At 41.5% G+C, this 71,089-nt stretch overlaps 5 protein-coding genes and 1 pseudogene across 7 annotated transcripts in view; 2 read left to right on the top strand and 4 right to left on the bottom strand.

Annotated features, from left to right (window-relative positions):
• adcy9 (adenylate cyclase 9) overlaps window positions 1-2,288 on the bottom strand; it is a 41,217-nt gene extending 38,929 nt beyond the window's left edge. The window contains exons 1-2 of one of the 2 annotated variants that reach the window (XM_040145396.1): window positions 1,750-2,288; window positions 1-1,637 (exon numbers count right to left, since the gene is read on the bottom strand). The exon at window positions 1-1,637 is cut by the window's left edge and continues 1,287 nt beyond it. In XM_040145396.1, the coding sequence (XP_040001330.1) occupies window positions 1-616 (616 nt within the window). In that variant the 5' untranslated portion in view covers window positions 617-1,637; window positions 1,750-2,288. The other variant, XM_040145395.1, reaches the window with a different exon arrangement.
• Window positions 2,289-9,158: 6,870 nt separating this feature from the next.
• On the bottom strand, window positions 9,159-28,180 carry LOC120799901 (sarcalumenin-like). Its single transcript, XM_040145397.1, has 8 exons — window positions 28,064-28,180; window positions 18,240-19,289; window positions 16,344-16,445; window positions 15,570-15,665; window positions 14,004-14,120; window positions 12,667-12,900; window positions 11,257-11,606; window positions 9,159-10,917 (listed from the first exon to the last, which is right to left on the bottom strand). The coding sequence occupies exons 1-8, from the start codon at window positions 28,146-28,148 to the stop codon at window positions 10,417-10,419; spliced, it is 2,535 nt and encodes an 844-aa protein (XP_040001331.1). The 5' UTR covers window positions 28,149-28,180; the 3' UTR covers window positions 9,159-10,416.
• Window positions 28,181-30,583: 2,403 nt separating this feature from the next.
• Window positions 30,584-38,179, bottom strand: LOC120800978 (transcription factor AP-4-like). Of its 2 annotated transcripts, none has more exons than XM_040147506.1 (7): window positions 37,776-38,179; window positions 35,160-35,325; window positions 34,814-34,912; window positions 33,613-33,783; window positions 32,240-32,386; window positions 31,834-31,998; window positions 30,584-31,663 (listed from the first exon to the last, which is right to left on the bottom strand). In XM_040147506.1, the coding sequence occupies exons 1-7, from the start codon at window positions 37,862-37,864 to the stop codon at window positions 31,508-31,510; spliced, it is 993 nt and encodes a 330-aa protein (XP_040003440.1). In that variant the 5' UTR covers window positions 37,865-38,179; the 3' UTR covers window positions 30,584-31,507. The 2 variants fall into 2 exon arrangements, with proteins under 2 accessions (XP_040003440.1, XP_040003441.1); XM_040147507.1 differs by lacking the exon at window positions 37,776-38,179 and adding an exon at window positions 37,368-37,468.
• A 6,510-nt stretch (window positions 38,180-44,689) lies between these two features.
• Window positions 44,690-50,407, bottom strand: mvb12a (multivesicular body subunit 12A). Its single transcript, XM_040146298.1, has 10 exons — window positions 50,282-50,407; window positions 48,841-48,930; window positions 47,456-47,539; window positions 47,211-47,310; window positions 46,938-47,067; window positions 46,623-46,763; window positions 46,259-46,368; window positions 46,096-46,154; window positions 45,855-45,920; window positions 44,690-45,726 (listed from the first exon to the last, which is right to left on the bottom strand). The coding sequence occupies exons 1-10, from the start codon at window positions 50,399-50,401 to the stop codon at window positions 45,640-45,642; spliced, it is 987 nt and encodes a 328-aa protein (XP_040002232.1). The 5' UTR covers window positions 50,402-50,407; the 3' UTR covers window positions 44,690-45,639.
• A 2,221-nt stretch (window positions 50,408-52,628) lies between these two features.
• Window positions 52,629-58,670, top strand: LOC120799814 (annotated as a pseudogene).
• Window positions 58,671-64,065: 5,395 nt separating this feature from the next.
• LOC120800732 (basement membrane-specific heparan sulfate proteoglycan core protein-like) overlaps window positions 64,066-71,089 on the top strand; it is a gene marked incomplete at its 5' end in the record, with an annotated part of 8,181 nt that continues 1,157 nt past the window's right edge. The window contains 7 exons of the mRNA XM_040147027.1: window positions 64,066-64,243; window positions 64,332-64,466; window positions 66,126-66,298; window positions 66,399-66,585; window positions 66,674-66,853; window positions 66,948-67,214; window positions 67,322-71,089. The exon at window positions 67,322-71,089 is cut by the window's right edge and continues 1,157 nt beyond it. Coding sequence (XP_040002961.1) covers window positions 64,066-64,243; window positions 64,332-64,466; window positions 66,126-66,298; window positions 66,399-66,585; window positions 66,674-66,853; window positions 66,948-67,214; window positions 67,322-67,326 — 1,125 coding nt within the window. The remainder of the gene's footprint in view (window positions 64,244-64,331; window positions 64,467-66,125; window positions 66,299-66,398; window positions 66,586-66,673; window positions 66,854-66,947; window positions 67,215-67,321) is intronic.

Genomic DNA, 71,089 nt, shown 5'->3' on the forward strand with positions numbered 1-71,089 from the left:
TGGCGAAGGTGACCGCTATCAGGAGCAGGGAGGTTTGGTTGTACAGCCGTGCGTAGGTTTGGGTGAAGGTGAACAAAAACAGGAGCACTAGAAGGACCAAAAAGGAGGCCGTGGGGGCTAGGAAGGTCGTTGGGTTGCAGCGGTCGCTATTGACCCCAAAGTACACCCCCCAGAGTACAGCTGCCACTGCAAGGTAGAAGAGGACATAACGGAAGCGCCGCTGTGTCTGAGGAAAGCACCTCTCTTGGCACGCCTCTTCTAGGATGGGGGAGTCAAACTTGGGGTCCCAGCATTGGGCAGCAGAGCGTTCGAACAACGGCGGCGCCTTCCTGTGCACCCTCGAGGCGGAGGCCACGGCCGGTCTGGAGTCTGCTGAGCTGCAGCTGGAGGAGATACTGTATTTGTGGAGGTTAGGGTTCATTTTACTCACAGCCCCATAGCCTCCAGCTCCTCCTCCTCCTCCCGCTCCGCTGTTCGCAGCCCTCAGTGGCTCATGTTGATGCACGTGTGGCGCGCTGTTGGTAATCCGCACGGTCACGGCGCCATCCCCGCTGGAGTCGCAGCTCACTTCCGTGCCATGCACGAGAAGCTGTCGGTGATGTTGCAGAGTGGCCATGTTGACTGGTGTGACGCGGAGACGAGGGGGACGCGGGAGAGGTGTTAATTATTAATAATATATCTTCCGACGGCGCTCAGGCAATTAGACGCGTTGCGTGGGCGCCGTGCGTGCACATGTGGCACGGAGAGGAGGAAGAAGGCGGCGGTGAGAGAGTGGCAGGCAGGCAGGCGGGCAGAGAGGGGGAGAGAGCGAGAGCAAAGGTGTTTGTTGGGAGTAATCACACTGCATGAATGGTGAGCACGGCACAGACGTCTTTGCTACGCACACAGCAGCCTGCACACTCACTCACACAAGACGCGCCGTTCCAGTTTCTTGAGCAGTTCATTATCCGATCCCGGGTTTGCGTCAGTACTCACATTACATGCATCCTCCTCCAAAGAGGCTCTGGGTTTGAGCCCGGCTTTCTCTCCAGCTGCGGTAAAAACACTGTCATCACTCTTTCTGCCTCCTGAATTGAACATCCTTCTCGGAAAGGACTGGTTAATGATGCAACGGTTTTTTTTTTTTTTATGCCTTCATCAAGTCAGTCCTGACGTTACATGACTGGAAATGACCTCCTCTGGATGTGCGCAGTATTTCGATACTGCTGACATTACAAAGTCAGACAGCGTCAGGAAAAAAAGCCCTTCATTCCGAGATAACGTTGTTTGCGGGGGGGGGGCGGCGTTCAGGTCCAGGGCTTCATCGTATGAGCACACACAGATACAGGCTGTCAGCAGTTGGCGTTGTGCACAGCAAGTGGCTGCAAAAGTTACACCGTCCCTGTTATCTCCGCGACGTGCGCGACAAATGCTCGGTTTACACGTCCTTTTCCCTTCTTGAAAACGCTCCCGAAGTCTCGTCGTTATGAACAGCTGGTAGTGCTAAAATAAAAAGTGTGTGGACATTGTGAATTCCGTCACCGTAAAGCACCAAAACTACGAGGAAAAAATATTTTCCAAAAAAACGGATAATTTCTCAGTCCTCTGTTGAAAAAAACAAACATTCCCGTCTCACGTGAAGTAGTTGGCTCTATATGCTGTGGATGTTTAACAGAAAACGTAATGTCAACCTAAAATGTGGGTAAACTGTTAATTCCGTTAATTAAGAAATAAAAAAAAGTGGGTGATCTGTAATTAAGGCGACTTTACCTTCCACTACATGTCTTCTCGTGTACTGCTCAGTGTACTAAGGACTGGCATTTCTTATTCTCCTACATTCTCCTTCTATTTTTATTCCTGCGGGCCCTTGCAAATATTCCAGACTGAGTTATTTTGGAGCCCCGTCCAGTCCCAGAATCAGATCATAAGAGGCCTGACAGGCAGGCCTATTCCCACGGATCCAGCCCCGTCCTTTCCTGAACTCCCTCTCCGGATCTCCGCCGTGTATTCCCCCTCTGCCGTCCGAAGATGGGGTCGGGGAGGGGTATGCGCGATTCGAAGACGCGTAATCCGAAAAGAGAAGCGCAGAAAATACCGTCCGCTGGCCCGAATTAGCGTAGGTTTGCCTCTGCTGGGAGTGTCTGCAACTTGTTGCGCGCAGTTGGCAAAACATACAGCTAAGAGGAACAGCCTCGGTCGGAACAGGCTGGTCTATAAATAGTGATGATCAAAACTCTTGCAATAACAACACCAACGGCGTGTAACATTTGAATGCTTTTCCTCAGTTTATTCTGTGGAATAACAGGAAGGCTTGATACAAAAAAAACCCCAAAACAAACAAACAAAAAGAAAAAAAAAAAAACCAAAAAAAAAAAAACGTAACACTTAAAAATCGAGTCGTAAAACGCGTGCAAAACGTCAGCGATAGGCCCCCTCTCGTTTCCAAAAGCTCCCAAACTTTTTTTTTTTTTTCCCAGGCCGTATTTCCTGCGTTTGGAGAGGGGACCCAGTTAGGAGTCTCTGGTTATTTGGAGCTGAGGCTGGATTTCCTCCCCCCGCATTCCCCCCAGAGCAAAGAAGTAGAAAATTCCCAGAGCAATAAAGGAAAAACCGCTGGGATATCTCCACGGTGGGATTATCAAAAACCGCCCCACAAACAGCAGTGTCTCCTTATCTCAGCCAATTCCTTGGGTCTGGATAGCACTAGTTTTCGCTGGCATGCATGTGTCCAACAAACACAACACTGTGCGCTCTGGCTGTGGTGCGTCCTCTTCCGTCCGCCGCTGGTTGCCACCCTTTTTTTCCCCCCCTGGTATATCTCTGCCGGTGTTCGGAGGGGGGGTGCGGGGGAGGATAAACAAAAACAGACCTACGGCGGGAGTTTTCGCGGCTGGTTTTTCCGTCTTATCCGGGCGAGCGTACTATCTCCACTCCTGTAGCTGCCACCATCTTCGCTGTGACTGGGTCGGAAATCCTCCCCCAGCTGTTGTGGCGGTGCGGGTTGGTGGGACTAGCCTGTCAAGCGAGCCGCAGTTTTAGAAAACTCGGTTTCCGGTGCTGCCTTTCAAGAAGGCCGGTGAGACAGTTCAGCATTTCGAGACATGACAGTAGTCTTGAGACCACAGGAAAGCTTTGAAATGCGCCAGACTGTTTAGTTGATTGGGAGGGGGGGTCCATTCAGAGGTGGGCAAAGGCACGAGTTTGTGTCCTTTGAAACCCACATGGGGCATAAAGCCACACAGACAAAGGTAATAAATGCACTAAATTATTAAATTTAAAACAAGTACACAAAAAGACAACAGTAGGCTAGCTGCCGCTAATAGCTAACCGCTGCCTGCTAACATCACATCTGTCATTCAGCTTAGTGTCATTTCAGTTTATAAAGCTTTTGTTGATCTGTTTTACAGACACGATACTCACTGTTCTCTGTTGTTCCTAGCCAGGTGTTAAAAAGCAACGTTAAAGAAGGACAGAACGCCATAAATACATACATTTACAGAGAGTTAACTGTGATTGCATTTGGGCATTTTTCATTTAATTCACAGTAGCGTTCAAAATTATTCTGTCGTGACAGTTTAGCTCGTTAACGTTAATGAATGAGGGTTCATGCTAGGTTAATACTAGTTAGCTAAACTGCTATTTCAGTGATAACTTAGCTATCCATCTCTGGGATGATCGTAGCTTTGTAGCTTGTAGAAACATGGATGTGCTTCCATGAGAAAAAGGTATACATTTTTAGCTAGTCTAATTATTATTTTATTATTTTATTTATTTATTATTATTATTAGTAGTAGTAATAAGGCTACTGTGTAACTACTTATATTAATAATTTTTTTGACAACAGGTATAATTTAGTAAAAGGTCAACATGTCCACGCATAGCAACAATTCTTTTACAAATTAACGTTAACGCTGACCCAGAAAGTGAACCAAATTTTGTATTTAACACATATTTAGCACATATAGTGCCAAAGTGAAATTTGAAAATCAAAGAACTTAGCGCCTTTAATTTGAAGGCCTGCGGTATCGCCCTGGTTGTCTCTGTGTAACTTGACAGTCGGGATGGTGGTGGGTGTCCAGAGTGGAGCTGAATTATTGCCTTAACCTCTCTACTTTTGAAATTGCCACCTCTGATGTTTTCCGTCTGATCTTCGTCGCTACTGACATGTGATTATCACACTCTTCACTCTCAACGAGCACCACTGAGTAAACCAGTTGAGTGTATAAACAATTAGCTTTTTTTGCTTATAATATTGAACCACATTGGCGACCACAGGCTAGAAATAGTGGTGTGCTATGCTGTCGTGACAGTCTTATAGACCAAACGTGGTTCCTTTTTTTTGGGGGGGGTGGAAATATCACTTGGTAAGTTCAAGGTATTGGTTCATAGATGCCAGCCTTTCCCGTCTACTGTAGTGCAGCATCACAATACATCGGAATGTGTTTTGACTATTGGTTAAACTTTGTTGTATTGACCAAGCAAATACCAAACTTTTATGCAGCATGGATTAGTTAATTTGATGGGTAGGCTATTGGATATAACTGCCTCCACTAAATATAGTCTTAACAGTTACAGCATTTGACCTCACATTATAGTTTTAGTGTAGCCTTTAGAGACATGAATGAAATAATCTTCTCAAATTTGACTTGAATTACTAAACAAAAGCCATTTTTCACTGTTAACCCTCTTCAAAATATGATACTTTATAAACCACTTCCTGCTGGTTGTTTTACTTTTCCGTGATTACACCTCTCAGATTTGGCAGATCGTAGTAGGATAGCTCAATTTGCCTTTCTGTGCTTGGTCTGGGGATATGAGGCAGATGATGTTACCTTCACCTGTCCTGTACAGAAACATCAACAAAATATCAAGTATGCAGCTTAGGTGAATTTTTTTGTGGGTCTTAATTTATTCTTCAGGGTTCATTAAAGCCGGGATCTGCATCTTTCCAACACTGTTTTGAGGATGCTTAGGCTGTGCACACAATCCATACACATATCTCTGTGATGTAGTTGGTAGATTATTCAATTGGGTCTGATGTGAAGGAAAAATATGAACTCTAATACGTTACTTGTTATTTGTGTAACAAATATTTCTGAATTTGAGACTCTTTTAAATTTTATTTGTTGCCAATAAAAGTGCCCTGATTGTATTTGCAGTGGGGTCAGTTTTGGTGGGAAAAATCTGTTCTCAAAATAAAAGGTGGATGAAAAAAACCACTTCCAAACAGGGAACACATTTCAAGCAGCAATTTTTGTGACAAGAATCAAAAGAATTTAATGTCGTCTTTATATATTGAAAAAAACAAACCTGGAGTAAGATAGATCCTATGAATTTTCCTGACCATTCTTACTTGCCCCCCCCCCATTTATTATATATTAAGGGCAGCTGTAGAGTGGGTTGTCGGTTCAGTCCCTGGCTTCTCCTGTCCACGTGCCAAAGTGCCTAAGTTGCCTAACCTGTAAGTTGCTTTGGATGAAAGCGTCTGCCAAATGAGTATATGTATTGTATTATATTATAGTACACTTTAACAAATTGCATTTTGATGTTTCAAAATGCAATTTGTGACACTGTCAATATTGTGGAAGTACATCACTGTTAAATACTGTATATCATAGTAGGGGAATGTGCATGCACAGTTTGAGAGGGATCAGAATTACATAGGTATTTCCACAATGCAAATGACCACAAAAATAAAAAATAAAAGTATTAAAGGAATTTGTCAGCTTGCGAAAAGTTCAACCATCAAGGCCAAGTATATCAAGGCAGGGAAAACATTGAGGAAGAAAGAAGGATGGTTTACTGTGCTGTGACTTATGACACCATGACAAATATCCATGGCAAATATTGCAGAGGAAACACTAAACTCTTGTTATTTATGTCTAAGGCATGTTGGATATCAAATACCCAAGGTGGTATGTGCTTCATTAGCTTTTCTTTGGACCCAGTGTATTTCTAACTGGAGAAAGTGAAGTGATGAGATTGTGAACAGCAGGTGAATAGGAATAAGATAATTAAGCTATAAATAAGGTAACAGAGGTTGCCGATTCAGCGTGTGTGTGTGTTTATACTCCTCCTTTGAAGAAGAAATTATGTTTAAACTTTGAATCCACTAATGCAAGTTACCCTCTGTGCTGCGTTCAAGTGTGTGTGTCTGTGTGTGTGTGTGTGTGTGTGTGCATAACGTGGGTGGCATGTGCACGTACGTGCTTATGTTGAAGAGCTTACAAGAGAGGCTTGTTTGTAGAGTTGATAAAGCTACACTGATAAGTCTGTTAACACTGTGACTAAAACCTGGGAGTACTGCCTGTAAACTCAACAAACACAGATTACACACAGAATATGAGCTCAAACACATATTTACACATACAACAATTACTACATATGCACAAGTGTGTTGATGCCGTCAGTGTTTGTATCACGGTGGGGATATTTTATTGACCACTGCTGGGATAATCAACTTCTTGCTAGAGCTGAGGGTCAGCTACAGGCTGTCTTGCCGCTATTTAAGAGAGGCACCGCCGAGGAGACATTTTTGTGTTCTGTGGAACAGGCTACCAAAAAGTATGGGGACAAATAAGCTTAACTCCTCTCATATGAAATGGCGAGGGGGTTTTCCTTCAATGCATTCTACTTCTTAAAAGCCCATATACAATATTAGCATTTTTAGCAATGCTGGCTCCATGTCTTAAGCATGGCAATGTCTACTGGTGGGTCAGTCGTTCCACCACTTTGGTCCAGACTGAAATAACAATTATTGGATGGACTGTCCCGAAACTTGGTATAGACATTTGTCGTTCCCAGACCTGTGAAGTGATCCTCTGACTTTTCCTCTTGTGCCAACATGAGGCTGTCAAGTTTTGAGTGAGATGTCCGTACAACTGTTGGATGATTGCCACAAAAAGTGGTGCAAACATTCATGTCCCAAATACCCTTACTTTTCAACTAGCGCCATCATCAGGTGAAAATGTTTATTTGTCCAGTACTTTGGTTTACTATCATATGCTCGATATACCCTCTTATTATCAGTAAATCAGTTTTTTCAGTGTTACCATGTTTGCATGTTGACGTCAAAACACTGCTGTGCCTAAGCACAACCTCACACAGGCACCTGGCATGGCTCTAGACTCGTCCTGTTTTACATCATTTTGTGTTGCCTCTGGTGGCATTACTCAACTCAACGCTGTATACTTGAATTACTTGGGCCATTCAGTAGTATTCATAATATTATATTTTATTTTAGCTCAGTCAAATAAATATTTTTTTTTAATAATTAATGAAACCCACAAATTCAATCCATTATCAGTAAAAAAATTGCAGATTATCCTGTATACAATCAAATCCACAGCCAACCAGCCGGCATATTGTGGCCTCCCAGTGCCCACCCAAGTGCCCCTCTCTTAACTCAACTCTACACTCAAAAAGCAAAAAAGAAAATGATCCATCCATAGGAGTTTTGGACCCACTGTGGGAAAATTAATAAAAAGAGAATGAATGTAAATATTCACAACATTTATGTTACTGTATCCCACAGAAGAGATTTCCATGTGACACTGACAGTTATGAGAGAGAAAATGTTTGTGGCAGAATATATTAAATTGAGCTTTTCCATAATATGTTCATAATGTGCCTTTGGCATTGCATGTATTTATATGGATAAAATACTTTTAAAGAAAAGTTAGTTTGGAGTACCGTTCATTTAACTACTGATTTCAAGATTTTATTTAGTGATTGCTTTTATAGCAGGGAGAGACTTTGTATACTAGCTACTGTACAATCTGACTGAATTTGTTTAACTTCATTTGTTCTATTGGAACCCCTGAACAAATCTGAGATGTCGGCAGTGCAGTGGAAGTTCAGAACCACACTAACTTTGTATCAACTTCTATCCCCACAAGAGCACACACAGTTTAAAATCAGCTGAACAAAATTGTCTTAACTGTGCAAAAATGAGGGCTGAAATGGACTGGTAAGTAAAGCAAAGTAGTCAGTTAGTTACTAGTTACCACTGGGAGTGATATTCTGACAAACTAACATTATCTGTCACGGTGATTCGCCAAATTGTCCTTCTAAAGTTTTGTTACTGTACATTTCTTCACAGAGAAAGTCATACTTTGTTATGCCATTTATAACAAATTGCAGTATTCAAATGCAGCTTTGCATTACTGAATTTACATTAATAGTGTGATTTATATTTACGGTCTACAAAATACCCTGGACTGTCCAATTCTGTACTAAAAGAGTCATTTTGTTTTAGTAGACTGTATATTGTGAAACTTATCAGTATGGCATTGTGAAGATGTGGCCAAGACAAAAGCTGGTACATTTACTTGATTTGACACTTGAGAGTAGCCCTAAGCGAGTCTTTGTCAAAGTTTAGTTGGCTCTGCCGCATTGCTGGTTGTCTGATCTCTGTGGGATCAATCCAGAGAGTCTTTTTGGTAGCAATACCCAACTAACTTCGCCACTGTCAAATACTGTTGGGTTTCACACTCAGGCAAACATGCGCTCTTTTTGGCAAACATGAAGAATACACTGCCTTGAATGAAATCGTAGTCTTAATACTACTGAGATTGTAACAAGATCATGGAAAACTATCAGCAAAGACAGGTTCTTAAAACACTAATACTTCCTTCATCTTCCCCCGGTTTGGGGGGTATTTCTGTATTAAACTTAAACTTTAACAGCTGGTTAAACAAAAAAACAAAAGGTATGTCTCCCTGCCATACACTATTTAGTCGGATCAGGACATTGAATGGAGGCGCCTCCTGGTGGCTGTTTCCAGTCACTGCATGGGGATTTTAAACCAGCAGCTATCAAAGAACAGCCTTTCAATTTCACTGTTAATGGGGCTTTTGGCACATGTGCTCAAACCAGCTGTTACACATTTTACCATGTTTCTAATCCATATGTTGCTGTCATTTGTTCATACGTGAAAACAAAGGCAGTATCTCTAATCTGAAGCTGCGTGTTGTGTCGAGAGTTGATGCTTTTAGCTTGGTGTACGTCCCACATTTCCCAAACCCCCCTTCCCTGCATTTTGCTGCTAAACAACCAAATGATATGAATTATATATTGTTTCAGTGGAAGAGATTTTATCTGTAATGTCTTCGTAGCTTCACAAAGGAAACAGGCTTGCAGATTTTTTTTTTTTTTTTTTTTTTTTTTTGGTTGTTGTTTACTCAGAAGGAATCACACAAAAGAATGACGATTACAAACAGGCCTAAAAGAATGAGGAAAAGATTACATTTGAAAGGAAATGCCCATATTGTACGCAACAGTGTTGAGATAAAACTGGCAATAGTTCAGTGGGCTGAAAAGGCCAAAATACAAGCTTACGTGGACAGAAAGCTACCATTAAATGATGGGAGTTTTGAGGAAAATACCATGATTGTATGCAGTCAATTCTGTCCCAGTGCATTGCTGAGAAACGGTAAAACTAAAGTTATTTCTATAGTGAACATAGTATAGTACCATACAAAGAAAAAGGACAGTATAGTATACAGTAGTGCAGTACAACACAGTTACTAAACATGGTTGAATCACTGCTAAATAAATACTATGAGAGTATTCTATTATTGTCCCACAGATGTAAATTTGTGCACTGGCATGATAATGACCTACACCGGTTTAACTGTAAAAACACAGCACAGCAGATTTGACAGAATCTTCAGATTTTGCAAACAACACAGAAGACATACGAGTGGCAGCAGTTATCTCCAGAGGAGTATAGTCACTGCCGGCATCTTTCTCTGAAGAAAGAAACTTGAATAAATAATGTACAAACTTAAAAACAGTGACAAAGAAGAAAATAATCATTCTCAGATTTCATCAACATATCCCGAGCACTTAGGTGGAAATGAAGGCCTTCGATTTTTCTCCAACTTTTTTTCTTCTGCACACATTCACACTTTGCAGACAGCAATGGCTTCAGATAGAAAGTTGACTGCATGCCTCTTTTTCTACACTTTTTTTCTTCCAAACAGTATTCAAAAATACTACATGCAAACACTTTTCGTTGTTTGTTTTGACATACGCAAGTACTAGATAGGTGTCATATAGGACAATGGGTAGCGGAGAGTTGTTATACAGTCATAGAAAAGTATTTTGAAACTCAGTTGGGTATACTTTTCTGTCACCTACAACTGTACTGTCCCGATGTAGTAAAACCCATCCATTTGGTACATCTTACAGTTAAAAACAAGCCTTAAGAAGTATTCTTAAATACTGTCTGACTCAGGTCTGCTTGGTACTTTTGATCTTTGCACATTTTCCAACACTGTTCACTCTCGTTCTTTCGCTCTTTTCTCTCTCCCCACATCCAGTTCTGAAAATCACAGCAGTGGGGGATTACACCAGGAAACCCTCTGGCTGCTGCCCTTGCCGCTGCTGCCATCTACCTCCTCTGTTCCTCCTCCTGCACCCTTCTGCTCCATCTCACTGCCTCCTCCAGCGATTCCTGGGTTTCTCTTCACACCCGGGACCTTCGCAGGTACCGGGGAGAGGCGGTGGAGTTGTTGGTGCAGCCTTCGCTGGGGCAGGCGTGCCTGCGGCTTTGCCGACGCTGCTGAGCAGAGCTGGGAGCTCATGCGAGATGGCCTTCTCTATCTTATCCAGCAGACAGCCGCTGGTCCAGCTGCAGTGGTTGGAGAGCTGCTTGAAGCTGGAAACCGGGTTCACCCCGAAGAAGTCCTGGTAGGCCTCCTTGTTGGGCAGGTCGAACTTGCTGACATTCGTCTTGGCCAGAATGGACTTGAAGATGTAGTATTTGTCCGGGTCAGTCACAATATCTTGGAACACCTCGTAGGGGTCGCTAAACCAGCCCAGCTTGTCGTAGTATGTCTGGAGGTAGCGGTCCACCAGCAGGGCATGGATGCGCACACGGATGCCATGCTGGCGGATGAAAGCAATCTTGTTCTCCATCTGGTTCTCAATCACCTAGTACGGACAGAGGGAGAGGGAGATGATAAACGGAGGGGAACAGGAAGACAGAGAGGTTTAGTGCTTCCACTGCACTCAAAATAACAGTTACAAAGGACTTGAGTGCCATCTTCATATCAGTTACTATTTACACAAGGATAAATCCCAGAGTAGATGTGAACTACAAGGTTTTCAGTATATTAAAAAAAAAAAAAAACCTCCTGAGTATATTAAACGTTTGCAAATGTGATCCGGATGAATGTACATGTTGTTTAATGAAGCAATTACTAAATTCATCTCTGTGTATCTAAACTCAAGGAACTGTATTGTAAACAAAAACAAGGCAAGACGTTGTACCTGGTTGAGGTCCTCCAGCAGAGAGATCTCCTCCTTTTTAAAGAGCTCTCGGCTGGTGTCTGCAGCGTACTCCTGAGGCCAGAAGGAGCTGACATAAACCCGAGGGGGCTCTGTGGCATTGATTAACGGTGCCATGCTCCAGAACAGGGCCCCATAGACCCTCATCAGGTCCTGTGTCGTTAGACTGTCAGCCTTGTTGAGGATGAGGCGGATCTGGGACTCACGGCCCTTCATCTGCCTGAAGAGCATCTCCAGCTCCCCACCCACGTCCAGCTTGGTGGGGTCGAACACCAGGAAGATCAGATCAGCTCGATCAATGAACCACTGGCACACCTCGTTGTAAGGGTAACCTGAGGGAGACAAGGAATGTGAGAGAGAGAAAACATGAAAAAATAACATTTTCTAATTCTGTGAACTGCCCAAAATGCAGCACGATGGACAGGACACAAAATTTAACAAATGAGAAGCTTTTTTCACAAGTATTTTTACAGCGGAACCCCAGCCGGGGTTCTGGGATTGTTTTTTTCATGAAATGGAGAAAAACAGGAAAGAGAGGTCACTTTTCCAAAATCACACAAAAGATTCAAGCCCAGACCGTTTTCATAATGGTTTTTTGAGCTCAATTAGGGAGAAGGAAAACACATACTTTCAATGTAAAAATCTCACACTCGCACTGTAAGGGACACAAATGGGTTTGTTGAACACAATTCAGAAGCTTTTTATCAGTCTACACCCATTGTTTACTGTACAAAGCTTAGTGTTGACGAGGTCTGTTAAAAACACATTATAAATAAACATAATTCACTGTACAACTTCAATATTTGATGCATTACTTATGATGGTTGTGGTATGTGTGTAGTTTTGTGTGTCCGCTTACAAGTGATTGCAGAAATATCTGTGTGTGTGTGTGTGTGTGTGTGTGTGTGTGTGTGTGTGTGTGTGTGTGTGTGTGTGTGTGTGTGTGTGTGTTGTATTGATACGTGTGTGTGTGTGTGTGTGTGTGTGTGTGTGTGTGTGTTTGTTGTATTGATACTGTGTGTAGAGTGGTATTCACTGTCAGCTGTTACTCATGTCTGTTTGATGTTGCAGATGCTGTCGTACTGAGTTTACCTACACTGAAAACAGACTCAGCTGATCTCAGCCATTGATCGATCAATTGTGCTTTCGCTGTGACTCACAGCGTGTGTATAAATGTGTGTAGAAGCCTGTGTTGAGTCACCCTGCTAATAACAGCAGCGATTACAGTTTTATGGGTTTCAATGGAGAGCCCTTAGGTCATAGATGCTGTTTCAGAAGCTTTTTCATCCTGGTAGAGAATACTTTTTAGCATGGCAATAGAACAAACTCAAGAGAATGAATATTTGCCATCTGCTGCTTTGATATGGAAATATTTCCATCAGTAATGATCACCTCGTTCCTGCTGCTTGCGGTTCTCAATGATGCCGGGCGTGTCGACGAAGGTGACCCTCTCCAGCAGCGCGTGGGGCATCTCAACGCCCACCAGCCGCTCCAGGAAGCCTTGGCCAAACCTCTCCAGGGGAGAGAAGGACCGTGAGCTGTCTGCTGCCATAACAATGCCCTCGATGGTCCGAAACTTCTCACCGTGCATTATGACGGTGTACTCAGAGGTGGTGGGCTCAGCACCTGGTGGAAGGATGAAGAGGGAATTGGTTCAAATAATTTGTATCTGTGGGTTAAGCTTATTTATTGATTGGTGTAATTTTACCTGAAATTTGGTAGTATAAGTAAGGTAATAGTTTAAATTTTACTTTTGTAAAATAATGCTTAATTAAGTAGTAATTTAGCCTTGATTTAGCATGAGTCACTGTTGACATGTGCTTAGTTAATGCTAAATTACGAGCTAATTTAGCAATAACACCTTCATAGTCCACATATAACAGATGATTAGCGTATGTTTTATCACTATCAATATATTAATTCATTTTATGATTAACGTCTTAACAGATAAAAAAGACATAATTCATAAGTAGATGTTATTTGCATTAATTCTAGCTTAAAAAGCAGTGTTATTCCTATTGCATATTCCATCACTACAGTAGTCGCAGTCCAGTAAGTTTTTAAAGAAGAGAAAACATATTCTCTCGCTCATACATAAAAAGCTGTTCATCATTGTTCAATGCAACAAACTCCAGGGTTTTGTTGCTACAGCCTCACTTAGTCTGCTGTGACCATTAGCTTATGGTGCATAATGTTATTGAACTTTAGATGGATATTGCCCTGTAACTGGCATTTCTGCGACATTTCTCTGACTTTAAGACCCTTCTCTACTTCTGCTACTGTTACATTGCATGATAGCATGTTTTAGTTTTATCACAAAAGTTTAACGTGAAGCTAAGACCGCATACCATACCAATCTTTTTTGTTTCTCATGTCCTTTTCCACTCATTTCCCCTATGATATCTTCAAAGTAAGTGACTCATGAAAATATTGGAAAATACAGCAAATTTTAATGAGCCATTATATTGCAGTTGCCGCTTGTGGACATAGTGGCTACTGTTGCTGAATAGTTACATCGTCTCCCTTCAAGAGAAACTGCAGTATGTGGTAGGTCTTGCGGTGAATAAACATGAAAAGTAAAAGACTAAGTAACTTGTGGTTAATTCACCACAACCTCGGTGATTTACACTTGTAATCACCAACACTGGATAGTAGCTGTGTGTGTTTTTAGTCTGCCACTGATGAGCTGTGTCACAGACAAGCAGGTTTTTGTTTTTTTCAGTGTGAACCTGTGTAGAGTTCCTGGGAGGTGCCGTGAAGACCCAGCAGGTAGTTGATCATGGAGGACTTGCCGACACTCCAGGGTCCCAAAAACAAAACCATGGGCTTAGAGGTGATCTCACCATCTGCAGTGTTTGTGTGTGAGAGAGAGAGAGAGACAGAACGAGAGGGATTGAGAGAAAAGGAACAAGGAGAAAAAATGGCTGCTTTAGACAAAAAAGTTCCTTTTTTTTTAGGATGCTACATTGAGTTGCAACAGTATCTTGCACTATATTGCTGAATAAATATCTCTTGATTCATTGCATTTGATGTTTCAAAATAGTTCATCGTGCATTTTGTTCATTGGATTATTGTTCTGTTAATTTTATGAATTAAGCACAGCTGTGGTTGTTTAGCTGCAACCACAATTCCTGCTCATGTCACCATAATCTGGTGACATGAACAGGGAATTACGAGTAGTTTTCTTATGCCATCTCTAGCTTTAAATTAAAACTTCCACTTGTGCCCAAGGAATATCCATATCATATGGGCCCATTAAATCAGCGGTACTGAGTACACTCATGCTCCCCGGACACTTCAGGGGTTCCCCTCTAGTGCTACCCTCAGTCCAAAGGGTCAACTCAGCACACATGATATCTCATAGCATTATATGCAACAGCTAGAAAATAGCTGGAAAAAAATGATAACACTTTGTGATAAGTACACTGATGTTTAAATGACTGCCTTTACGTATCCTGAGTGTGACCATGTCCTTCCGTTCTGCACCACAAGGTGTCTCAGAGTCACATGACACTCCCTGCTTCATCCTAATACTCTCTGCCTTCAAGTGCTGGAACAAAGTTGTCAGGAGTCTGGCTCACACAAAGTTCCCTTTAATTTTCAGCAGACAGACAGACAGAGACCTTATTGTGCTTCTCTGTGTGCCTGGTTTGAATAATGCCAGGACCTGGCTCCATTTCCACTGAATTTTGACTTTATTTGCACTTCACTGTTTCCATGCAACTCACGTTTATTAAACCATGTACTGTATGTATTTAGCAGCGCGGTGAACTGATAAAGGCTCACAGATGAGCAGGTATGATGTGTTGCTCGTGGAATTCCTATGAGCCATGTTGGCTAGAGGAATAATTATGGTTTTCTACACAACTGTTAACTGTTTGAAAGGGAAACCGGACAAGGTATGGTATCAGCCGATTAACTAAAGAGCCGTGGTATCTGCAGTATTTGTATTTGCACATTTCTTGTTTTATTAGGCTTGGTCCCAGAGTTGTCGTGCCCGACTCACACAAACACAACAAAATGATGTATGCCAGTTGCAGGGAGGCACTTGAAATTCAAATTTTTATACTTGTTCTGTAATTTAGAGTTTACTTTGCAGTTTATGAACTGAACCGCAGTTAAAGTTATAAACAGACATAAACAGGTCATTACCAAGAGTTGGTTTTCCGCCGTTGCTGATGTGCACCCATAAAACCTCGATACACTGTTTGTGATATTTGCCTGTACAAAGCCAACTGTGCAGTACTGTAAATGCTGCTGTAAATGCTGTTTAATCTCCATCAGGACCCTGTTACCTGTGACTTCATACTGCCTGAGCTCGTTGTACTTGTAGGCTTGCTCCATTGGCTTGATGGCTGTGTGGTAGATGTTCAACAGCTTCTTCATAGCAGCTAAAGAGAGCGAGAGAGAGAGGAATTGGGATGTAATAATTGGGAAATAATGGTGAGAAGACATTTTGGACCAAAGCATTATTAATGTGCTCACTACCAATACTGATTACAACATTAGCTTTGGCAGTACGTGATGAATTGCCCAAAAGAAGTTTATTGACTTGAGCCGAGGTGATTAAGAGACTGGCTCTGCTCCAGCACTTCAGCCTCCTGAAATGAACCTGGTTTAACAGAACAGAGAGGCTTTCATGCTGAGGACAGAGTTACACATTTGCACTGATTAATTACCTCTCTCAAGAAATGTCTGCACGCTCTCACACACACACACACACACAAACACATGAATACATGCACGCATACAGCACACACACTCAGACACTCACAAAGGCCTCAGGACCAAGACATCATGAAGCAATTTTTAAAAAAAGTTTCAGCAGAAAAGGCCCCAAAAATTGTCTCCAACTTCCATTCGTTCACATTCGAAAACATCTGTTTTTCTTTTCCACTGACAAAGCAGCTGTAAACATTCCGCTGCATTTTCATTTCAGTCCAGAACTTCAGGCGTATCTGAAGCAAAAGAACTTTGAAACAGTGGGCAGCACAGCGGTTTTATCACGGAAGGTTGGATTTTTTTGATCAGGAGGGCGTGTTTGCATGTTTGGGCGGTCTGTGTCTTACCCTTGTACTCTGCTGAGGGCTCAGCAGTAGCCAGTTGCAGCGTGTCCTCAATGTGGGAGCGGTCCCTCAGCGTCGGGCCTGCTCCCTTATCCACCTCATGTCCTGATCAGAGGATCACACTGTGAGTCAACTGCAACAGCCCTTAAATGCATTTACCTGTGACTGCAGGGAACTAGTATCTGACAAAAAAGGCATTGAAAGTTATTCTGAATATTTCTACGGCATACACTAACAATTAATGACAGTATTATATCTGTGAAATAAACTACAATCTATTATCCACTAAAGTTTTCAAAAGCACTTAATAGTCAGAACTCCACCAACATGGTTACAAAATGAATGTGATTCCCGGGGTAAAGGGTGTCCTTAGCCCGTGAGTGACCAGACCATCTGGGCTGAGCACAGGCCCAACTGTTATATCATGGTGTGACCATCTATCGGTCTATTCCTTTCCTCTGCTATTTCAGTCTGTTTATTTCTGTACCAGAGGCTGTTGGTAATTCCTCCTTAGCTACACACAGTGTCATATTCTGGGACGTTGGCATGCCCGAGAGAGAGAAAAAGAGGAAGACAGAGAGATAGAAACTGTCATTTCACGACCCATATCAGTTAAATGCATCCAGTGAAACAAGATTCACATTTCCAAATCAAATATTTGGTAACACTTTCTCATAAAGCACACTTTATGCAAGTTGTAAGTGATGGCTTTATAAACATTTATGAGCGCTTTAACAGCTTTTGCATTGCCAGGTTGTGAAAAATCCCTTTGAATGGTGTATTTTTCTCCAGCTTGACTTGTTTTTGTTAATATGATTAAAACATTTATAAGTGGATTTTGGTCTGGATGCCCTGCAACTAATTTCCTGTTAGCAGTGTTACCCATTGAATGAGCCATCCTGGGGGATCATAAGTATGAATTAAAGGACTAGTTAGACATGTTTGGGAAGTACGCTTATTTTCTTTCCTGTCGAGACTTAGATGAGAAGATTGACACCTTTTTCATGTCTGTACAGTAAGAAGCTACAGCCAGCAGCCAGATTATCTTAGCATAAAGACTGGAAACAAGGTGAAATGGCTCGCCCAGCCTCCCAGCACCTCTCGAGGTCACTAATTAACACTTTGTATGTAAAAAAACCCAAGTATGCTGTGGTTTCAAGTTGGGACTATTTCTTGGCATAGAACCCCACTTAAAAGCACAAGCTGATTCCACCCATTTACAGTGTTTATGCTGTCCTAAGCAAATTGGCTGCTGGCTGTAGATTCATATTTAACGCAAAGGAAAGCGAGTGAGCAAGTTCCTCTGGAAAATGAATACATCAATACACCAGCCAAAGAGGGGCTGGTGTATTCATGAACCCAGACCTGTTCTTATTATTAGCTTATTAGCTATAAGATCAAGCTTTTCCTAACTCTGAATTTATTACCCTGGATGTTCAAAGAATTTTCAACAACTAGGTCAAAAAAGACGACACTCATTACATTAAACTACCTCCAGTGACATTCCATTACATTCACCTCTCGTATACTGAATTAAGTAATGAAGGGGGATCAGAGTAAGAGATGGGAAGCTCTTCTAAGACTCAGCCCTCATGTTTTATAGCAGGTGTCAACACCCAGACACCAGATAATGGCGTGCTTCCTTAATTACAGAAGTACCGACAGGGTGGGGACAGATTTACCGTAACAGGATCCCTCCTACTCTACCTTGAGCTGAGAATGGAGACAAGACATTGGCCTGTGGTGTAAATGAAAAGATTTAAGTTACCTCTATGCTGCAGCTTTACCTTTAAGATGTCAGGAAATGAACATTAATACTTGCTACCTTAAAGTTATGCATAATATCTATAAATACTGTATATCTGTAAATCCAGATGTTATTATATTACAATATAATACCTTTAGCGTGAGACTCCTCTGAGGTCACCTCCTCCACTGTTGCCTCCTCTGCTGTGGTGTCCACAGGTACATCCACCAAAGCTACTTTCTCTACAGGTTCTGGTGTAACTTCATCCAGAACAGGCTCTGGCTCTACTTCAGGAATCACCTCTGGCTCTAGTTCTGGCTCTGAAACCACTTCAGTCTCAGGCTCTGAAGTTACTTCAGGTTCAGCCTCAGATTCTGCTGTGACTTCTGGCTGTGTTTCCTCAGGTTCCGAGTCTGCTGTAGGAACCTCCTCTGTCTCTGCTTCTGGTTCAGACTCAGCCACTGCAACCTCCTCCTCAGCTGCATCCCCAGACACAGCAGCTTCCTCCTCTACAACCTCGTTCAGGACAGTTTCCACACTTTCCTCTTCCTCAGCTGCTGCCTCTGTTTCCTCCTGTGTGTTGTCTCCTTCTGGTGCCTCAACAGTCTCTTCAACCGTTTCTTCAGCAGGAGGTTCTTCCTCTTCTGCAACTTCTTCCTGAGGCTCAGTCACTTCTTCTTCCTCATGCGATAATTGCTCCTCTGCTTCATCCTCTCCTTCCTCAGTTTTCTCCTCCTCTTCCTCTTCGGATGATGCAACTTCCTTAGCCTCTTCCTCTTCCTCCACAATTTGATCCTCCAATGACTCTGCCTCCTGTAAAGGCTCTTCCTCAGCCTCTTCCTCAGATATCACCTCTTTTTCTTCCTCTTCCTCTACTACCTCCTCCTGGGAAGCTGTCTCCTCCTGCTCTTCTTCTCCATCACTTGCCACCTCCTCAGTGGGAGCTGCTTCCTCCTCCTCCTCCTCTTCAAGCTCCGAGTTGGAGGCTGGCTCTTCCTTTTCAGCATCAGTGCTTAAAGCTGACGGGGGCTTGCAGGGCTGACACATGGCCCTCTCCGGGGCCGGGGTGTCGTTGGAGGAGCTCTGGCTGGCGTGCTCCTCTGTTGTGTCACATCCGCAGGAGAAAAGGTCTCCCTCTGGCTGCTGGAGCTGCAGACGCACCAGAGGCTCTTCATCATGGATGGAAGACCCCGCCAGGAGATCTGCGAGGGTTGAAGAAAGACAGAATATGGGATTGTCACTGTTCAATAACAGTTCAGCTTATAGATGTATTTTGACTCCCAGACAGTGTTTTATCAGCAATGTTTTACACCAAGACAAAAAAAAAGGTCCTTGATTTAAAATGTATAGAATTCATCCCTGATCAGCAAAACATATGCACAACGACAGAGGCCTGTTATATTCCACCTATTAAATACCAAAGTCTGGTAAAAAGTTAAACACTAGAGGTTGAAGTCAGGATGTTGTTTAGCTCTGAGGAAGTGTTTTATTGTAAATTAGTACAGCAATGATTTGTGAGACCTATGGCAGTTATAGTGACGGAGATGTTTTTGTCAAAGCGATAGGGATCCATAAGGCTGAAAAACATGAAACAAAACAAATGCACTGGAATGTATTTCTGACCAATCAGGCTGCACGGTGTAATCTCGCCGGACATCGGCAGTCATCGGTCACACGTTGTTCGTTACGTCAGTGCTTGACCAGTGCTCAGTCACAGTGCAAGAAAAGAGCAGATCAGATGTTCAACACATCCCTAATTTAAGACTCAGATTTCAGCTCCTTGAATGGTGACTCTAAGGCATGGACTATTTGAGGCTGACAGTTGTGTAGAGGATCTAAAAGAAGACAGCTGAGTGGACAGGATTGCTTGGAACAGAATAATGTATTTACTGCCTTTACATAGTTTTATTACTGTTACTGTCATGTTTTAATTTACTTAATTAAAAGGAATTTCCACGAAACAAAGGAAATGTACATGAATCTTTGCCAGTTTTTAGTTTGTGTATAAACACTGCTAAAACCAAATGGAATGTAAACCTGTAAAATGAGTATAGAGCTTGACTATTATGAATGTCTGACACAATACTTTGCACCAATAGTTTTTTTGCTCATATCCAATATCCCTAAAATCTGAGTATTGCAAAGAAAATGGAATTATTCAAGAACGAAACAGCATGTCACCATATGAAAGTAAAATCCTAATACCCAAACTACAATGGTACTACCAAAAATTCTAATAATTATAAAACATATGTATACGACATTTAACTCAGCATATACTTTATGTCTGTACTTTCTCCCTAAATAATCCTGTGCATTTCTTTTTTGCTAAGTTAGTGATTGACATAACTGCTATTTTGATTTAGACCAAAGACCAAAACCAAAGATGGTAAAAAAAAATTAATTAATTAAAAAAAATATATATATATATATATATATATACATATACATACACACAAACACATATATATAATAGCTAGACATTTACAAGCTGCTCGCAGACACGCTTCAGATCACATGCATGTAAACAGACATCAGCACTGCTAAGCATTATACAGCAGATTACAGTTACTATGGTTTCAAAACAATCATATCTAAAACAGGGGACTCCCTCTCTATTACACCACATGCATACATGTACATTAGATACTCTTCACAACCACAGTGTACAAAGAGCACAAGGCCATGACCTCTGTTTAATTATAACTGCCTATGATGTCTTAGGACAGAGGAACACATATCTGTACACAGTGCGATATGAGGCAGCTAAATGTATGTCTACAGTTCATGTTACAAGATGGGCTCAGTGAGCGGGATGAAGACTAATAGCTGGAGGCAGCTGTTACAGGTTTTACATGTTGGTAAGGTTTCTGGACAAGTGCCCATCTTGAGCGAAAAGGCTAATATTAAGGAAGAAGCTAACTGTGTGTGTCTGCTGTTTAGTGCTGAGCAGGGAGTGCACAGTGTGTTTTTATAACTTATTCAAAGACAGCTGCCTGCTGTAGGTGAAAAAGACGCTAGCAGTGAGAGCCATGAAAGTGAATCAAAACAGTAATGTTCAGGGCTGGACAGCTAAACAATCAGCTGAAACTCTCTGTGAAGCTCCACTTAGCCACGGGGGGCTGCAGATTCAGGTGGTAATTCTCTGTAGGCTTCATCACTACGAGTGACCCCTTTCACGATGTCACACTGTTTTGTCATTTGAAAAAACAGCGATGAACATACAGAGAATATAAATATTCATTTTATCATGCTTAATACGATGCTGGAGTTCTTGTGAAATGTTGATGTTGTAAAGTTAGCCCCTCCACTTGCCAGGTCTTCTTTACTTTCTTCTTTCTCAAAATGATGATTGACAGCACCCAGAGTAAGGCTGGATATTGAACACTATTTATTGATAAGCCAGCATTACCAACCAGCCCACAGTCCTGACTCTTAAAAGACCACATACACCCACACAGGTGTTTTCAATTACTCTGGCTGACTCTAGCGAAAACACAAATTCTGGTTCCGAACCTCTTTATTACACAAATCTCATCAGTTCAGCAAAGTGAAATCAAACAGCAGTTCAGTCTAATTATCAGGCTTGTATCATCGCAGCCTTAGATTTTGAGGGATGTAATACGAAAACCTGAAAATTTAAATAGCTAACAAAAAAATAAATAAATAAAATGAATTCCAATTAAGTCCATTGTGTCTGCTCTAATCATAAGCATGCATGACATGACAAGGTGCATCACCAAGTGGTCTTCCCTGAAGTGTCTATGGGAAGTTTCACATACAGTAATGTGGCTATTAACTACTATCTGTTTTAAATGTGGGTGTGAAAGTACCAATGTAGACCCTTGAAGCAGGGCCCACCAAACCAAAATCAGCTGCTTCTGAGTCAAAGTATATTTGTATATTGGGTTTGGTTCGAGGGCTTAACACTCAGCTAGCAGTCCGAAATGATGCTTGTAGTACTCCATGTACGCTCCTGTTCTTCCACTGTCCCACAGGATGGTTCCTTTCCCCTATTTTAAAGCCCTGAATCATATACAAGTCAATTTTGTTCGCATCATGTGGCTTGTCAGCTCTAGTAACTGGAAGCTTTGTTAGCTTATCACCTCCTGAGGGGAATGTCAGTGTTAGTGACCAGAACATCAAGCCTATGTTTCCAGAGCATCCACGTTCTGAAATGTGATAAATCAGTTTTGTTCAATAATGTTTTGTGCATTGTGATGTTGGCTTAGTTTTACAAACAGTAACAATCAACTAAGGTAAGAATGCGGTCATGGCAGGACACGTGTATTGTAATACGAACCCAGTCAAACCATACAACTTAAACTAATGGATTTCCAGTGTATTGCCTGGCCATCACTGATCCACCATGGTGATGCACTGTATCCTAACTGGCTAAAGAGTTTATTCCCAAAATCAAAATCATTAGAGATAAAGAATAAAGTCCAGCCCACACGTCACACATATTCATTGTGTACAGTCTCACTGTCACTGGCAGAGGTCGAGGTATGAGCCATGCCTGTCCAGCACTCTGGTATTCAGTATGGCCTCGGGCTTGTAAGATGTGTCTTGGCCAGACTTAAGTGTACTGTAGGTGTCAGTAACTGAGTGAAACAAATGACAAGGAGATTTGTGAGGGGTAACCTGAGGAGGGCAGTTGGATGCTGTTCTGATCGAGTCATGAGGCAGGTCCGGATGTTGTCCAAAGACACCACTACAGTACTGTCTGCGTTGTAACTTGAACAGCAGCAGTGGTCAAGATCCTGATGTGAGTTGGTGAAGATGAGCTGCCAAAGTTCAATGATGCTACATAACAAGATCAGTACTTAATGACCATTCATCAGTTTGTTTCTGTTTCATCTGATGAGATAAATGATCCATGTATTGCCTGGTTTATGTAGGAAGCAGATATCAGTACACCTTGTTGTCATAATTTAGAGATGAGCCCTCTGTCTTGATAACTGCCGAAAGAACAGGGAACATCAGGTTTAAAACAACTGCTATTCACACGAATCCTGTAAACTCAAATCATTTGCAATCATACAAGCTGAATTTAGTTTACTGGCTTTTCCCCACACTGCATGCCTTGAGATAGTTATGAAGATAAACCAGAAGGATCATTTTCTGCTGTGCTAGTGGTTCGTGATGGCAAAATTAAATTAAAGTTAACATAATTAGGAGGATGGAAAAAGATGTGCCACTGGGGGAGGAAAATATGAGAGACACAATACATGTGAAAATAATATTGTGGGATTTCTGAGACATATTCTGTCAAGATTTACATAATAAATAAGGGAGGAATTTGCAGACAAATACACAAAACAATACATTACTATATTATTAGGGAAAACCCAATAAGCATTTTCCCAAGTAGGTTCTGTTCAATGTAAGTCTGTCAGTCTGTTGGTCCACCACTTTGACCCAGACTGAAATATCTCAACAACGATTGGATGGATTGCCATGAAATTTGGTACAGACATTCACATCCCTGTCAGGATAAATTGTAATCACTTTGGGGATCCTTTCACTTTTCATCCAGCGCCATCATCAGGTCAAAATTCCAATTTGTCCAATATTTTTTTCATGACTACATACGTGCAAAACTAATGATATTCCCATCAGCCTTAGCTTTAGTTTGTGTTTGGGGCTAATTAGCAAAAATGTTCACCAGGATGGTGAACAAGGTAAACGTTATACCTGCTAAAGATCAGGATGTTAGCATTATCACTGTTAGCACATTAGCATGCTGATGCTGGTATTTGGCCCAAAGTTTCTCTGTGCCTAAGTAGAACATCACAGAGCCGCTAGCATGGCTGTAGACTCTTTGTCTTGTTAGCTTACATGTGAATGTAAGGATGGTCACTACCTGCCTAGGTGATGTCACATACCCCTGGATGCATGTTGATTGTAGCATTAGGCTACTGTGTGAGCAGAGAACAGAGCAATCCACTGAGCAAGGCACAGGTGGCCATTAAGGATCGTGATTTATTTTGCGTGATTGTAGAGAAATTAAATGTATTTGGGGATGCAGGTAGATACCTGAATACTTTAAACTATGCTTCATAAGTAATTTGAGGTGTTTTTTTTTAACCACATGTTGTTTTTTGTTTGTTTTTGACCTACATACAAAAAACAATGACATCCAACACTCCAGGCCATGGAGTGTGAGTAGCTGATACAGAAACAAGACTCGGTCAAAACCTTGTATGTGGCTAGTATGCCCTTTATCTGTTTGCTTCTCTCCTAAGGTCTGTGCTCACATATACAGTAATTTAATACAGCTTAATTTCAAATAAAGCTGCTCTTAATTACATGTTTTTCTGTTTAATTTGTCAGACAACGGAACAATTAAGAAATACTGACTGAAACGCGGCCCATTAAGACGACATGTTAACCAGTAGTCACTTTCAGGCAAGTTGCTGCTCTGCACTGTTAATATCCTGATTTCATAACTCGACGTCGTCTGATGAAATCACCACACACATAAGTTAAAGACAATGGCTTTGCTGTGCAGCTACATTTACTTGTAAAATGATAACCCAAAGAATGTTAGAAGCTCATTCACGCCTATGCAACTGCTCTGCGGTCAATTGATATGAGACGCATAGAGAGGTGTGCCTGCGGAGAGAAAGCCCGACTTCAGGCTCACGGGGAAACACTGACGACTCTCTTCTACAGAAAGTAGCTAAGGTTTGTCCAAAAAGTCGCTAGATTTTTTGCTGGGTGCTTTTGTGAAGAAAAGTCGATTAAGGTGTCTAGTGACAAGGAGCTAAATTCGCAACAATGCCTGTAAATGCCCCCCTGATGACATTATACAATTGTTTATTTCCAATTCATTTTTAAAGAGCAACAGCCAATGTGGAAACTCCAGCAGACAGCCGACCGACCAATGGTGTAACTTCAGTACTCAGTCACAAATATTGACAGTAATAGGGCCCCGCTGTTGCGGTCTAGCCAAAAATGTACTTATTTCCTTCAGCCAACATTGTTGTTTCAGCAGTGAGTCCAGTACACATGTTGGCACAAAGTGGCCTTTTTTTTTTCTTTTTGAAGCAGTATTAATAGCTGCTAGTCTTTATATATCTAATGTGTTTGCAAACAATTACCTATCTACAAACAGATTCTGAGCAATGCATGCATTTATTTGGAATTGCATTTCTGGCCACCAAATGTAATTCCTATATTCACTCTCTTTTTAGCTCTGTTTTGTTCTCCACCAACTCAAGAGGGAAGCATCTACATCTTTAGCCGCTAAATGCTCCTCTGTGTTCACCCGCTAGCCACTGGCTGGGCAGGTAGTGTACAGCTCTTTTGTTGCTGCAAACAGCTGCCTGCTGGGACTGAAACAAGGTTAGTGAGACCGCTGACACTGATTAATATTCCTTTTAGCATAAATAAAGTACACATCTGTCGGATTTTTCAAAAATAAAAAAATAAATGAAAGTACAATATACCACCAATAGACAAGTATGCTGTGTGATCATTGATGTGAAATGTCCTTTTTTTTTACATTTTGGAAGTAACAAAGTATAGTGAGAAGTCAGAATTGTGTGCAGTTAAAAAAAATCAGCTCATTATATCTGGAGTTATTAGTTTGGTTTGAAGATCTTTGGACCGTTTTTGCCACTATCAAAATGTAGTGTAATGTGCCTCTCTGGTGGTTCCTCTCTCCGGTACCCTGCTGTTGCTGCAGTGAAGCCTGGGCAGAGTACAGTGTCATGGGAACAGAGTGGGACAGGTGCCTGGGTGCTGGACGGTGGATGGTACATCTCTGAGACAGAAATAGTCGCACAATGAGTCTGTGGGTGAAAAGAATGAGGGATAATTCCACCCCTATTTTCAGGAAGTATGACGCTCCTCTCCTCCCTTTGATTGTCATGAGGCTGGCCTGCAGCTCTGCCGCACTATTGCTCACATTCCTGCAACAGTGTGTGGCTGTGCCTGACTCAGAATCTTTTCAAAGACAAAGTACAGTAGATGCTTTAGCACTAGGAGTGGTGATATACAGCCTGCATACTGTGTAATTCGGGGGTAAAAGACTGACTGAATGAATAAGTTAATATGCTTACATACATGCAAAATTCTCCTTTTTAGACGTCAGTTCCTAAAAAAAAAGCAATCAGGGACAGAAACAAACATGCAAGCAGCAGTGGTTTTGCACCTCTGGCTCATTTATAAACAATCAGCATTAATTACGGCTGATTAGCCCTAGGTGGGGGAGGGGTGCTTTTTCTAAATTATTACTCTATACAACATGTTTGAGCTCTGCTTATCACTGTCCTGTAAGCCTCACAGATTTATCTCATCAGTGTGTACGCCATTTTTGTCAAATGTCACTCTTTCTGAGACATGCCTACACTCACACAAATCTAACTGGGGGGTTGTTGCCGCTCGAGCTCCGTCACTACTTCAATTGATTTCCACTTACCTCGACTTTTAATAGTACTTGACCATCTAGTTATGTAATTTTAAACAGCCCAACTGATGGGCTACTGTACTCTGGTCCTACATGCCCTCTGCTGAGCTCTCTCATGCCTGTTTTAGCTGGGACATCCCCTGGACATGGACCCTGCTGACTGGAATGACAGATTAGCAGCTCTGCAGACAGAGCAGAGTGGGAGTGATGAGGCTTTATTGAGAAATGAAATACAGCTCCGGCTTTAGCTTTATATACGGGGTCTATTTGTACTCATGTATGCCGTTAAGATTGAGTCATAGTTTCAAGCATGTGAGTGAAACTTTACGTGTGAATATGTACATGATAAACGTGTGCGTGCATTCCCCGGAGTCTTTAAGAGATGTGTATCAGTGCACGGCATTGGTGACCACAGTATCTGGTGACGACTTTGTCTGACTGATGCCTGACACCTGACTACGGCAAATTGTGGGGACCAAAATGAACCAGTGCAAGGACAGACAAGGGTATTCTCTGCCTCAGCCGTAACCAAGTCACTTAACAGTTTTCTGAGCAGGAAAGCAGTGATTGTGATGTATAAACCTCGAATGAGTGTGTCATGGCTGTAATTTCTGATTGGCTCAGTTTAAAAATCAATTGATTTCTCTGACAGTGAATGAAAGGTCGCCTGTCAAAGAATAAAAGACTGTGACATGCCAAATTCCTAACTTAAGCACAAGACTGGTGGGGTGGAGTTACATACATGCATGAAACTGCTGTGAAAGGAGAGTCAAGCTGAAAGAGATCCAGTGGGAAAACTAATAATTTCAGCCAACTTTTGCTTTGGCTGCCACACAGAGTGTGACTCTTTGTAGTGAGTCCAATTCACTCTGTCAGTACTGTCATTGTGTTTCTCTCTAGGGCAGAGAGAATAAGCAGCAGACAGGACAGTTTCCATCAGCTGGTGTCACACCTCAGCCCTGACATTTCCACTTGTACAACCACAAATCTCCACACTGCACCACACGATAACATACAGTACACTTCTATGTATACTGTGGTGTTTATAGCTGCCTGTCAAACTTTTAAAATGTTTCAACACAACTCTCGCCACATTAGGCTATGGAATACAGAAAAGAGGGACCAATCTCCGAGGAAATGGAAGCTCTGTGAAACACTGCACATTCGATAAACTGAGAACGCAGCTCTCACCTTGACCCCTTTCACTTACAACCTAAAACTGACAGGAAGCAAATTATTGTGCAATATCAATGCATAGGTAATAGGTAATTTATTATCACATATTTATTCATTAAATAATTCAACAAAAAAGATACATATCCTCTAACTGTTCCGTTATTAATGACCTACAAACCATTGCACACAGTCACAACAAGCCTCGGCTAGACATACAAAGCTCGGATATGTTCAAAGACACAGACCAAATTCATATCTAGCCATCCAAATGCAGTGGATCTGCATGTCACACACACCACAGCTATTTAAATAACTCCCTAAATGTATCTCACAGCGCTACATATCTTAAATATTTCCCCCAAGCCCCATCGGAATACACCATACCTGCAGAAGACACGGCCAGCAGAGACAGCAAGCAGCACACACACACCAGAGACTTCATTTTGGCTGCCAGGGGCCTTCTCCTCATCCACCCCTCTTATATATACTGCTCCGGCTGAAGGTCAGAGGGCATGCCACTGGAGGTGGGGTGCAGCAACTGCACCCGTATCAGCTATTGTGTCAGAACAGTTGCCTGGCCAAATCAGGGAAGTTGAGAGCACAAAGACACAGAAAGAGTTTTGCTGGTTATGTTGTAGTCTTGTATTTTTAACACTAATTGTAAAATAATAACAATTTAGCAAGACTATGCTAAAGCTATAGGTTTCGAAGAGCTAATCTCTGCAAACTTCTACCTTCGAGTTACCAATACCATTCATTACTATCTTCACCAAAATTGACATCAAATTCAAATATTGCTGTCTAATATACACATTTCTCACAGCTGAAGATCTAGAGTTACTGTGCTCCTATTAAGAAGATTAAAATGAGGCCTGTGTGCCACCTGTGTTTATCACACTTGAACTCTCCTCCCTTCGGAGGAGTTGCTCCACATCACCACCTGGTGGACAGAAAGGGTGATCTGTATAATTGAAGCATACCAGCAAACAGAAGGGGTGTAATAAAAAAAGTACAAATTTTATTATTTTTTTTTCATCTTTACAAAGGCCTGTTTACCCAAGTTTTTTTTTATAAACAAAATATAACAGCTTCTCATCGACTTGGACTGATGGAAAAAAAAAAAAAAAACAAACAAAAAATATATATATATATAAAAAATACTTGTCACCGAAAAATGGAAAACGGGACAAGACAAATGGATAGACAGAAAAGCAGATCACAATAAACAGATTGTTAAATTGTGTCACAGCAAAGAGCTTACAACAAATAAATGGCAAAAAAAAAAAAAAAAAAAACAACAATCTTCCTGATCATTGATTCAGGCAGTACAGAACAGCAAGTGCTTCAGATCAAATATCTCAAAATTCCACCAAAAGACAGCAGTGCTGCAACAAAATGTACAGACACATGTGGGGACCAAGTGTTTTTCTGACCGATAACAAGGCTCAGCTAAACTCAGGCTGAGGCTTAACATCTGCCAGCAGAACACTAAACCCTTTAACAAAGCATCGCTAACAAAATTAGTACCCCCCCACCCTTGTTTGGCATGAAAAATACTAATCTAACCAGATATAAAACTGATATCAGTGAGTGAATAGTGTCCCCACATCTCACACAAGACAGTTTCACACTGAACGCATCATGTGATAATGAAATAGATAAAAAAAAAAAAAAAAAAAAAAGGAAAACCCCCCAAAAAATAAACAGAATGTCAAAACAAAAGCCTGCTTTAGACAAGAGGAAATAGCAATTAGTAACATGCATTCAATTGGCGACAGAACATGTAAGATCAAAGACAGATACAAATCCAAATAAAAAGGAATGTTTACAGCATCAAGTCAGCGTATCAAATCGAGTATGACAGGAGAGAGGCTCGAAGCAGGGATTTCCAGTCAAATTCCCGAAAGAGAAAAGCAACTGAACACGAGGTGGATAGATCTGGTGCGTTTTTTAGAGATGGGAATTGTGGGGGAACATCTGCAATTCAGTTGAGTCTTTTTCAATCAAATTTCAGTCTCACTGAACACCGATTTTGCCCTTTTTAAAATGGCATTTGATGCACTGAAGACATCCATTGATCATTACGTGCTTGGTTTTCCAACTAAAGCTTCTTTAGTTTTCTCTTCAAAGATGATGCTTCTCGGGATGGAGTTCAGTTAAATGTGAAACCTACGACGTTCTGAAGGTAACTTTTTCATGTGAGCAAATATAACGAGACGACACAAAATGTGTTGCCGTTTGCCTTCGGGCACAACTCCTCCCTACTGCCCTACTCTCTTTAGCGAATCCAAAATGTGGAAATGACAAATATTCCCCCAAAAGATTCAGCAAACATAATCAAGTGTGAAGTTACGTGAAGAGTTTTGGCCTCAGCTCACTGCTCATCAGCAGAGCACCAGGTTAACAAAGAGCACCTTGCGAGTAGAGACTACTACATTCTTTGATACAGGCATGTCAAGTTTCATACATATACTGTAGGTGTAAAGTACACATCTACCAACGGTGCATAGATAACTTCACCTCATGTATATAATCACACCAACCAATGTACTGAAGATGGGATTGCATAAACAGCAAAAACTCTAGTGCATAGTCACCGAAATCAACAAACCAAGACCAGAAGATGGACTGAAGTCTTTGGAGGAACACCGGAAGCCTTCATGCTTCGTTAGTATGTGAATCATCCAGATCTGTTTTCAGATTTTCACATCAGCCAAACTCTCCATATTTTCACATGTAAGGACTAGTTACCATGCAAGGACCAGGACCGGTAACACAATGCTTTTAAATGTTTTCAAGCAATGAACCAACATTTGGTTTTTTTTTTTTTTTTTTTAAGTTAAGGGTGCAACAACCACTATCATCAGCAGATAAAAGATGAATGGGCCGAATTTAGTTTGAAAGAGACTTATGAATTTACCTGAAGGCCTCCGGTTCCCTGTGAAAACCTGACAAACCTCCAATTTTAAGTTGTTAATCTCAATATAACAAAATGTTCACCTTCAACATTCAGTAACCCTGACAGAAAAAAAAATGTTAACAAAAGACACAAACAACATTAAAACCAAAAGATGATCAATGTAAATTGTTCAACAGCTTATTTTTAAGGGCTTATTTAGATATCAAAACACAACCAAGTCAATAGGATAGAATTTCTTTCCACATGTATAACTTTGCAATTAAGTGTGTATTTCGCCCAAATATTTCAATTTAGAAATGCCCTCAGTTGTAGATAAGTTGGGTTTCATGGCCACTGGCACTAGAATAAATGAACTGGGAAACAAAGAAAAAACAAAATTAAGACTGGGGAAAATTAACTGCAACTCCACGTCCCTTTTGAGAATCAAGAGCTGCGTGCTTATTGTGTTGTTACATTCAACTCTCCGTTATGACAAAATCCATCAATTTCTAGCACAATTAATACTGTCAGCGTGCCAGTGAAGGATGGGCAACTGATACTGTGACTGTATGTAGCACACATAAACACACATGAAGGACGGACGGTTGCTGATAGCTTTCTACAAGAGGAGACCCCTAAGTTTTCAAGCAGCGACAGACCGGCTCAGACATTGAAAAACAGCCTCTAGAAATCCCACAGGGCCTCCTCTGCACGCTGACCATCCTATGTCTTCAATCTTCAGCGATTTTACAGTACAAGACTGACTGTGAGCTTAACCACTGGATTTAGGAGTTTGGATAATGCCAAAGACAGATTTTTTTTTTTTTTTTTTTTTTTTTTTTTTAAAAAGTAGTCAAGCTCCTGGAGGGAATCTTACAGTGAGAAGTTATTTGAAGTGTTTGTGTGTTTGTGTTCGTTCGTGGGGTCGATCAGTTCATCGAGCAGTCCTCTCCCTCCGTGTCGGTGTCTGTGTCTGAGCAGGCGGTGTCCATGGCAACGTGCACGGGGCTAACAATTACAGCTCGTCTCTGCTCCTCCTCGGCGCTGGCTTTCCTCTCCTGAGTGCGTTCGATGTGCTGGATGGCCTGAGAGGAGAGGATGAAAAACACTGAAGGCTGTGGCAAAGTTTCAGACCACTTCGATTGTTGTTATTATTATAATCAATTATTAGGGGAAAACAAATATTTTCCCTCTGAACTGACAACTTTATAAAAAAATAAATATTTGTTCCACATATAGTACAGTAAACACATACCTGCACAATGGTGTCCAGGTTCTGTCTGGACGTGGACACAGTGCTGGTGTGGACAGACGGGCTCATGGTCACCACAGTGACGTGATGGTGCTGGGTTAGTGTCGGAGCTGGAACGATGACTGTGGGGTGATGGGTCGGGGCAGGGGGAGTGGGAGGAGCCAGCACCTGGAGGACAGAAAAAATATGAGTGAAAAGTGAAAATGTGTTTCTCATTACACGAGATTATCTGTATTTATATACGACAGCCATATTACTGCTGAGCTCGACATAAGTTATTAGCATGGACACCTCACTACTGAAGCAGTTTGAGAAAATGGCAGCCTGTTGAGGTTTGGGACTTGCAACACAGATGCCTATCATCTTCTCTTTGTGCGCGCGCGTGTGTGTGTGCATGTGTGGTTCTAACCTGCGGACTGTGCGTTTGTCTGTCAGCGGCGTGGATCTGCTGCAGCCGTAACAGCGTTTGGCTCTGGATGAGCGCTTGCTCCTCCTCCACCTGCTGGGTGATCACCTTCAGACGCTCTGGGTGCAGCTGGGTATCGAGAGAGCGCACCTGCACACAAACAGAATACACGGGAGCGTGTTTATTAAAATCGAGCACCAGTTCAGCACCAATTTAAGACAAACTCACACGTATCCAAGTCCTCTAAATTACTGAGGAAATATAGCAATGGAAAAAAAGTTACATCACAAGAAATGTTTGTTGTTACACATTAAAACCAGTTTACTCATCACGTGGAGTACTATTCAGGCTGGGATAACAGTCGTATAACGTCATCTGTGGCTGTGAATTGAGCTTTGTGAAGTTTGAAAGAAAAATCTTAATGTCAACAGGGTCGTCCTGGGTTGAGGCTTCAACCTGTTAACACAAAGCCTGAGTTACAAACCTGTTACATGGAGTTCACGAGGCAGTAAGAGCCAGTGTTTTTGGAGCTTGACCCATACGAGGGACTAAAAGTCCGGATACGTCTGCTGCTTTTTTTTATCTCTCGTGAATGACCCAACTTAACAAAAAAAATAATAATTTGCACTGTAAACCACTCAAATTCTCCCTTAATGTATGATAACAGAAGAGGTTTTTGTTGGCCTCATTTATTTCCCAAGTGCAGTCTTTGCTTTTCTGTTATGGGAAATAATTGTGCACCACGCAGTATTATGTTCCATTAACAGAAAATACTTAAGCACATTTTAGACTCTTTGGAAACATCTCACCCCCGCATCGTACCTACTGTTTCCTTTACTTTTCTCTTTCACTTCTGTTTAAGTTTCAGTTTGTCTTCACCAACTGTTCAGTCGCCTCTGTCGTAACCTGCTGTTCAGGTAGATCCAGGAAGTGAACTTGTCAGGACTTGCCTTGCGCACTGGTAAATCTGTCACCACCACCAGTTCCAACCTTGTTAAAGTGGACTGGTGAACATGTGGATGACTTGCATTTTGATTAGAAGTCGAAATGGCAGGTAAACCTGAAAAACTGGTTTGTATATTTTGGTACGTAATATCCACTGTAACCTCTAGATCATTTTGTAGCCTGGGGACGTGGAGTTAAATTTATCTCTGACACCTCTTTTTACGTTCACCTGTTCCGTCCCAAATCATAAGCAAAGACCAGATCGGGATAATTTAATGTCAAATGTTACTGTCATTGATATATATACTGATTCCACCACTACTGAAATAAATGTTAAGAATTTGTGAAGAGCAATTAAACTGAGTAAAGAAGAGGGATTAGGACATGAGTCAAGAAGAACCTCTCAGCTCCAGTTACACCATTTGTCTCACCTGCTCCTCCAGCTGCATACGAGCCGAGCGCTCCTTGTCCAGCTGCTGTCGCAGCTCTAACATCTCCCTCCTCAGCTCCTCGACCTTCTCCTCCTCCAGTGTGTCTGGAGACCCGATCCCCTCATCCTTCTCCTCTGCTCGCCTCCTCTTCGGTGATGAGCCACTGAACTCCTGAAGTGACACAGAGGCCATGTAAAGTTAAAATGTAAAACAGTCGATGTGCATATTGCATATGTTAACTTAGTACCCCTGTCAGCAGAGTAGGAGTTTCTTCTCGATTTGAAAACACCACATGTTGCTTGCACTGAGTTGAAAAAATGGCCGTTGTGGCAAGAAAATAAAACACCAGGTGAACCAACAGCATGGTAAACAAAGGACGCTGGCAAACACGCATTTTTCACATAGTGTGGCATGACTGAATACAGATTGACAAAGCCACTGTACTATCACTGCCAACACTCGCAAGCTGTCCAAATATGAAAGTAACCTCAGGCTGCAGGTGGTTGCAGTATAGCTGAAAATGTTCAATACCTGACATTTGTCTGTTTCTAGTTCCTTAAAAGAACCCAACCTCAACAGGAAGTGTTACCACCACATCTAACCCACTGCCTAGTGCTATATGATCATTGGCAGATAGAGATTCAGCATTAAAACCCCCTACCCGCCTCTGCATTCAAGTCTCACCATGCCACACACTGGCATGGTCAAGAGAAGGACCAACCTATAGAAAAATGTCATTTTCCTGAGCCGAACTTGAGCTTTTGTTGTTTTCCCATTAGACTACGACTGTTCACTCCATCTATATGTTTTTTTGGGGGATCTTAAAAATTGTGTCTGAGATGAGTCACAATAAACACATGTCATTGTTGGGTGGTAATGCATTTGAAAGAATACTTTTACTTGAAAAGGCTGTAATGCATTAGGGAAGAGCAATAGTTGCAACTGAAAGCAACATGAAGTTAAGTGTGATGAAGTTTCAAGCCTCTGCAGCTTATACGGCACCTAAACAGGGGAAACCCTGTGGTGGCCTGATAGATAGGAAACTATAGTTTGACCTAGTGGACTTGGCAAGTTGTTAGTGGAAATTTAAGGTGTATGCGATTTGTATAAAATGGGCTAAAGCAACTTGTATTGTCATTTAAGCAACCTGGTTTTATGCGCATGGAGACACATAGTGAAAAAGGATGGTAAAGGCCGTTACCTGGATGAAGCGTTTGAGCTGGTTGTTCTGTGCCAGGAGCTGTGTCTTTTCCTGCTCCAAGGTGAAGATGTAGTCCGCTGTCTGCTGCAAGATGGCCGCCTGGCAGGGATGCAACAAAAAGGTGAATACGAGACCAGTACGTGGACATTTAAGTATACAGTCTCACAAAACTGTTGCTGAGGCACAAATAAAACCAAATCAACACCAGTATGTCAAAAATTAATTTTCCTGCCATTCATTCAACATTTGCGCTCAATCATTTCAAGCTTTATCATCACATGTCATGATCTACACCATCACAAGGGAGAGCTTTTCTCTGTGCCAGTGTCTACAATGCTTTCTGCACCTTGCTGAGTTTCTCTCCGTCTGTGTGGGGCAGGAGTGTTTTGAGGGACTGGAAGCCTGCATTGATGCTCTGCATGCGCCGGCGTTCGTTGCTGTTGGCGATCTCACGGCGGATTCGTCTCTCCTGGTCCTGGGCTGTCTCCGGACTGAGCGGGATGTTGGCCAGGCTGAGGGAGAGAGGTCAAGGGAGAAAGATCATCATTATTCTGTCCATGACAGCTTTGTGCCCAATGAGGCCGTATAAGCTCCTTTCTGATGAAACATTCGACCCTTGTGTCTTAATCTTGCTTTACGTAAAGTGCGGAAATTTCCCCCTACAAATTATCTTAACAAGAAATTGACATCACAGGGATCGCAGGTACAAGAAAAGGAGCAATTAAACCATTATTTTCAGTATTGATTAGTGTGCTGATTATTTTCTCGATTAATTGTTTGGTAATAAAAAGGATAGTTTTTGAAGAATCTCCACTGAAAAATCCGCACAAAGTGACATCATGAGATGTCTTCTTTACCAGGCAGTAGTCCTGACCTCTCTACATTCCTTAGTCTGGCTGCCTGGAGGTCTTTGAGTGTGACTGAACTCAGTGCCCCCCTCACACACCTCCATCCCCCTAGGTTGGATGTTATGGTGGCAAAACCATCCATGTCATATTTACTCAGGGGGAGAGATAGGTGAACCATTAAAGGCAAAAAGATGGCCATGGCACCAAGAAGTCAACAACTCCAAAGAACCAGATCTGGGATGTTTACAAAAATGAGAAAGGTCTGACAAATGACACATTTCTCACAGCTCTAAATAGCTATTTTCTACAAAAGATGTGCGTGGGGCGTGCAGCCATACTATAATGTTCAGGGCTATATTTAAATAGTTTGATTTGATCTGAACTGTGTGTTAACAAGTGAGTTACATCAGCTTGACAAAAAGCTAAGGAAGCAGACAAAACATGTAAAGAAAAAAAAAAGCATAAAAACACATACACACTCCCTTTAAAATAGGCTTTAGGTCCTTTAATAGCTGAATTTAGTGCCTTGAATTCTATCTTAATTTGAAAGCTTTGTGAACTGTTCTCTTGAATATATCTTCATCTACTGGGTTAAGATGACTGTACGGGCAGACTCGGGGGCATAAACAACATTTAGGAATTAATTTGATCTATTAGGATTAAACTGTTCAACCCTCAAAAGTTATTTATTGAACACATGCTAAATTAATGGAGATATTTAAGTGGACCTTGGGGAATATAATGAGGGGATTTTGTCCCGTAGTGCTTTTTAATGTACAAACCATTTGTTACATATGTAGTGGGGAAAAAAAGATGATCAAAGTTTAGTAAATATCAAAGATCCACTTCAGTCCATCCTCATCAAATAAGTAATTTAAACTTGCATCTAACATTACACATAAATATATACATACATAAATATCTATCTATCTATCTATCTATCTATCTATATATCTATTCATATATCTATATATCTATATATCTATACACACACACACACACACGATATTTATGTATCTCTCTAACATTCATACGATACTTCTATCATTGTGCATTTAGCATCCTACGCACAAACATGTCTTTATTGACGATTAAAATATTGGTGGAGAAACCAGAAACAGCAAAGAAAAACAACCACATGTGTTCCACACAGGTGTCGGGGTTTTTTTTTAGTGTTGAGATATGAAATCAGCTGTTGTCAGTTGCAGCTGCCAGGAGCTGCGGACCTCCAACATGGCCGGCGGAGGGCGCGTCTGGACGGCAGCGGCAGTGAAATGTGACTCCGCTACAGCATCGGCAGCAGGCCCCCTGGCATCATGGAGAACAATGCTTTCCACCGCTAGCGCTGGGCTAGCACTGAGTTATTAACCACCTACTAACAGATACATTTCTGTGCCCGCCGTTACACCTATAAGACGATGTGTTTCAGTTAAACAGTTCAGTACATGTGAGTAAAATTAAGTCAGTGCATACACAGTGCGGCCAGAAAACGAGTGCGCAGTGATAGCTAACTAAGTAGCCGAGCTAAGCTAATTTTAGCACACGACACAACCATGGCTGCTGCGCAGAGCATTACTTAACCACGCACACACAGTAGCCAAAACCCAGATTTACCGCATTCGTATTTAATACGCTTCAAATACATTGTCCGTATCAGTAATTCGACGAAAACAGTACATGTGGTAACAAGGTATGTAGTTACAAACGTGATTCTGTGTGTAGCAGCGAGGCGGCGGGCAACGCGTTAACTACCACGTGGTTGGTGTTAGACTGGACGCGAATGTATCGATTTCGTCTCGCCGATTTACATATTTCTGAGCCCAACGGCCGCAAACGTGCTTCGTGTGCTATAACGGGTCATTCGGCCAGCAGGTGCAACGAGCACGGACGAGACGATCGACCGTATCCTCGCTGCCGACACCAGCAGCTGGCACGACAAGCTGCTAATTTCCACAACCACGCTCCTGCTGCCAAGGCACCGCGGCGAAGCTAACGGCTAGCGTGCTAGCTGAAGTCAGACTGCATCTCACACACACATACACACGCGCTACAGTCACATGAAAGGTGATTTCAGCAGGCAGTTTTGATATCGACACAAATAGCTGGCCACACACCTGCAGAGACCTCCTATAACATCCTTCTCCGTCTTCTTGAACTGCTGTAAGGACGGTATCTTCTCTGTCGGCATCATGAAATATTCCATGCTTTCAAAGCCACCTTCTGTAGTCCGTGTTTTCTGTTTTTTTTCTTCTCCCTCCACTGGTCCCCTTGTTAAAATATAAGGATGCTCGTTTTCACCGCGGGGCTCTCGCTGTACTCCTCAGTAGCTCACATCTAAAATCACTGCTTAAAAATCTGTGAATTTGAAGAGCAGAGTTGGAAAAATAAAAGTAAGTTAAAGCTGTGTTGCCTCCCACAGCTGATGGGGTTCCCTCCAATGTATGTGTGTGTATGTGTGTGGCCTCTTGCCTCCGCCTACTACGTGTCTGTGTCTGTGTGTGTGTGTCTGCTGCCTCCGCCTACTACACTGTGTGTGTGTATGTGCAGCTGATCTGCGTGAGGCGGGAAACAGCTGGTTGGAATCAGAGACCTTCTTCCGGAAAGCAGAACAAACAAACCAGAAAGAGTCACTGTATAACTGCAGTGGAACAAATGAAAGATCCTCACAGGGCTTTTGCAAGCAAGCAGTCGAAAATCAAACAAACAAACCCACAAAACTAATGAGTATATAATAATGTAGCTATCAGCGAGAAGAAGAAAGCAGGATGAACAAACTAGAGCTAACATTAGTGGATGAAATAACACTGTCACTTATGTGACAGTAGTGCTGAAATACTATATTTTACTCTAGTTAGACTTGAATAGTTCCCTTAAATTACGGCTGTTCACATCATAGGTTTTGACGTCTGATTCCTTGATTATTCAGAACCCGAAGTATTGCATTACGTTGATTGGTTTTAAATGTGTATGTATAACTCTCTCTCCTCTCATCAAGGCTAGTTTACCAGCTGGCAAAGTGGGAAACTGCTCAACCATTCCAGGTTCATCATGTCACTATTAGTTATGCGATTCAGTTGATCAATTTGTTTGTTAATACGCCATGAATCATTAAATCCATGGATGGATTACGAGTCCCTAGGCATGGACATGTAAAAGTCCCCCAGCCCTTCTTCATAGGACACCCAGACTGAAAGAGACGCAAAATGACTACAAATGATGCATTTACATTATGTGTCTCTTTGTTATTGTTTTGCATTTTTATGGATGTTTTGCATCTCTGTGTTGTCAATTTGCATCTATTTTTTGTCCATTGGCATCTCGTTGTAAATGTTTTGCATCTCTTCAGTCATTTTGTGTCTCTTTGTTGTCTTCTTGCGTGTCTTTGAGATTGTTTTGCACCCCTCTGGCCCAGGGGCAGTGGCCCCCACATTAAAAACTGAAATGATAGTGACCGAAAGGCAACACCTGTATTATTACTTCATTTTCAAGCCACATCAATAGGGGTCCACGGCTCATTTTTGCCCCAGGCCCCCCCAGTTTATTAATCCAGTCCTGGCTTCAATAAATTCTGGTTCATATTTTCCAGATTACCATTTGAAATGACCCCTTCCCCCATATTTCATTTCCAGTTCATTTTCAAGAATACACTTCAAAAGGGAAAATAGTTTCCTTTTGACTGGAATATAAAACTGACTATATGTCGGACAAAAGCATTGAAACAAAAACATAAAACTTATTTCCTTAAGGACATAATACTATTTTATAATATCATACTAGGCACCACCAAATGTGAAAATTGTCAAACAGTTGCATTAATATACTCTCACAATTACATTCTGTATGTTAATAAAGAGTGAATTTGAACAGCACAGTTGATTAATAACTTAAATGACCATAGACCACAATAAAAATGAAACAGTCCATTAAACTTATCTATCATGCAAAACTATCAATCATTTTCGGGATACAGCACATGTAAAGTCACTGATTTCCTGCTTCCCTCCATATTTTATATTAAAAAATAAAAAAAATGATCAGTGGATTTAGAGAATAAGGAATGCAGCCTTAAATATACAGTACATTGCTCCTTGATGGCAAAAGTTGCACACTGTTAGCTGTGCAGGCAGACGATAATATAAAAGGCAATGCATAGTATACATAACATACTCAGCACAAACAGTCCAGCATAGTGCAGCAGGTGGCAGTATTGCACCAGTGATTTCTAACAACCATTAAGTAGAAATAGGGAATGCTGCATTTACATGGACAAATATTACTGTCAGAATGCTAAAGAGCTGTAAAGATGATCTGAACTGTAGGAGTAACGTTGTTTTGCACAGATGCATAATAAACTGTGCGTGAAATGAAATTTCACATTTTGGATATAATGGAAATTATGAGGAGAATGGATCACAATTAATATTACAACAACAATTATTTTCAGTTGTTAACCCTGAATCGAAAAAATATAAATTGTAAATGAATGAAAAGATTCAATCAGTAGGGCAAACACAATTTTTACAAACTAAAACAATAACGATATTAAAACCAAATTTTGCCACAGGGCTTCTCTTAAAGACAGTAAAGGCCACGACATCAGGTATAAATGCAGAGCCCACTCAGGTGGATGGCCCTGGCCCTCACTTTGTTCAATGACAGATGCTGCATTCACTGCACAAGTTAAGTGTCAATCTAACACAAGTGTGTATTGCTGCAGTGTGATGTGCCCGTCTGCCTGCAAACCAGTGACCACAGCAGAGGAAGGAGAATCAGACATAGTGCAAGGAAGCCTGGAGCCTCCAGGCAGTGTCCATGCTGCAGAGACGAGCAAGTTAGACTTTTGCTTTACATATTTGCATAAAAAATGTTTATGCCAAAAATTGTTCACAATGTAATCCTAGAACTAGAGAATTAGACAGTTTTACAAAATGTCAAATACAGAGCACACTGACAGCATTAAACGTTGTGGGTCACAGTCTGTACAGGCCGACTGTACAACTTATTGAACTTACATTTTTGTAACTGTCCTGTTAAGCTCCATCAAGTTTTACTGATTCACAGCTTTACTCTGTGACTTCAGTTTATCATCCTGTAGTATTTCAATTCTCGTTGCATCCAGGTGTGAAAAAACTGCAGGTTGTAATTCGAAAATCTTACAAAATGGTAACAGTAGTCTTCTAAAGTGTATGTGACGTAGATCTTCCTATGTGTTGCTGACTTTCTCCAGGTTCAGAATTTAAAATCAAAGCGCAAAAACTACTACTGCCGACCCTCCCCTGAAGAGGAAGCGGACCTCTTTGGCTTGTCCCTCTGAACCCCCTGCTGAACTTCTTGAGGTGCTGAGTTTTGCTCCAACTCCTCGGCCCTCCACCCCATCTGCTGACCTGCCTGTGGTCTTAAATCGGGCCCCCCAGCCTTCAGCCCACCTCTGCTCCACTGCAACATGGCGTCACTCTGAAAATCCACAACCGCTGAGTGGAAGAGCACCAGCAAATCTCTCGTGAGGCGGTGGATGATATGCAACGTGTCTGTATAAAACACACGTACAGTTATGTTATAATTTCTGCTTCTTCCTCTCCTCACTGGTATAAGAACGGCCCTGAAAATGGACTTGAGCAGGTGGACGCATCATACAGTGGAGTCAGTCCTCCCAGCTATGATGTAGATACTTTTGGAGAACCAGAACAGAAGAAGCCACCAAAAAAAAAGAGCTAAGAAATCCTAATAATATTCAAGCTTTTACAATAATTAAATAAGATAAAGTCTGTAAATAATATTGTAGACTTGACTCATCTCATGGAGTCTCACACCTCAGAGCTCACAGAGTTAAAACAGAAGCAACACTGAATCAGAAAGATCTTTTTTCAAATCAGCGAACTCAGCTTCTGTCAACAAACTCTTTGATCCAGCCTAGACAGCGACACACAAACAACCCCTGCAAACCAGTTGAAGTACCACGCTCACCATCACAGCCTGTGTCATTGCAATCCCCACTCCACCTGCAGCCTCCACCAACCATCACCTATAGCCTCTTTCACTCAGCTGAAGATCCAACCTCTTCCTCCAGCCTACAACCACCTGCTGCCTCAAGCCTCTGCAAGCAGCTTTTACCACCTACCTGCTGCCCCCGTTCCACCTGCAGATACTGGAGGACATCTTCACACATCTCCACCTACAGCCTCCAAAGTGCCCTGCTCCATCCTCCACCAGTGGCTTTTCACAACCACCTTTAGATTCACACTTTGCCTTCATACTACAGAACCCATAACCTCCACCTACAGCCTCTACCAGCAACCTGCAGTTGCCGCCTCCACCTGCAGATTCTGGCAGTGAGCTGGAGCCGGACCCTCCACAAACAGCTTTAATGCCTTGCTCAATCCTCTGCCAAGAGCTATTTAATATCACCTTCAAATGTAAACTGCCTTCACACTATAGCGACCTTTTGCTGCCATAGCCTGCAACTGCAGACAGCTGCAGACACATGCTCCACCTACAGCCTCTTCCAGCCACATTACATCAGCTCCGCTGCTTCAAAGTGCTGAAGAACCTTTTTCCATCTGTAACCTCTGAAAACCTCCACCCACAACCTCTGCCAGCAACCTGTACCTACCGCCTCCGCCTGCAAATTCAGCCAGACAGCTGCAGCCCTAACCTCAACCTACACCCTCTTCCAGAAACATCGATTGTTGTCTCCACCTTCAAATTCTCCCAGACGGTTTCACCTCTGTCCCCCACCAGATTCTGGCCAACAGCTACAGCTCCTACCTCTGCCACCAACCTGCAGCCCCACTGTCCAGCTGCAAACAGTGGTCTCATCACATTCTGTTCAGCTATCATTCTTCAGCTCCAGCACCAGCCTCTTCCATCAGCTTCTGTCAGATATATTATGCCTCAGGCTTCACATCCACTTACGGCCCCGATCAGCGAGCTGTGATCCTAGCCTTCACCTGCTGCCCCTGTTAGCCCGCTGCATCCCCAGCCACCCGCTTCAGCCTCTGCCAACCATTAACATTCCCAGGCTCTACCTGCAGAATCTAGCACCTACAGCCCCACCCCTCCATCTTCCTCTGACAGTCAGATGCGGACTCATCCTCCATCTACAGCCTTTGGCAGCCACCATCTGCCTCTACCTGCAGACTTTATCAGGTGACAACCAGATGCTGCTCCAACGCCCACTTCAGTCTCTGGCACCCAGCACCAGGTAGCTTTATTTTTCTTGAACTGTTCCCCTGTTGTTTTCTATGTCAGGGCACGTATTTCTAAGTAAAGAGTTTCACTCAGTTTTATGTTATATGACTTGTCTTTCTCAGGCAATCTCCCTGTTGGACTTCACATTTAAAAATGAGAGGATCAGCGATGCGTTTTGTCAGAGACAGTATCTACAACCCAGTGCTCGCCAACAGAGCATCTCCAGCGGAATGAGGCTCTTTCCAGCAGTATGCCAGGGAAGAAGATGTTCATACAAAGGAGAAAAGGTGGTAAGACTGAGATTCATGTACAAATGAATAGTACAAATGAGCCAGAAAGATAAAACTCTTTTTATTGAGCTTTGCTTCGATTTTAACTTTCAATGGACCAATGACCTGTACAATCAATGAAGTAGTAAACTAGAGAAAGGAACCAAACAACATGTGAAGGGCATAATAACACATTTACAGTTTTTGATTTGTAATGTTTTGCATCACTTCAGGCAGATCCTGTTGCCGTGTCAAGACCAAAGTGGAAGAGCAGGAACCAGGGACACACTCAGTATGGTGAAATCAAGCAGAAACACAACAGTGTAATGACAGCAGGCTTGGGCCGATTCATTAAATCTGCCTTACTATTTAAATGTACACCATCTTATTTTTCCCGCAGGTATTTCCATATGTTGTGTGAAGGAAGAGCACTCAGCCATCGACATGAACCGTTATCTGGAAAACTGAGCTGCGGTGCTGAGCTTCATCTACCAGAAAAGAGCTCCTCTTCCTCCCACTAGGCTTTGCACTCAAGGTAGCGTGGATCAGGCTGATGTATAGCAGTAGGTGATATTTAGTAGTGTCTTGGTGTCTAGTCAAGCTTTTTCCGTTGATCAGATTTTCTAATGCATGTTGTAATTTATCAAGCCTATAGAAGTCATTAAGTGAAGACAGGGATGTTATACATGTATGCAACAGAACATTTGAGGCCTACACTCTTTTCATGAAAGGACAGACCTCAAATGTTAGAACGCCTGGTCCCCATTCTGAATGTAAATAATCCTTCAGTTGACTCTGGGTGTAATCGGATTTTTTAAATTGAGAGTTGATGATTTATGGTATTTTAATACAAAACATTTACTTTGTGGATTTCTCCAGGCCCTGTTGGAGTTCACAGACTTCAACATCTACCAGGATCAACAACAATTCTTTCTTCAACCACACAGAAATATTCCTCTTGTCTCCTCCCTACTAGAGGCCTCTTCATGCTCCTGTCCTCATACATAAACTCTGAGAACTAGCACGTAACCAAGCCCAGCCTTTAATTGTACCTTCCCTGTCATGCCCAAAGGGAGTCTCTCTTTTCATGGAAATAGCTGAAGTCATCAAATGACGTCCCCTCTCCTGATTGTGCATATTATTATTGTGAGGATGGTAATGAATCGATCAACAAGCTTTCTTGGAATTTCTGAATGACAACAGACGTCCGTCCACCTCAGTTCCACCAGTTTCTCCACAAGCAGATTATTCTTTGCCTACTACGTGTTACTGTATTGTACATAGTTTACAATAACAAGCTGTATTTCTGATTTTCTTAGTCTTAACTTCTGAAATGTGCCTAAATGCAGAATAGTTTGTTCCTTAACATAATACTTTACGTAAAACCAACACACCTGAAGTATTTTTTCTTGAGTTTTAATTTTTTTCCCCATGCAGTAAAAGTTTGCTACACAGTCATAAAAACAACAGAAAATAATATTATATATTCTACAATGAGACAGATAAATATTTGGCCCTTAGTCCTCCAAGCAGTAAAAAAAAAAAAATACAACCCAAAAAAAAAAAAAAAAAAAAGATTCCCTCCCCCTTTTCCCCACATTTTGTTTTACTGTGACTAACACAAAGAGCAAAATATTTAACCTTCCTCCTTTCACCTTAAAATAGGATATATCATTTTTTGGAATAATACAAACCTGATAGCAGGCTACCCTTCATACATGAAATGCACTATATCCTACACATGTTAGCGTATTTACTGATTTCAGCTAAACATCATCTGCAGCGAATATCAGCCACAAGGGAAGCACTGACTGAATATTACAGCTCCACTTAAGAAGTTGTTCATAACTGGAACAATTATTGATGTGTGGCAAGATATCAAGTAACATACAACAGAGCACGTAGAACACATCTTAAATGAATAGCAAGTGCATCTTCATTTTTAACATACCATTATTCTAAATGTTGACATTACATATGTAAAAGCAGAGATCACGGGCATAACGCTGCAGATGAATAGCTCCTAACAGCAGATACTCTACAGGTTCATAGATCGGTTATATCTTTAACCCCGGAACATCTTTAAAGGCTGCATTCCTACAGAAGGTGAACAGTCTAAAGACATGTTAAGGCAATATGATTACATGTGTGATCTCATTCAAACAGGCTTTTCCTTTGGGAAACAGAAACTTTGAATTTTTGAAGATGCTAATTCTGGCTAAACACTTAACATGATGGACAAGTGAAAAGGAAAAGCATGGCATGACATCCAAACAGCCAAACCATCAAAACGATTGTCAGTCTCATGTAGAATGGTAGTGCCCTTAGTTGACCTTTCAAATGACTCCGTTATGATAAATTCTTCACACCCGAAAGCCCTTTAAAGCTTCATATTACAAACTTAAATGTAGGCATGATCATCCCTCATCTGTACCATGATTTGAGATGTCATCCCAAAAAACCCCTTTGGACAGAGCAAAACAGGAAAATCTGATATTTCTGCTTTGTCTAACTGCAAAGATCACTGAGCTGACGAGGCGCCTCCTGTTGGCAGTGGTGGTCTGATCCTCTTGGCAGCAGATTCCTCCACGGTAAAAGTGTAGTTATACTGAGAAAATGGGGGAAAAAAAAAAAAAAACACAAAGTGAGTAAATTCTTTGTTAGGAAAAATGTATATACACTCACTTTTCAAGTAAGAATGATATAACTGAAAACAAGGGTCAGATCTGAGCCCACCTCATTTTCAATGTCTTTGAGAGACTTTATACGAATGCTGTTCAATTGAGAGTTCAGCTGAGGAGTCTACGGGAGACACATGACAAAGAGAAAGAAATGTCAGTACATGTTTATATTAGATGTTTGAGGTGAGAAAGGACAGAATGAGAGATAGTGTGTGTGTGTGTGTGTGTGTGTGTGTGGGGTGTAACAGCTGCATTTTGCAATGGATTCCATCACTTGTTGGAAATGTCAAACGTACCGCCTCATTTGCCTCGACACCAAATTTTGGGTGCAGACTAAAGGGAACTCCATCTAGAGCTGCAGAGAGTGAAGGGAGGTTACAGGTGAGTGGGTTGCATCCAGTGAGAAATTGGGATACATTAATAATACTGTTCCTGTGTATGGGGAGAGACTTGGAGTACCTGTAATTCCCTGGATGCTGCTGTCAGCAGGTTTGTCCAAGTTGTCCTTGGTATAGAGGCTGGAGTGTCTCTGACTCAGTTTACCATGTGGCAGTGGGGGAGGAGGGTTGCTGTGGAAAAAGATAGAAAGATATAATTGATAAGAATAAAAGACTTTCACGGTGTAAACTGTGTTTTAGGGTTCTAAAGTTGCATTTTCTCTTGTTTTGACCTATATTTTTATGGAGAGAAAGATAAAATGATGCTTTAAACACCTGCATACAGGAACAGCTGAAAAATATCCTGTTAAATAAAAGCACCAATTTTGTGTATTATAAAAATGTATTGTAGGACTTCTCTATATTAGACATTATATGTACTATACCTGGGTCTGAGGGGCAGAGGAGGCGACGGCTGCTCCAGTGAGAGTCTGCGGAGGTCCAAGCTCACACTGCGGGGCTTGGCTTGGGGCATGGGGCTGGAAAAATGTCCCTTTCTGCACCACAACACGTAGCCATTGATGTCTCTGGGGAAACGGCACATTTAATGATAATTAAGTACTGGATAATGAAGTACTGAATGCACAGTTGAAAGGAAATGGTCTTTAAATGACTCCTTTCTGAATATTTGATGGGATTTAAGAAATACCATGATAAAACAGGTGCAAGTCAAATTGTACGTATGTTTGAATGCTACCAACCCCACATATGTGTAATGCTGCAACATCATTTTGCTTTTGGCTGTCAGTTTGATATCCAACACAGCTGTGTCCACACTGCCAACTGGGACCATGCGCACACACACCCGTTTCTTCTTCGAAACAGAGGCCTCTGGACACACAAGCACACGCACAGAGAGAGAAAATATCCACCAGAACGCAAAGTAAATCAGCAGTGAGTAAATAAGAGACCTTTTCCAAAAGCCTGCCTCAAATATTAGGAATGTCTGTGTACAACTCTGCATGTGCACTCACTCGGTTCAAGGTGCTCCGCTATATAGCAGTGACCATGAGGGATAGCGTCCTTGTCTGAAAGAAGCTGAATGTCTGACACAACCATACCACCTGTCAAGTCCTATAAAGAAAGAGCGAGATGCAGTCCATTTATGGAAGACAGAAGGGGCAAGGGCAGGGAACAAAGGGCTAGTGGCAAACATACACGATGTATTGTGGTACAGCAAAGACACGATTAAATTGGTTATTAAAAGTATGAAAGTTACCTTGCTGTAACAGAGGTAGTACCCAGACTTTATTGCAAAGCTGCGCGTAAAGTTCGCTGCCGCTCCGTCTTCTGTGATGCTGATCTGCAGAGGGGCAGAGAGATGGAGAAATAAAGGGGTACAGTTAGACATTACCACACCTGACATCGTAAACGTGTCTCGTTAAATTAAAAGTAGGCAAGCGACATGGCAAGCTGAGGCGTGAAGAGAGCAGTTGATGCCAGTGGTGGTTTAAGAGTGAAGGTGAAAGTAAACAAGTTAAACTCGCATATTCATTTAACAACTCTCCTTCAGGCACTGCTCCCATCTACTTGCAGTCGATGTGATTCTGGTCAACAGAATGAGACTGTGGTTGAGACTGCACATTTCCGGAGTATGTCACTGTTTATCAGAAGCAGGCAATTATTAAGAAAAACAAATGTGCTCGGTCCACTTGAAGACAAGTTTGAAATACAGTCGGGTACATTCAAGTTACAAACATAAGACTATTGCATTCAATGGCTGCACGGCATCCTTTTTTTTCTGCCTGGGGCGTTAGAGATGGTAGTTTACAGTCAGTTGACAGCACTTTTAAACAACCAATCTGTCTCTAAAGGTCAGGTTTCAAGCTCATCAAAATACTCAAACTGTCCTACTTAAAGCTGCCAACACCTGATTGAACTCTGAAGTCAGAGTTTGCACCATTTTCTTAGTATTGGACCTTGCTGACACATAGGACTGTGTATTGTAAGCAACCTCTGCCTATAACTAGGAAGACTGAAATAACATGGCTGGTCAAATGACATGTTTCGCAGTGTGTGTTTCCACTTTTCCTTCCACCGTGAGGTTGCATTATGGATACATAAAATCTCATTTACCATAATTTTAATCATAAAGTGCAAATGTCAGACCTTTTTCTCTGTTTGCAAAACACTGCATACACCTTTGTTACAAGCCGACGAAACCATTGCAACACTCTTTCCCTTAGCCTTCAGAAAGAATCTATTAATTGTTTACAACTCAATGAAGCCAATCTACAAATACAGCCGCCCCCATACTTGCTGAGGCTGAGGACACAGATCATACCATCCCTGTTGTAGCCCCTCTGGTGATCTGTGAGGGTTTTTTTTTTCCTTTTTCCTTTTTGTTTTTTTAATTTTAGCACTTTATGTTTAAGCAAAGATTGGCTTAGGCCTCAGAAGACAGCAGAGAAGAGTGTGGGGAGTGGGTCTTTCAGCTCGTCAGTTACTAAAGCAATGAAAGGAAGATTTATTGTAATTCTCATACAACTCTTCTTATTTATTTGGTAGCCATCTTAATGGTTTAACATTGTTATTCCTGTGGCACCAGTGAACTATTGTATATGGACAGCTATATAAACCTTTAATCGACATGTCTGTTCGTACCATGGTGAAGTCTTTGGGGCAGGTGCCGGTGTTGGAGGTCCACGCCACTGCTGTAATTGGCCGGACTCCCACACGCTCCATCAAGGACATCTGAGGAAGCAAAGAAAAGAAATGTATATCAGGAAGTTAGAATGAAAAGAGAACAGAAATTCAGATATGTGTTTTTAATGGTTGACACAAACTTGAATGCATAATAAATCTTGTTAGTCTTCCCACTGCCTGAGGAGTTTTCGGTAATGTTGTAGTCAAGCCAATAAAAGCATTTGAATACCTAATACCTCCATTCATGTCTAGAAATGACACCATTGTGGCAGCAGTTTTTCATTATCTTAAACTTTTTGTGTGTGTGTGCAGGATTGTGCTCTCTGTCCAACCTAATGGCATCATGGCTATCCAAGTTGTTGTGGTCTAAGAATTCACGTTATCCCAAGGCTACATTGTCTGGGACAGAGGGATCCAATTCAGTCCCAACAGTCGCATTATCACGATACGTTCAAGGACAGAAGAACTATTCATAGCAAGAATTAATCCCTAGCTACATCAGCAAGTTAGTTCTGCAAGGAAGTGGCAGTCAGTGCTGCTTCTGCTTTTGGCAAATCCAGATTACATACCTCACAAATCACAGTACTGCGTTACATTGACATAAAAATCATGGAAAAATTCCTATTCAAATTGTATAGCTAATAGACAAACTTATATTGCCTCTTGGTCTATTATTAAAATACCAGGTGCAAACCATCACTACAGCGGCGACCCTGAGCATTTTTGGTTTGTGACTCCTACAAAATAAAGGGATTTCTACCCGTGGCCAGCTCCACAAATGAAATATTTCCCCTTCGCAAAATGTTTGAAATGTTATCAGTTATCATATGCCTAGAGTCTGACAACTGTTTTCAGTTTTCAGTAAATAGATAACTTAAAATCAGGATAAAGCAAAAATCAGTGATGTAAAAGTATAATTCCGAATGAAGAAATATTTCTAATGCAAGACGCTAATGGATTAAACCTATTTAGTGTAGAATGTGAAGTGAGGGGAGATGTTTGAGAAATGCCTTTCTTCATGGACTCGCCCATAGTTAATTATGTGACACTTATTGTTATTGTATGAACATCTATTTTGATATCAGAGTGGGAAATCAATACCAGCCAGATACAGGTAAATCAATCCTGTCTGAATGTTGACAATTTAATTGCTTTACCAGCAACTCAGCATCTTTTACATTTTCCAAAATTCAGTTAGGTATTCATAATTTAAAAAAAACGAGTATAAATGAAGAATGGTTTGGAGTCATATTCCATATATTTAAATGACAAACCGAGCTTACTTTACAATAGTAGCGATTGTTCCATTGACAAAACTTCCCTGTTTCTTGTTTAAAATGAGCTTAATTCCTTTTGTTTCATGAGTCAACGAATAAAATCGTAAAAAATACACACTTACTTTGTGTCTGTATTCAGTTCTTTCTCCTCGAACTGTTGGGGTTTGGCAAGCAAACAACTTTTTAGTTATCAGCCGAAGTTTCTTGGTCTTCCTCGTCAAAGCCGGAAGTTCTGCAGCCATTGTGACTCCAACTCCCGTCGCGCCACGGGGCAAGACGTGAGACGTCATTAAATGCCAACTCAAGTCTGAACGCAAGATGGCAGCATTACGGTTCTTTGACAACAAACGCCAACGCCGTGTGTTTTGCATTTTCACAGATGCCATTAAACATGCTTCTTTGGTTTAAAATAGTTCGTACACGAACTCTTATATGTATTCTGGCCTTTCTCAACAATTTGTGTTGTAAATGTACTCGAGTAACAGAGGAAGAGACAGACATTTTGCCTGTTTGAGCTCGTTTACAAACATAAAGGCCACTGCGGTGCAGGCTTTGGTGTGGACAGAGGGACGCTGCGAGAAGGATCAAGTCCCATTTAGGGCAGACTGAGGTGGACTGCGTGACATATTCCTTTTTCACAATGATTTTTTTTTTTTTTCACTTCAATTCCCGATACACTCTACCCGCTGTTTTAAATAATCGATAATACTCACTAGAGCACAAATGCGTATTCACCCACAGCTGAAAATAGTCCCCAACAAATGCACTGTTTACTCCTGAAGTAACTTTTGGCCTAAAAATGAAAGTGTCAAGCTAAAATCAGCAGGCGTTGAGTTGAGTGCCATGGACAGGGAGGATAAGACTGAAAGAAATGGACTGAAGGTTTTGGTCTTTTCATGGGACTTGTTGACAGTAACAAAAATACATAATAGTGCCAGCCTTGTCCTTTAAAGTGCTGTTCTAATGTGAACTCTTTGTGGCTGGACACAAAATTGTATTAATATAAAATGGCAGCAGTTGGGTCAAATCCAGAGAGGGACTCTTTAATTGAGGACACTTTTTTATGGTGTCATGGTCTTCTTATTCTTCCCAAGGTGAAAGTATCATCTGTTGTGAGTAGTAAATTAGCACAAAATAATGTAAATAACCCATTGGAAAAATATCTAAATACCCCCAAAATAAGAAGCCACTCTTTATCTTTGTTTATAATGCTCCCCATGCAACATGGAGGCCGCCTCATAACCAGGCCTGCTCCATATAAAGACTTCAGTTCAATACTTCATTAGGAATACGGCCCTTTAATAGCTACAGACAATACACACACTCCAGCAGACGCAGACACTCGGCTGCATCAACTTTAATGTTGTGTGTGTGAAACAGAGAAGAAGATACTTGATTGGAGCAGCCATAGGCGCACAGAGGTCCTTGTCATTATAGACAACAATGAAGACAACAACGTTGTGTCCACGGCGAAATGACGGCCTCCCAGCGGTTTTAAAGCCCATCAACATACTGATGGAGAGCCGCGTCAAGACAACCACAAACAGCCAGAACAACACCGGAATTCAATCTGTGTTGATTTCAGAATAGAAATACTAACACTACTAACAGCCTCTGTATTTCGGTGGCCGTCTCAATCTGGGTGGCTTGACACGGGTATAAGGGTCATTTTGCTGCAGAGGTGCAATACAAGTCTCTGGCTCCCCAGTCACACCTCCTTGTCTTCTAAAGTCTCTGATCTAAACGTAGCAGTGTTTTGTTTTTTTTGTTTTTTACCACGTAACATTTTTACTAGAGAGATGAGAGGGCTAGTGGATTAGGGCAGATATATAGTGGGTGATGGATGGGTGAGCTGTCCAGACTATACTCGCCTCTCGACCACTGTGTGATGGGACACACCCGTTAGGCGACCACGTATCCAAATAAGCAGTTTATGTGAACTGATGGATGTTGTGGTGCTAATGTAACATTTTTGCCAAATAGAAATAAAGGCAGGGAATCCAGACGCGGACTGGGCACTTAATGTAAAATAAATGTAAATAAATAAGTAAATAATTGTGGGGGAAAAAATTTTTTTAAAAATTGTGCAACAATAAAAATCATTGTCTGTTATCAAAAATAAATACAGTAGTTAAACGTGTGCCTTTGAGCCTTTTAGTGTGTATTAGTTGGAAGTGTTTGAGCGGAAGGTGCCTTTATCCACGTTGTGTACCTTGACGGTGGACGCTGCTCCGTGGTATTTCGCGGGGACGAGTGGAGCAGCAACCCCAGGGCCGTGTGGGGAAAGAAAACTGGGGGGGCCTTAAAAACAAACAAACAAACAAACAAAAAAAGCTGGCAGTGTCTGACTGGGACCGAACCAGACGGATGGAGAACGTCCGAGTAATTTAAGTGCTGAAAGTTGGAGAAGGAACCCCCTCTGTAGTCCCCGTCCTCTCATCTCTACTTCTACACTAGGATAAGAACCACATTGGAGACATGGAGGACCAGGCCCGCCTGATGTCGGGCCATACTGGACTAACTCAGGAGAATGCAGAGGATCCTGACGACATAAGGAAGCACTAAAACCTCGGCCGGTCGCAGCAGCCAATTGGTGACATCCTCCAGCACATCATGGCACATCACAGATGAGAGTCTGGATGAGCCCAAGGCCAAGTAATAACAGAGGCACAAGACCAGAGCCTGATAGAAGAAGAATCATGTCATCATAGTATCCCTCTTACACACACATTATCCCCTTTAATTACAAATCCCCGATCCTAAAACTCCTGGAAGTTTTGCGCCCCTTCTCCAGCTGTAGGCCACTAACCATTACCAACTTTACCACAACCACAGGCCTGAATACAGAGCCGAGCCAGCCCTGACAGTTGGGGATTTTCCATGAGCAATTAACAGCTACTAATGTGAGCAAAAGCAGTTATATTTTGGGAAAACTCACCATGCAATTTTTGTTTTAAAACCCCACGTTGGTCTGATGCCTACGCCATAAATATTTATGTCAGCCTATAAACTGTGTAGATTTTCCAATGCAAAAGTGTAGTTTGTCTGGTGGGTTGACGTACACATACGCGTGAAAAAACACACAAACAGTATCCTGATGACCTCTGTGAAAGCCTTCTTGTCGTCTTCACGACTGCCTACTGGGCTAATGGAATGCTGTGAGGTTGTGAGCCACCTCTGATTGATGTGCCAGCGTGCCTCTAATGTTGAATGCTGACAAAGACCAGGAGGGACATGGGTCATTGTAGAGCTCTGTGTTTTATTGCACAGGTGTACCAGCCTGTAAATTACAGACCTGTGTAAACTGCTTCCTCTGTGATTTGTCACTGATAGTATCACAAAGGAAGACGTCCATTTTGCAGCTTGGAAACAATATATACGATGCTACAGTATCACGATAATATTAGTAGACGATACCATGATTTGTATTGTATCAAAGGCAATCATTTACACAATATATGTGCAACCGAGGAGGACAATGCAGGACTAAAACTGGAAATTCACGTACACAAAGTAAAGATGGACAAGCAGATTGGATATTTGAATCTTTTAATCTAAAAAGTGCCAGAGAACAGTGAAAAATGTCCCTTCCAGTTTCTCACAATCCAAGGTGATGTCTTCAAATGTCTTGTTTTGTCTGGCCATCTAGTTAGACATTCAGTAGATATGCAGTACTTTGATATGAAACAGAGAAAAGCAGACAACCTTCATATTTGAGAGGCTGAAAACGGTCATTTTGGGTATTTTTGCTTGAAAAGGGACTTGAACCATAAATCCATTATCAAAGTAGTCGCTTGCGATTTTTCAGCTGATCAACTATGTGACTTATTTTAAATTTTTCTAAAATACCTCTTCTGCTAGCTTCCTTGATCATTTATAATTTTTTGTGTTTGTTTGTCTACAAAGCTGGAATCTAACCTCTTTTAGGTTCATCTGCTACGTTACGAAGCACCTTCGGCTTTAGAGATTACAGGAGACACCTGAGAAAAAATACTGTGTGCCAAAGTGTGCTTAGCATATTAGCATTTTTAGTGCGCACATTCACACACATCAACATGAGCATGTGCCAAGATTTCAACTTCAACAGCTGTAAAGTGGAAAAACTGCCAGAAAACACGACACTTGAAAGTGCAAATGGAAGGCACAGAGGCAAACACCTCTGATTCAGTAAGTCAACAGAAAGTGTCATTATACCAACCTCAGAATATCCCTATCAGGGACAGGCACCTTGAGATTCACAGTATATCATAATAGTGATTCTTTGCCCCAAACCCAGAATATGTTCTCCTCCGCTCTTCTCTTCTTTCATTTTCTCTTTCCTCACCAAGGTGAGTGACCTCATTTGAATTATACAGCTATGTGCTCAGACCTGTTCACAGTCAGAGCCTTAAACAGGTTCTGGTTACACACTCAGCTCAGCACTGACTCACTACGTGTCTATACAATACTTCGCTGTTGGGTGAAACATGTTGACTGTAAAATCTACCAAATAACGGTTTGCAATTCACTCTCTGTTTCTCTGCCTTTCATTTCCATAACAGGAAACACGCTTTAAACTAGCACAGAATGAAGCCCGCCCGCTTCAGTGTCCTGTGTGACATCAAAAAAAACCCCAAAAAAAACAGGTCAGTTTTCCATTTGTCACCTTTTTAAAAAAAGATTTATTTATTTTTTATTTTTTCCCATAAGCCAGTGAAGAAAAAGCATTTTTAATCTTCAGTACATTCATGATTGTAGTTGAGAGTAACCCCAAAGTTTACTTCCTCTACATTTTGTTGAACTTGTTGTTTCAGGCTTTCAGGAATGTCATACTAGGTCAAATTGTGAATATAAGGATAAAGGTTTTCAAGGGGAAATAAAATTAATTTCATGTTATATGAAGATGTAATTCATTGGCAATTATATCTGGGATAGTGAGTCTTATGATGACACACCTGTGACAGAGACTGAGAGGGAGACTGGAGACAGATAGGCAGATTTTATGTTAGTCCGGCTACATTTTCCCAGCCTTTATTCATCTATTGCTACTTGTTATTAATGCATTGTGTCTCTTTCTCCCTCTCTGGCTCTTGTGCTCAGTGTGTCGCATTCCTGCGCCTTCAGTTTGTGATGGTATCTTTCTAAAACTCCTCCTCCGCTGGCTGCCTGGGTAATTTTTGGTGATGACCTTCTCCAAATGCTCAGGTGGTAAAAAGGCTAGAAACACTGAGGCTAGAAGCTGGAGGAGCGTCATAACAAGAGACGCTTTTGACCGAGAAATTCATGGGAGCAACAGGATCGTCTAATCTGGGGTGATTGACATTAGGAAGCTAAGATGATTTAAGGTTGAAGTAGCTCTAATTTCTTGTGAATTACACGAATAAACTGAGCAGTATCAGGAAGGTACAAAGATTTATAACTAAGACTATCTGAATATTAGATCCTGACTTAGTTATCCTCATTCAGTCCCAACCCACTGACGCACATTTTGATTTTGAATATACAGTAAAGGGCCAAAACGTGTGTTTCATCAGGAAGGAGATCGTCTTTACTTCTCTCTTGAGTGGAGTGCTCCTTCCACAAAATGCACAGAGACGCGTGAGCTACACAGAACTTCATTATTACCTCATTTCAATCACTTACCTTGAAACAGGGAAGCCTGAGGTCGGCAGCAGGAGGGAAAGACAGTTCCCTACTGGCTGCCATTCAGCTTTTTCACATGCTCACAGCCTGAATTTACAGAATTGTGAAGATCATTAAAGAATAAAGATGGTGTTTTTCTATATTTTTCTTACTGCTAGCAAATCCCATGAAAAGCTCAAAACCAACAGTCAGTCCATCTCTCAGTACTTTCTGACCTCCCTATCCTGCCTGTGGGACACAGCGCCAAGTCCATTTGCTCCTACTGAAGATCTAAATCTTTAGAAATGGATCAGAAATATATAGTTAGATTTTTTTTTAAAAAGGCTGGACACCGTAGGCTTTTCCAAAAGTTACTCAAACAGAAGTGAACAGGGCGTTTGTTGTTGACATTTGGTGCTCAAGTGAGTATTTATGGCAACAGGACGGTGTATGTGGGATTGACTCAAAATAAACTACGGTGGCCTTGTTCGTGGCAATGAAGGAACATGTTAGCATGTTGGTCCAAGTGTGGGGCTTCTTTGTGTTTTCAAAGAAATAGTTCAACATTTTGGAAAATGCACTTATTGGCTTTCTGGCAGAGACTTAAATGAAAGTTTATACCACTCTCACCTCTGTTTGGAGCCAGCAGCCAGTTAGCTTAGCTTAGCATAAAGACTGGAAACAGGGGGAAACAGCTAGCCTGGCACTGTCCGATGGTTACACTTTTTGTTTTTTTGTAGGCTAACTGGCAGATCAAATGTGCAGCAGACAGACAGCTGCAAACATGGGAGGTGCAGATGGGAAAAGAAACAAAAAGAAAAGAGAGACTGAGAAAAATATGGTGAGGAAGAGACAGATTGAATTGGATGACTTAGAGGTAGAGGCTGTAATGGTTGTGTTTCACGGACAGTTGATAATCTCCAGACTTTGGAGTCCTTTTGGCCTTCACTACAAGCATTGGGGGACAGTTTGCCACCCCCCAACTTCACAAACTGTGTGAGTGTATGTATGAATGTATGTCCAGTGTCTGTCAGTGGTTAGTTTTGGAGGCTGGCCCAAACACTGCACTAATTATGGATTAATTAACATTAATAGGACCTCACCTCCTTCAAATATCAGTTATTCTTTCCATCTCATCCACTATGTGACGGTCCTCTCTTTCTTGCCCTGACTGTTTTCTTACACAATCAGTTGCCAGTTTATTAGGTACACCTAGTTGAACATCCAATACAACAGTCCTACAATAAAATCCTTGGATTTCTTAGACTTATTAGAAAAATCAATAATAACACAGCATACCTAATAATTAAAAATCCTTTTTGACCTAGTTTCTCACACATATCAAGTTGTATCGTTCAACAACCTTTCTTTCCTCGACTTGGTTTTCTTTACATTTTCTCAGTCATCAAATCCCTCAGTTTGTGCACAGTTGCTGCACGAAAAGTACAACAAATTTTGCTGCATGCTGTAGTATGCAGAGTGAAAAATGCTTTGCAAAATGTTTTATTTATAGGAAAAAAGCCTATAAAACTCATGTTTCTCTAGCAACATTTTGTTTTCTGAGATTCTTTCATTTCTTTATCTCAGATTAGGTAAACTGCAAGAATCAATGAATATTTGTCCTTCAAATTGTAATGAACGTCTATTCAATCAAATTAAAGAAAGTGACATAAAAACTAATTATGTAAAACTATCTATTAATCCATTAAATTTGACACACTGGAACAGACTACTTATCAACAGGAATTACAATGTTTGGAAACATCTTAAAAGCTTGACTGAATGCCAGTGGGTTTTGTGCGTAGCGTTTCCAGATGTTATGTAGTTCAACCTTCTCCTCATGCAGTGTGCATCCTGTTTTTCTAGTTCGGAGCTGAGCCAGGAATTCTGGAATAGCGTGTAAACATGTTATACAAAGGCTTCCCATTTTTCTCAGATCTTTTCCTCTTTTAATGTCTCTGTTCTTGATTTTCAGTCTCTTCCCAGTGCTATTGATTACAGGGTGTAGAAATTTTCAGCATATAAAACTTGATCTCTTGATGACCCAAGTCGTATATCCAAACATTTTTACGTTGCCAGATAAGGCCCCTTAAAAAAAAAAAAAAAAAGATTCAATCACACCTGATGAGGCCATGACAGTTTCTATGCATGTCCACAGCCCGAGTATCCGGGGCGTCCAAGAAGAGGACCCTCCAGACTTTCAGATCATGCGACAACATGATGTTAGCTTGACTAACATCATGCAGAGGGGGTTGCGGATCCAGAGACGGGTGGGGCCTCTGCAGCAGCAGCAGCTGTTGTAGTGGCGGGTGGAGGATCTCCTGATGATGGGAACTTGGAACACGCAGACTACAGAGAGAAGCTCGCTCAGATACAACAGATCTGCAACAGGTTTGACATTTCAGCAAAAATAATCACAAGCAGTTTTACAGGGACTTTACAACATGCGTTTTCAGCAAAGCTACTGTTACACATCATAATACTAAAAAATACCAGGTGGTTGATTGTAATAATCACAAAATAATTACATATGACAATGAAGTATTACTCTGTCATGAAGTGATACTTGATATTTCACTCATCATGTCATAGATTTGTTATTTTACAACAACCTACCATGTGACAGAACCACTCAGAACTGAGCACCAGAAATGTTTTTTCTGAATATGTATTTTTTTGTTTTGGGATGCCAGAGAAGCAAAATAAAGGATCCCAACAGGGGTTTTGGTCAGAAGTGCAGTGAATGGCTCATCAACATCTAATGTGTGAGTTTGATTGAATTCTTTCTTTGTTCCTCTCTCTCACCGTCGTACCTGACCTACTCATCCCTCCTCGCATACAGGCACGCAGTGAATTCACTGGCCACGTGAAGAACCTGCTGAGGGAACAGTCCCGTACACGACCCCTCTCTGAAGGACACTGAGCGAATGGTGGAAATCATCCCCTGCCAATTCAGCGCTATCCAGATGCCGTTAAAGCGGAGCACATGTGAGGTTGTCATGATCCTACGCTCCAGGGTTTGCTTGCACTCGTTTATTTTCCTGACCCCTCGTAACTTACAACACTGTGAAGCAGAGTGTTTAATGTTGTAATCGCCCCTCGTCTGACAGGCAGAAACGAAGAAACTTCAGCAAGCAGAAGACAGAGATTTTGAATGAATATTTTTACTCCCACCTGGCAAAACCCTACCCCAGTGAGGGGGTAGGGCACTTTTCTCTTGAGGAGGGCCCATAAATCACCTGCTCCTCGCTTTCCTCTCATTGGCTGAGTATCACGCCCTGCAGACTTCTACAGTCAGTACAGAATAAGTCTTGTCAGCCTAGGTTTGACCTCAGCCAAGTGGGAGGGGTTATTTCTCACCGCATCAGTGCAGCCTCAGTTAGGACTGCAGCCAGAGCCAGGTGTCTTCCCTGCGTTGAGCCTTGAGGAGGGACTATCTGAAAGGGTGCACTGCTACCCCTGTTGGTACAATTAATTGTATCAAGACTACAAAGATACACAAAAAGAGAGACAGATCAGGCTTTTAGCTTTGAATCTGGCCGTTTAGAACAGGTAAGAATACTTCTGGCTTTAGACGTGGTACATAACCACGTGGTACATAACATTAGTTGGACTTAAAAGTAGATAGTGTGTCTGAAATAAATTACAAAAAAATTCCTCCTTCCTTTTGTTCCCCTTCCAGCTGGTGGCACCCAAGGGGACCCCCTAGCAAAAAACGGACCTGTCTGGAAGAACATGCTTACCTTTGCACTCGTACCAAATATACGCTGATGAGCCAAAACATTATCACCACCTGTGCCTAATATGCTGTTGGTCCTCTGCATGCTGCAGAAATAGGTGTGACCCGCTGTAGCATGGATCCTACAAGACTTCTGAAAGTGCCCTGTGGTATCTGGCACCAAGACTTATGCAGCAGATCCTTGAAGTCCTGTAAGACTTGTTCTAGCAGTCCCCCCAACACCCCGTTGCTGGTCTGTAGTTTGTCCCTCCTTGCAGCACTGCTTGTAGGTATTCACCGCTTACCTTGACCTTGTCAAAGTCGCTCAGATCTCTACACCTGCCCATTTCTCCCGCTTTTAACACATTGACTACGAGAACCGAAAGTTCACTCACCGTCTACTATATCCTCAATCTTGACATGCGCCGTTGCTGCGAGATGATCGTCGCTTCATCTTTGTGTTGGTTTTGACTCATCGGTGTATACACAATGTATATTGTGTATCGGTGATTTAATCTTGTGCGTGTGTGATTTTGAGTGTGTGTGTGTGTGTGTATGTGTTTGTGTGTGTGTGTGTGTGTGTGTGTGTGTGTGTGTGTGTGTGTGTGTGTGTGTGTGTGTGTGCAACCCTAACCCAGCCCTGCGTTACACTCCTGATGGGAGCTTATGAGGAACCATCTCACTTTCTCCACACACACTTTTGCTATAGTGACACACTCTCCGACTGAGTCGTCACGGTATAAGCCTTTCCCTGTGTTTTCATGTAGTACGGAGTGACACGTTTTGTGGACCCTACTTATGTAGTTTCTTTACATACTATATACTGTGCTGTGTCACCAACTGAAAATTCACACTAAGATGTAATCCTGCAAAAAGGCAACAGGTTATTATTGACTGTGTGCCTTCCTTTTGAATCCCTTTTAGTAGTCGATTGGCATGTTTTTAGTTATTGTTTGGAGAAGATTTTCAAAATTTTCAAAAGTTGAAAATCACTGCAAACCTTATTGATTTTAAACACATTTTAAGGGTTAGCTACTTTGGAGTTTAATAGCACAACATGTCAACTATCTAGAACTGAAGCACTAAAAACAGGATCAAGAACCAAAGTGTTCGTTACTAAACAGTTTGAAAAAATACAGGGAGAAATCAGAGTCCAAACCACAGATACAAAGGTAATCGATAGCGGGCTTTCAGCCAGATTAAAAACACCATTGGGATGTGCATATTCTTCTGTTTTTAGTGCATGTGTTAGTAGACAAGATCTTGCTAATATACACTAGCCATAAAAACTCATAAATTGCTATTAGGTGTACAGTTTTAAGACATGAAGAATTTTTCTCATTTACATGGAAATTCAGAAATCTGGAGTCTGTAGAACTCGGGGAATAATCCAATTATTTAAGCAAACATAAATACAGTGAAAGTTGATGAAAGAAAAAAAAAGAAAATTAAAAATTACGAAAATTTGAATCTGAGGGCATATTTTTACCTTGACAGCTAACATCCTGTCCCACCCTGAATGTCTGTTTCTGCAGGTTGATGATGGCTGGCAGGACAGTGGTGATCCCTCCTTCCATCTCCCCTCAGCCCGAGCACTAGCCAGCATGCGCCGTCACCTCCAACTGATGCTGTACTTTCCCCTCTCCACTCCCCGTCCTGCTCCTTGAACTAATAGAGAATCAGAGTGTAGGCTGACCTACAGCCGAGCCATAAACAGACTCTTTAGAATTTCCAAAACAAATTTAAACTCTTTTTTTTTTACATCCTTCTTTATGGTGTTGATCCTATTCTATGTTTCTCCCATGAGTTTTTCACCCCTTCACATTTAAAAAAATGTGCAGACACTACTTTAAAAAAAAAAAAATTCTCATCATGTTTTTTTCTCATTAAAAAAATAGATCAGTGATGAAAAGATGATCAGTTTTTCATAATTTCTTTCAAAGAATTAAAATTTTGAAAAAGACAAAAATAGGGCATGTAGTCATTATTAGATGTTGAACCAGGATAGTCTTTCTTTTTTTATTGTTTTTTTTTTTCAGAAAAAGGTTTTCAGAAAATGCAAAGGCACAGTACAACAAAGACATCTAAATGGCAGAAATAACCAAAAATGAATAAACACATTGAGAGGCTACTCACTTATTACATTTTTGTATCCTGTGTTGTTTTGTATTTGTCTCTATTTACATGAATGTAAATAGAATATTGCATATTAACAGGTACTTATGTTTCTTAAATGCTACTGAAGCAAACAAACTAAAGAGGCTTTAGACCCAGTGGCTCAGGCCCAGTTCGTTGTGTTCATGTGTTCACGCCTGAACTACTAAGCCAGTTTCTATTCATCTGTGCCCTCTAGTGTTGAGCTCTGTCACTGCATCTAATTGGCCCCTGGGTATTTTGAAACAACTTTTTTTCTTGCCTAACCAGGCTTGCGAAGTAATGTTCCCCCCACCAACGCTTGCTTTGTCTTTCTTTGTTATCACTCCTTTCTTTTTCTAGTAACCTTCAGTGTTATGTTCAGTGGTGAATGCCAACAATTCCTGAGACCTGATAAGCAGGAGAAGAGGCTTCGAATCGAACTGATTAAGTTAGATGTGAATTAGATATGAATGTCATTTAGCTTCTAGAGGAACTGCTGAGGTGCACATTTGTCCCGTATCTGTTAAAGTAGTGGCTGCCCCTCATTGTAATAGCTTCTTAGTATGAAAAAAAAGATAGTTAAAAAACATGACTGCAAATGCAATTATTAAAATAAATTGTGATTTTGACTTGACAGGATGCAACGTACATATAGGACGATGATGTAAATATAATTATATAACATCTTGAGTCTCAGAAGGCCATTATTTAATTAGTTAAAATTACACCACACTCCTTAGAAGTTTTAATATCTCGTCTATGTAAACCTGCAATGTTACATTATCCCAAAATATATTGTATTATCAGGTTTCTGTACTTGTACAGTACATTAAGATGGACTTAATTGCATTTTGTTATTCTGCAAACATTGCTACATATCCTTTAAAATGTAAAGAAGGTCTAATAGCCAATGTGTTCTATGAGATTATTGATCCAAACCGATCAAAAAAATTAGAAAAAAAAGGGATCACGCTCTTTTCAGTGACTTCTTATGGTTCTTTAGTGTTTTAATCCAGTTCTCTACAGTTTTTTTTTTTATTCATTTTTTTTGGCATTATTTCAGAAAATTCTCCAGCTTTACTTCAGGCGACTCACTGACATCTCAAATTCTGTGTTAAAAAACAGGACAAAAACAAAGGGCAATTGTACTTTGAGAGTCCTTCAAATTCTTTTTCATCAGCCGCTATCACTGCGTGCTCAGTGGTCAATACATACACATGGAGGGTTTGGCTGGAGTGAGACGATTTTCTTGGAAAGCCGAATGATACTCTGAAGACTAAAGTGGTGAAATCAATGTCCCCATGCGCTGTAGTTTGACACACTTGAAAAATGATTTAAATAACAAGGTCAAACTTTTGTACTTTTCATCAGTGAAGGTCCCACAACCTCTGTGCGTGTACTGACACGAGCTATTTATTAGCATGAACTCTCTGGATATCAGTCAGGCACATCAGACGATTCGATTTTGAATTTTGTAAGCAAGTGTTTGAATAGGGGAAGGGGTAAATGGTAAGCCAGGGGTCAAAGGTTGAGTGTGATTGTATGAAAAAGACAGAGACAGTCAGAGAGAGAGAGAGAGGTTGTACACTGTGGACACCGTGGGATTGTTCTCTGTTCATCATGGATTTATCACCTGGGGCTCTGATCCTGTGTTCTCTATTATGTTCAGGTAATTAATCTGATTTAAATTTAGAGGCAGAGAAAAATCGGCTGCAATATTGCAGATGTAACAGACGTGTCTCTCATCTTGACAGTTTTTTCGGTAAACCCGCTTGATGTCTGTAGAGATGTATTTTAGTTTTGTACTTCAGGTGGTCACGCAAACTGCTGCTCACACTCCAATAAAAATGATATATGTAAAAACTTCAGCAGCAGTGTGTCTCCATTACGCTGGATAATCCACAGACCTGACTGTAAAGAGTTTTTATTCGAGCCACTTTCTACTTAAAACATAGTCCGTTTGAAAGTGTGTTTTGTGGATTGTCTAGAATAATGGGGACGTTTCTGGATTGACATATTGTACTTTTTTTTTTTAATGTAATTTTTCAACCACAAACAAGGAAGAAAACTTAAAATCTGGGCAAATCAAACCACAACAATCTGCACGACCACCATTTTTGGTAATTTGGGTAAACTAACCTTTAATATAAATGAATAAATGTATAGTTTTTATCAAAGTGAAACTATTTTCATATTCCTCTCTGACATATCAAGTCACAGAGGAATAAGTCTTTGACACTTTTTCGAGAGTTTTTTAGTTTTTTATACATTTTTCTTTTTTGCTTTGTCATCAAATAGCACTTGTGCTCAGTCTGTGTATTTGCTCAGGTTGTTTGCTTTGGGCTGGCGTTTGTTTAAACTGTATTTTACCCAGACCTGTCTAAAGGTTCACCGAGTTTTTTGCACGTGTGTGTGTGTGTGTGTGTGTGTGTGTGTGTGTGTGTGTGTGTGTGGCGCTACCATTCCCCACCTCCCTGTGCAGCGGCCGGCCAGGCTCCTGTCGTCTCAGTGGAGCCCCGAGCCGCCACTGTGCGCCAGGGGGAGTCTGTCAGCTTCAGGTGCCAAGTGGGGCGCGGCGCGCAGCCGGTCCAGCTGGAGTGGAAGAGAGCCAACAACCAAGCATTACCAGGTCAGGAGTGACAGCGCGTAAACGTAAGCACTGCTCTCAAGGTTTCACCGCCATCCTCAAGTTTAACTGAGCTCCGTTTGTCCTGTAGACAACGCTAAGATCGGCCCCGATGGCTCTGTGCTGACGGTTGCTAACACAAGACCTGGAAACCAGGGCCAGTACCGCTGTGTGGCCGCCAACTCCGCAGGCCGCAGCGCCGCCGCCGCTGTGCTCAACGTCAAGCGTGAGCTTGTACCCACACTTGAGTATCTCTCCAACTGTGTGTGCGCAATGGCAGAGCTAGAAACGGCAGGGCCCCTTAAAGAATACACTATTTTTTATCTTGCCTCCCTTTCATTAAAAATAAAATAACCGTGCTCAATTTTTTTATTTCATTAGACTGTTGAAACTTGTTTATTCTGGTGTTAAACATGCAATTCCATGTTAAAGCAAGCCCAACATAATGGTCACACACATTTGATAGTCAGATCTTGTCGATTTTTGATGGATGCCAGCTAAACGTAGCCGGTTTGCGACATCCACTTCTCTTTCAAATTCACAGCATATTAGCCTATTGAAAAGATTGGTCTGGAGCTTGAATAAGGTCTGTTGAGCAGTAGCCAGCTGTCTAGTACTTGCTTTGTGTGCAAAGAAGTTCCAAATATTTTCTTTACAACTGCCCTTAAATGGCAGTGTACAACCTCCTCTGATCGCTTTCTGTGTGAGCATGACACAGTCTAATACAAGGATACAACACTGGAAAATATCTGAAAGCAGTTTGCTGATGTTTGACTAAAACGCTCGTTCTCGGACCAGACTAAAATATTCCTAACTTTTCTGTCAAAAAATCTTCTGATGACCAAAAAGACCAAAACTAACATGGACTTTTGATCACTGGACTAAGACTAAATCAAAAAATAGCCGACGAAATTAATACTAATCGGCCCCTATAAACCCCACCTCCAGCTGTGAGCCCCTGAGCTCGTTACTACCTTGTACCCACCAGTGAGTGTACTCTGCGTGTGTGTGTGCAAGTGCATCAGTTATTATTTTAGAGCAGTTGGTTTGGGGTTAGTTGATGTTCTTTTCCCCTACACTGTGTATCAGTGTGACAATGTGAAACCGATGTGAAAGGCGTCTCTGGTAGTGAAGCGCCTACAGAGAATTATCAACTGAATCTGCAGCTCCCCTCGGCCTCACGGAGCTTCGTAGTGAGTTTCAGTTCATTGTTTAGCTCTCCGGACCCTTGACTTTACTGTTGTGGTTCACTCTCATTGCTCTCATAGCATCGTTTTCTGCTGAAATTCATTCAATTCATTCAACCTTTATCTAAATCTCGAAGTATCCTACGGGGCATGGCCTCATTTTCAGTGATGTTGAGAGTGCACTTAAAACAGAATAAATATACACATAAATAATTAACGAGAAAACAAACAAACAGCAGCGGAACACAGTTGAAAACAGTCACATTCAAGAGCGGAGTAGTTTGTGATCATGGTTTTAAATAAAGCAATAAAGCTTCACAAATCCACTGTCCACTACCTGCTCAGCAGCAAACACCATCAGACACAGTAAGAGACCAGCAGGTGAACATAGTGGAGCATTTAGCCGCTAAAGAGCCAGATATTTCCCAAACGAGGTACAGACCAAAAGGGAGTGAATATTGGACCTATATTCACCAGGTGTCCAAAATCCAAATGAATGCTAATGTTGCTCCATAACTGGACGTGTTAATAAGTGACTGTTTGGTAACAAGTTCACTGTATTAACTTAAAAGGTCATGATATGTCAGTGTTGTGTTTGCAACACAAGTGCAAACTTCAGTGCCCTGAAGTGCCCAGAGAAATAACATATTGCAGGTTGAATGTATCGGTCATGTCCCCGTGTCCTCTCTCTTTCTCAGATGCTCCTAAAGTGCGGCTGACACCGGCGGGTCCCCTGCGGGTCAGGATGGGTGACGCTGTGTCAGTGGAGTGTCGCGCCACAGGCAGGCCACGCCCCACGCTGACATGGAAACGCCAAAGCTCCACCCTTCAGCTGGTTACCACGGAAATAAACGATGTCAACACCATACATGTAATAAATGATGTCAACACCATACATGCAATACTTTCATTCATTTGAACATTTTACTTTTAATTCGATATAACATAATGATTGTCATCTCTTTCCTCAGTGGGCTGCAGTGCGTCCCGAGGACTCAGGGGTTTATATTTGCCAGGCTGAGAGCAGTGAAGGGGTGACAGAGGTTAAAATTCAAATCATTGTTGAGGGGGGGCCTGGAGCACCAGTGGCTATAGTGAGCGCTGCAAAAATGACAGTGGTTGAGGGACATACAGTCACAATGGAGTGTCAGGCCAGTGGTAAGATGTCAGTATGCTCAAATATCACCCAGTTCTGCTCTCATATCTCATTTTTCACTTAGCCCTTGCTTTCTCTTCTTCATTCCAGGTTCCCCTCCTCCTGTCATCACGTGGTCCAAGCTCCGAGCACCGCTGCCATGGAAACACACAGTGGTTGGTGGTGTTTTGACGCTGACCAGCGTGGGGCGCCAAGACTCAGGACAATACATCTGTAACGCAACCAACATACATGGCTACAGTGAGGCGTACACGGAGATGGAGGTGGACAGTAAGTGGACAAAACAGACAATAACACAGATACTGTCCATCCATATCCTTTGTCACTGCACAGGTTAAGAGTAATGGTCTTCTCCTTCATATAGCTCCTCCATACGCCACCTGCCTGCCTGATCAGGTGAGACTTCAGCCCGGTGACTCACTGCGCCTACAGTGCCTGGCCCACGGCTCTCACCCCATCCACTTCGTGTGGAGTCGGGTGGGCAGAGCCAACCTGCCTGCAGGGGCAGAGACCACGAAGGATGGAAAGCTGCTGATCGCCCGCGTTAAATTGAGTGACACTGGATCATACAAATGTGTGGCCACCAACCACATCGGCTCCAGTGAGGCATTGGCCAAGGTCATCATAAAAGGTGAGCAGGCATTTAGGTGTGGCCAATTTTAAGTCCATCACAATAACTGATCTGACTTTCTCCTCTTTCTTTTACTCTCTAATCTTGTCTCTTGCTTATCTTTACAGCTTAATCCATTGTGGTCACACTGTGTCCGATTGAAGAACCATCTATGCAATGCTTAGAATTTCTGCAAGCCTGAATCCGTCATGGTTAGAGCAGTTAGTGCTGAGAAAACAGACAAAATTATATTTAATAGAGTCATATATTTTCATGTATGAAGGTGAAAGATATCAATGCAGCTTAAATGTTTGGTATTATTGTGCAAAGGGGGTTAATTTTGTACTTTTATAGAAAATTGATTCTGTTGCTATTATTGCTCCTGTCTCAAATCTGCCTTTGGAAAGCTTTCCTCTGGAGCTGTGTGTGGACTGACATCCTGCAGTGTGTGTGTGGGGTTTGTTTCTTCTGCTGGAATACCTCTGCACCCTGTCTCCCGGCCTTCATGTCATCTGCTAAGTTTATACTTTTGCCCTTTCAAATTGGAAGAATGCAGAAAACAAACAAAACCCCAGTCTAATGCTGTTAAATATTTAAATCAATAAAGACGAAAAAATTTGTCAAAAGTGTATCCAAATTAGGGGCTGTACAAAAATTATTAGTGGGGTAAGAAAAGTGGGAGGGTGCTATATTTTTTCTTTTGGCTAAACGAGGACTAGTTTGACTCTTTTGGAAGAGCAGGGTTAGAGAAGGGTGGTTTTTTTTTTCAGTCTTCCCTTGCAATATAGTTAACATTAAAATGAATAGTTTAATCAAAAAGGTGCACTTTACTATGTGCAGAGGGCAGAAATCACTTGAGACAATTTGAACTTATTTACTTAGTGGAGTTCCCCCCAGAATACACTAAGATCTTTTTAGTTATTGTGAATGTGAACATAATGCTGGGGAGTACCTTGCTTTTTTAAAATGTGAAACATAAGGTTGAGCCCCCACACCCCCCACCCCTCATCCTAGTAATGTTTGTACAGTCCCTTTATGTTTAAAATGTGCCGTCATTTTGCTATGTGACAGCCTTTACATTTGAAACGCTATACAGCTTTCAAATGAGCTTCACTTCACAAAGTCATTTCTTTAACCACATGGTGGCAATGTGTAGCTGTAAGGCAAACATGTTGTCTTCAGGCCAAAGAAGAGCAATCTGAGCCCTCAGACCCTCAACAAGTGTGGGGACAGATGCAGCGGACAGTCAAACAAGCTATTGTTTCCAAGCGACTCATGGCATCCATACGTTAAAAAAAAAAAAAAAATTAAAAGCAAAAACGTCTGGCTGATCATTGCAGCCCTCTGTATAAATACGGACTGTAAACTCCTGAACAGGCAAAGTTCAGTTTGATCGGATAAACACATTGCAAAATAAAGCACTGATGGTTAGGCTGATTAGACAAGATTGAAAGCAGCTCTCACTAAATGTGGTGATAGCTCGACAATCAGGGCTTGCGGCTGCGGAAGAAGATTATACAGCTACCATTTCCAAAGCTGCTGCCAGAACTGAGCCTGTATCTGCTGTGTGTTATTGTGGCCTCCCTTGTAAAACGCCCAGCCTCCACAGAGTAACAGGCTTTACCCTCTCCACTATTCCTCCTATCTTTACAAGCATCTTCAAAGCTGGGAAGGAAACATCTGCCCTGTGTCACCTCACTCCACCCCCTCACTTCACAGACAGCCCGAAGGAGGGAGGGAAGATGAAGGAGACAAAAATCAATGCCCTACAGAGGATAGTATAGGAGGGAAATCTACTTACATTACGGATTGAGAGTGATAAAGAACCACGGAGGTGAAAAGAGGGAAAGAATGTATCAGTGACAGAGAGGAAACTGTAATTAATTCAATCTGATCCCCTTCTTTCCATCCATATGCCTTTGTGTACATATTAACTAGACATGGACATATGCTCTCTAATGGAGTCTGATATAAACAGAGAGATTCATGAGTCCAGATGACGTTCCAGAAAACAGATGTGCGCACACATTCACACAGACAGTTTGTCAAAATTTAAGAAGCATTACATTAGTTTACATTACTGTGGAAGTAAACAACATAGCTAGATTTACCGTGGACCGCACATTGCTTATGTTAGCCTTAAGAGGTAAGGAAAGAAAAAAGAAAGTCAGCACACAAATATTCATTTTCCGTCACACACTACATTAATTATATGGTAAAACCTCATTTTTTCAGGAAGGAACCAATGAGGTGAGTGGTTCCTCAGGAAGTCACAACTGGAAGTGGGGTTGCCTTCCAGGTTTGTTGCTATGGTTTCAACTGGGCGAGCTCGCATACACTGTGGTGTGGCAGCGGTTTGTAAAGACAGCATCTTCTCCAGGACATAGGAAGGCAGGCTGATGGTGCGATACGAAGCAGGAATCCTCTTATTATGTTGAAAGAAGAAGTAACCCATTGTGTAATGGTGTTTAACTGCTGACAGGAAGGACAACTCTTTATTTTGTTGTCACAAGCCAGAAAAAAAGGCTGGGAACTACTGCCCTTAAAGAAGTTTTTAGTTTGAGTGTTGAATTCTATATTTTTCTTTGATCGAACTGTAGTAAAATGCCGGCTTATACAGACACACAGGCCAATAAAGGTGAATGACACTGTGAGCGTCTACACTTTGCAGCTTCTGCAGAGATTTGCATTTTCACACTGAGACACCGGCACTGGCAGGAGATCCTGCCCAAGTCGTGTTTAAATATCTTAAGCAGTGAAGCAAATGGAACGGAGGGTTGTGAAAGTGTGGCTTTAACCAGGGTTTGTGGAATCCCAAAACCATGATGTGGTCTTAGGATATTCCTAACAAACTAAAGAATACATCAACTACTGTATAATTCATCATCTCTAAATAACCCGAGTTACAGTACTCTGCTTGGGTGTTTTCATAAGTTATTAAATTAAAATCTCACTTTCACTATGTTGGGACAAAATCTTTGAAAACCTTTAAGAATCCTTTCAGAATAAAGTCTTCTGAGATTCATACTGAAGAATGGGGTCACTTTTGATGTATTTTGCAAATTGATTTTGATTCTTTTAAAAGCAACTTTTTTTCCTCCTGATTATATTTGTTTCACATACTTAAAAGTAGGGTTGCATGTTAAAACACAGCAAGCTCCATCCAGCAACAAAGAAGCTGCTGCTACTTGTTGCTGGGCACTATAACCACAAACCAGTGTCAGGTTGTTCTGTGATCTTCTCCTCAGCACTTTACACTCAAACTGCATAATAAGCAATATTTAACACACACACAATATACACACGCTTTCACTGCCCCGCTTTTCTTTATCGCATTATGTCACTGCTGTTTGTGGCATCAGAAGGAAGTAACTTGAGGTTTGGAAAAAAAGTTGAGCAGCACTTCTTGCTAAAAATATTTGGTATAAAAGCAGTAGCGAGAGGGAGGCGTACACCCAGATCGAAAGCCACAGACACATTGCAAGCTTGGTACAACATGTACAGCATATTTACCTCTGTTTGTTAAGCCCAGCAAAATAAATGTTTTTGAGTAGTTTAGTCTGAAAGCTGAAAGGATCTTTTTTATTGTTACAAAGTGGCTCACAAAATAAAAAGTATTCTGTAGAGCATTGTGTTGATAAAACAACGGTAAAGCAACACTAAAATGAGAATGAATGAAATCACTTATTTCCTTTGCAGTTAATGTACTGTTATTATTGGGATGTAAATCATTAAACTAATGGTTTTGTAGTGAGCCACCATCAATAAAAATGACATATGAAAATATGTTATTTATTATTTGCCCATGACAGGTCATTTAATGTAATTAAACTAGAATAAAGATATGAAAATTAGTCATACTGAGTCAGTTCTGTACATTTTCACTAAGAGCAAGA

This window comes from Xiphias gladius, chromosome 15 (assembly GCF_016859285.1).
Source record: "Xiphias gladius isolate SHS-SW01 ecotype Sanya breed wild chromosome 15, ASM1685928v1, whole genome shotgun sequence".
NCBI lineage: Eukaryota > Metazoa > Chordata > Actinopteri > Istiophoriformes > Xiphiidae > Xiphias > Xiphias gladius.

Coding starts and splice junctions, on each gene's coding strand:
- LOC120799901 (XM_040145397.1), bottom strand. CDS start 28,148: ATGAGGAGAAGGCCCCTGGCAGCCAAAATGAAGTCTCTGGTGTGTGTG. Junction 19,290..28,063: donor GCTGGCCGTGTCTTCTGCAG/GTATGGTGTATT, acceptor CAACCCTCGCAG/ATCTCCTGGCGGGGTCTTCC. Junction 14,121..15,569: donor CAGGCAGTATGAAGTCACAG/GTAACAGGGTCC, acceptor CAAACACTGCAG/ATGGTGAGATCACCTCTAAG.
- LOC120800978 (XM_040147506.1), bottom strand. CDS start 37,864: ATGGAATATTTCATGATGCCGACAGAGAAGATACCGTCCTTACAGCAG. Junction 32,387..33,612: donor GTATGCAGCTGGAGGAGCAG/GTGAGACAAATG, acceptor GTTTGTGTGCAG/GTGCGCTCTCTCGATACCCA. Junction 31,664..31,833: donor ACCTGGACACCATTGTGCAG/GTATGTGTTTAC, acceptor CTCTCCTCTCAG/GCCATCCAGCACATCGAACG.
- mvb12a (XM_040146298.1), bottom strand. CDS start 50,401: ATGGCTGCAGAACTTCCGGCTTTGACGAGGAAGACCAAGAAACTTCGG. Junction 46,764..46,937: donor CAGCATTACACATATGTGGG/GTTGGTAGCATT, acceptor CCGTTTCCCCAG/AGACATCAATGGCTACGTGT. Junction 46,155..46,258: donor CAGCATCCAGGGAATTACAG/GTACTCCAAGTC, acceptor CACTCTCTGCAG/CTCTAGATGGAGTTCCCTTT.